This window comes from Nothobranchius furzeri, chromosome 1 (assembly GCF_043380555.1).
Source record: "Nothobranchius furzeri strain GRZ-AD chromosome 1, NfurGRZ-RIMD1, whole genome shotgun sequence".
Classification (NCBI taxonomy): Eukaryota; Metazoa; Chordata; class Actinopteri; order Cyprinodontiformes; family Nothobranchiidae; genus Nothobranchius; species Nothobranchius furzeri.
The window spans coordinates 28571101-28634830 of NC_091741.1; the positions used below are offsets into that span (position 1 = coordinate 28571101).

General features: G+C 45.2%; 3 protein-coding genes across 7 annotated transcripts in view; all 3 read right to left on the minus strand.

The window, feature by feature from the left end:
- The window catches only part of smad5 (SMAD family member 5), a 20389-nt gene extending 12301 nt beyond the window's left edge, over nucleotides 1–8088 (minus strand). For both annotated transcript variants that reach the window (XM_015948256.3, XM_015948182.3), the window contains exon 1: nucleotides 7456–8088. In XM_015948256.3, the coding sequence (XP_015803742.1) occupies nucleotides 7456–7858 (403 nt within the window). In that variant the 5' untranslated portion in view covers nucleotides 7859–8088. The remainder of the gene's footprint in view (nucleotides 1–7455) is intronic.
- A 22398-nt stretch (nucleotides 8089–30486) lies between these two features.
- Nucleotides 30487–45748, minus strand: ap1ar (adaptor related protein complex 1 associated regulatory protein). 4 transcript variants are annotated; one of them, XM_015948449.3, is made up of 10 exons: nucleotides 45554–45748; nucleotides 42706–42754; nucleotides 42606–42632; nucleotides 42343–42368; nucleotides 42168–42264; nucleotides 41904–42002; nucleotides 36619–36680; nucleotides 36370–36443; nucleotides 36148–36270; nucleotides 30487–31644 (listed from the first exon to the last, which is right to left on the minus strand). In XM_015948449.3, the coding sequence occupies exons 1-10, from the start codon at nucleotides 45622–45624 to the stop codon at nucleotides 31373–31375; spliced, it is 900 nt and encodes a 299-aa protein (XP_015803935.3). In that variant the 5' UTR covers nucleotides 45625–45748; the 3' UTR covers nucleotides 30487–31372. The 4 variants fall into 4 exon arrangements, with proteins under 4 accessions (XP_015803935.3, XP_015803859.3, XP_054594246.2 ...); XM_015948373.3 differs by having other exon boundaries at nucleotides 36619–36683; XM_054738271.2 differs by lacking the exon at nucleotides 41904–42002.
- A 2339-nt stretch (nucleotides 45749–48087) lies between these two features.
- LOC107378415 (cilia- and flagella-associated protein 100) lies at nucleotides 48088–60583 on the minus strand. The gene is made up of 13 exons (XM_070553232.1): nucleotides 60575–60583; nucleotides 58866–59085; nucleotides 58699–58763; nucleotides 56211–56374; nucleotides 56028–56108; nucleotides 55775–55932; nucleotides 53013–53070; nucleotides 52160–52196; nucleotides 51911–52065; nucleotides 51683–51812; nucleotides 48696–48898; nucleotides 48513–48606; nucleotides 48088–48295 (listed from the first exon to the last, which is right to left on the minus strand). Exons 1-13 carry the CDS (start codon nucleotides 60581–60583, stop codon nucleotides 48170–48172), a joined length of 1500 nt encoding a protein of 499 aa, XP_070409333.1. The 3' UTR covers nucleotides 48088–48169.
- Between the last annotated feature and the right edge of the window lie 3147 nt (nucleotides 60584–63730).

The following is a 63730-nucleotide window of genomic DNA, read 5'->3' on the forward strand; positions in this document are numbered from 1 at the left end:
CACGGCAAACATGCTTTCGACAATCCTTGTTAGTGTGAAACAAAAAAAGTGTAGAAATTAAAACGGACGTGTGTTAATAGGGAAACAGCTGGCGAGCCAAGTTTGCGCATGTGCCGTGAGCGGTTCTGGTTCTGTTTGGGCCGCAGCCGCTCGCATTTGTTTACTGTGAAGTAAAGTTGAAGTGCTGAAGTTTTGAAAACTAATTTTGAATAAAACTTGAAGAATAACTGGCAACTGCTTCCTCATTTCAAGAGGTCTTTCATATTTTATAACATGCTGTTTGATATAATGGTTTAAAAACGCAGAAGAGTAATGTATTAGAGTACTCGATTAATCGATAAAAGATTCGATAGAGTACTCGATTACAAAAATATTCAATAGCTGCAGCCCTAGTTTACTTACCGAAAAAAATGAAGTGGAGACTCCTTGGACGCTCTATTAGTGCAATTAATACCACAGCAAGTCATTTTGTCCAACAATTGCACAAATAATATCCAAACAAGAATACACACACACACTACAACTAATGGTGTTAAGTTGAGAGACTGAAAATGGCGGAACAGTTTTCAGGCTGAGGCCTTTCCACGGAGCTAGCTCTGTGGTCACGTGGGTCTGATGCTCATTGATTATACAGAGTTTTAGGCTTTTAATACACTTAAACAGAAGAGTGAGAAAAACATTCACCCCCCTCAGAGTTGTCATGAGTGTAAACTAGATCATTTAAACCAAAAACATGTTCTGGTACCAGGCTGTAAACATGTTTATTTCTGCTGTGAAATTGGTATTTTTAACATGGGACTCAATGAGGATTTGCTCGCTTCTGACACCAGCCCCTAGTGGATGAGAGTGGAACTGCAATTTTTGTCACTTCCTGTTTTGCTTCATGTCCAGTCTCAAATTATGGGGGCTTGGTGTGAATGAACGACTGCGTTGTAAAGCACCTTGGGGGGTTCCAGGACTCTAGAAGGCGCTATATCAAATACAGGCCATTTTCCATAAATGACATCCAACCGTGATATCAAACATCATTTCCTTCTTTTTGGTTTAATGGCAGATTGCATAAACTCTGGGGATTTTTCGGTCTCGCAAGCCAAGCGAGGAGCACAGTGGAGAAGCCCCTTTGCGGCTGAGACTCTCCCATTGTGCAGGGATTGTCATGAGTAAACCTTTCCACTGCCGTTCTGCTCCGATCGTGCTTCCTGTGTGCAGTAGGCTTTACACCCATTTCTTCACTCCAGGGCCCGAGAATTCTGTTAAAGGCTGTAAGGCAACGCCAGAGGAATCCTCAGCCTTCTACATACAGGCATCGTCTCCTGACCGACACGTGATCCACAACCTGGAACCAGACCAGCCTAAACAGAATGCCCAGCTCATTAGGGCCAGGTGTTCTTCTATCTGAAGCGATGTGAAATGATATTAGAGAGAAGTTTGTGACGAGCATGTAGTCGGAGGGTTTATGCAGCAGTTAGCAGGCCCCTCTCTCTGGTGCCACACCCAATCTGGAGTGCCTGAGGAACATAATCTAATAAGACTGAGAGAGCTAGTGATATTGATTTTCTGTGAAATGGAAGAGGCAGAATGGACAGGCCTGTGTGATGACAGCCTCTCGACCTTTGTGGATTTCTTTACCAGCTCCAGAGGATGTGCAAGGCTCAAAACGGATTTCATCTATATTATATTTGTTCCGGATTTTAAAAGAAAACAATGCTAATATTTTAGTTGTGTGTGTTAAAAGTTAAAAAAATGCTACGTAACGTAACTTTTCTAAAGAAAAAACAAGATTAGTTCTCTACTGAACAAGATCCGTCTTGATAAGAGTTAAAATGTGATGTGAAAATGTACGTGTGCAAATAATTAAATGATGCCAACTTCTCTATTTTCAATATGTTTGCAGATTGACTAGATGGCTTTTTTAAATTGCCGATAATGATCTGCAGAGGTCCTGGTCAGACGATGGCCGATATGTGCTGCTGACGTTCATGGCTGATTACTAGATTATTTATTTATTTATTTCTTTTTACCTTATTTTCATGCTAAAATGACACCAAAAGCAACATTGGATGCACAACATTTCTGAATCTGATCTTTATTTTGTACAGACAGTATTAGAACAACCTCCTTGTCTCCACCAGACGCATGAGTAGCATGTAAAGTAATAGCAGCGTTTGACCCACAAGTAGGGCTGTCGCGGTTGAGGAATTCCCCCTGCGGTGATTCAGGGTGGCTTAATATTGCGGTGTGCGATATTATTGCAGTCCTTTTTTTTATTGCAGTACTATATAAACATAATGTTTACACATTTAAAAAAGGTTAAAAATTGCCGTGCCTTCTTTTATAACGCTTTACTGAATGCAGATCAAAGGGCAGTAACAACACAGATCGCAGTAACGTTTGTTTGTCCGACAGTCGGAGTCCGACTGAACTTAAAAACAACAAAATTCAGGAGAAGGTTAAACTTTTAAATGCAAATTTGGCTGCAGCATCTAACAAATAAGAAACAAGTCCCCATTTTGTTTAGTTGTTTAAAATCAAGCATAAAAAATTGCATGTACCGGGCGCGCGCGCGCCGGGGGGCGGGGCACTATCATTTCACTTTCACACACACGAATGACGGTGCTTTATAGCTCGGTCACGTCCTTGTTACCCACAAGGAAAACCAGCATGTTAACTACGCTTTGAGAGAGGATCTGAGAGGGGGGGCAACATTTCCAGCAAAACTGAAAACCCTCTCGGATGGTGCGCTCGTTGCACTTACCCCAAATTCCACTACCTCCGCTCCCCTCCGCTCCGGTCCGGCCCCGCTCGCTTCCGAACTCAACTTGCGTGCGACTCTGGCGAGCAAAGGGAATCTCTCCCGGTTGTTGCTCCACCATGTCAGGGGGGTTTCTTTAGGGTGGATGCATTCCTCCTGCAGGTAGCGAGTGAGCTCCAGCTCGGCTCAAACTCTCTTCGGGACGGTTGCAGAAGCAGTGCTTGTCCGGGACTTCAGGAGGTCTCCGAGCGTTTATTATTTATTTATTTTTTGCCGCTGGTGGCAGCTCCGTCTCGGCCAAGGACTCTGGCTGCGCAGCAGCTGACGTACTGAAAACCAAAGCGCTCCCAAAGGAGCGAAGTAACGTTTCGTTTTGATACCAGTGCAGCCATCCTTCTCAACATGCATCATTGAGTTGAACCAAGTTCAGTAATCGCGGTGGCCCATGATGCAGCGCGGTGGGCTTCTTCATATTGCGATATTTCATTTTTGCGGTTACCGCGACAGCCCTAGCCACAAGCTCCCTTCCAACCAGGAGAATTTCAGACGCGTAACGGGAGCAAAAGCGTTCCACCCAGTCTGTCGCGCGAGGTCACAAAATCACGGGATATTTGCAACACCAAGCGTGATTTCTGGAGTTCACACAATACCGAGCAAGGAGAAAGACGGCAGCATGTATCCAAAAAACGTTTATGGTTTATTTTCTGTTCCGTTTAACTTGGCTATTGAGGTTAAACAGGAAATGGCGTACATTTTTTACTAGTTAAAGAGAAATTCACCCCCAAATCAACTATTTTTTTCTGATAAACTATATAAATGCGTGTCTAATCGTGCTGCAGACACGTGTAGTCAACAGTTTTGCACTTTTGTGCATTTTAGTTAAAATTTAAATTTTCTGCCTGAAACTGTCAGTGTTGTGCCGTTGTCAGGTAAAAACTCTTCACTGCATTTGAATTTAAATCTACCACCGCTATTGGCTAAGAGGTATGCTATGATGTAAACTGGTACATTATGATGTCACAATGTCGTGAGTGTGTGTATTTGTTAGTGGCTCCACCCTCTCGGTCTGCTAGGCAACAGCATTTGTTACATTTTTCAAACATGAGGTGGGAGTGAAGTACGCTTCCTGTAAGGGGTGACTTGCTCTTTAAGCAACTGGAAATCTGCACCTGATTTATTTTGAATATTTCCGAATGTTTTACAGTCATTGCGTTTATATGTGCATTAGAAAACCAAACTACGGCTGCAGCTATCGAATATTTTAGTATTCGAGTATTTATCGAATCATCCATCAATTAACGAGTATTCTATTTGACGACGTTTTAAGTAAAACGAGTCTCTGGTCTGTGGCTCAAATTATAAAGAAATAAAACAACAAAATGATGAAGGGATCAACAACATGTATTAAATTGGTGTTGTCTAGTTCCCTCTTTCCCAGCTGATATCTATAGTTAGTATTTTATGGAACAAATTTTGACTTAAATTTCATTAAAATTTTAGGTTAAATATCACTCATTTTAATCTAAACATATTTAAATATATTCACATATTACTAGAATTTAATTATTTCAGTAACATGTTCAGGAGCAATATACTGGAAACTATAATAACATTTAATTTCTCCTAGCAACAATGTAATGGTGGCCTATCCATTTTATTATGTACAGGTTGGCAGCATTAACCAGTCTAAATTGTACAGAAGCGGTTGTGATTTACATGCTACAACGGCTTGCCGTGTGAAGACTTGCTAACGCTCAGTAGCAACAAGTAGACTTGAGGTAGCAGCTGCAGCGGTTCTGCTCCACACCGCTGCAGCTGCAGAGATCCACAAATAAACGGGATGGTGGGGATTTTCTTCCGCTTCTGAAATTTAGTCATACACAACCATCACGTTTGTTTCTGAACTACGAGCTAGCTTAGCATTAGACTATCTACCCGTAGTTTACCAGGTTTATCGTTCGATGATTCGTTTCTGCCCTAAACCAAACTATTGCCCTAAATGTGTGTTTCTCAATTAGTGGGGTCCCCCGGAATGCTAAACCACCCCCAGTCACTAGGCAGCAGCACTGTTCAGACTCATCAATGGGATGCCTTCTTTACCCAACAGAAGTAGAGCCCATACGTACACCACACGAGAGTGAGAGAAGAAATGGCCAAAGTGCTGGCTGTCGGCAGAAAAAGACGATAAAATAAGACGGAGCCAAAATAACCCCCGGATTAATCTAGATTACAGTCGGACAAGAGGAAAAACCCCAGCAGTGACAGGTGAAAAATCATATTGCTGAGGGGGTGTGAAGGAAAATAATTGAGAAACACTGACGTAAATAAACTGACTTCAGTTTTATTTAGTGATGCACAATATATCGGCATAAATATCGGTCCGATAAATAAAACTGGGCCGATATTAAAAACCAATATTTTTTTCTATCTAGTGTTTATTTGTTTACCTGTTTTAGAGGGTGAGGGGAAGTGAAGTGTATTTGTTTAGTCAGGTGACAGTGATTGTAATCATCTCAGAAGCTTAAATGTGTGGTGTGTGTGTGTGTGTGTGTGTACATAATAACGTAAATTTAGATTTAATGATTTTCATTCTATACAAAATCTGCTAATTTTATAAGCATTCATGCCAGCATATCGGTATCGGAAAATATGGGTTATCAGCCATAACAGTGATATTAATATTGAATATCGGTATTGGCCCAAAAATGTCATATCGGTGCATCACTAATTTTATTAAATGCATGCAAGCGCATTAGTCTTGATGAAGACAAATTGCTTCTAATCGTGCTGAAGCACCCAGAAAATTACCTGGCTGCTTCTGCATTTAAACGGCTCAGTCGAGCCGATACCGGTAACGAGACCGTGGAAGCGGTCTTCTGATAATGACATTGCCACAGAGTAACACGTGCAACATCAAACAGCACAGTACATACCAAATACACTGTGCTGCAGCCTTGTTGTCCATTCCTTCGGCCATTGTGCATATCCAGTTTTAACTTTGTCTGCTTCACTTTCACCAGTGTTTGTTTACAATTCCTGTTGTTTTTCCCAGAGTTTGACGTATAAAATGTCAGCGTTTCCCCTACATAAGGTCATTGCACGCCAGAAACTCCGGCATCACGGCTGCAAAACACTCCGTGTGCACGAATAACTCCACCACCCCCCTCTCCCGGAAAAACCTAGTGGAAACACCATATGTGCATTGTATGTAAAAGTCGGGTCATTAAAAGGAGTAAAAACGCATATTTAATATCAATATTGGCCGATTATATCTGTAGACCGATAAAATCGGACACCCTTACTTTAGATCAACTTAGATGCGCGTGTGAACTAGGGCTGCGACGATTCGTCAACAAATATCGACAACAGAAAAAGTTAACAATGAATTTCATTGTCGACGTTGTCGCCAGACGTGTTTTTTCCAACCGAGTGAGGCATCTCGCTTCATTACAATCTCTGCCGATAGTCGCACATGTGCAATAGCTTGTCTGCTGAGCGCCAGCTAACAGAAATGGCGCTGTCCAACACAGTAGCTACGCGTACCAAAACATCTAGTTTGGGAGCATTCTAGCCCGGATTCGGCGAATAAAAAGATGACCTGCATAGTTTGCAAAGCAGTCCTCGCGTATCACGGCAGCACGTCGCTGATGCATGAACACTTAAAGAGAAAGCACGTCGGACAGTTGAATGAAACAGAGTCTGATCACCTCGGTAAGATTTAAATAACACGAAAGCCAACATGTTTTGTTTTGGATGTACGTTGTACTTTTTTTAAACGTATTTTCACTTTTTAAAAGGAGAGATTTAATGTTATGCCCGACTGTGCCTGACAAAAGTATTTTAATTTTATTTATGCATTTATGTCTATACTGACTGGGCACTGTGCCTAATTGGTGTTAGACGGGGCATTTTTATTTACTGTTGGTATGAATTGGCCTGTCAGCAGCAAAGTTCAATTAAATATGCATTTTCCATTGAAGTACCCATCTTTCTTGTGTTTATCATCATTTTTCACATAATTAAAGCAATCTCGAGCTAAACTAAAGAAATTAATAATTATCCAATTAGTCGACTAATCGTTTCAATAGTCGGTGACTAGTCGACTATTAAAATAGTCATTAGTTGCAGCCCTAATGTAAACTTACTGACTGCTTACGTGTCTAAGTTGTTGCCTGGACCGATCTGAAATGTGGGTTTTATGCAGTAGCGTGTAAAAATTTGACTCAAAACATAATGAAAGCGCCTCGTCGCTTCCAGTGGAAAGAAGCCTGTCCACCACAATGGCGGCTAATTGCAGCAAAGTATGCATCTGGTGAAAAGGAGGGGTAAGATATTTAACAAAGGTTAGTCAAACAAATTAACAAACTCAGTATTAAATATACTGGTGAATAAAACAAATTTCAGTTGACAACCATGTTTTAAAGAAGTTGTTTTTCAGCAACACAAAAATACGTTTAGATAAAGTTCTGTAACAGCACCGCGGTGGGTCACAGATGTACTCCACTTTAAATCGGCTCTACTGAAAAAGTATACCACGTGTCGGTCTATCCCTAATTTGCAGCTTTGAATGAACGATTTACAAAACAAAAGAAGCGCGTTTAAAAGCAATGTGAATGTGAGCATATGAGTTAACTGGATGTGTTTAGATTAGGTCTCAAATGTGTGAAATAAAAATAAAAATTAGTCAGAATTTAAGTACGTACCAGGGCTCTCCACTCTCTTGTAGTGATATGGGTTGATGCAGACCTCCTTCTGCTTAGAGCCAAAGGGGTACTCGCACACCTCCAAAGGTTTGAGCTCGTGGTGGGACTGAAGGTCAGGCCAGCGCCACACTCTGCAGTAGATAACGTGTGGCAGACCTTTCCTGTGGGAAACCTGTAGCCGACCGTCTAGGGATCTGGGAATGGTGACGCACTTGCTGGGCTGTCCGGGGCAGCTCAGGGCTTTCTCCAGGTCCTCCATGGCCCCTTTCTTTTTCTTTAGCTTCTTCACCAGCGCATCCACGGCCTTTTCTGCCCATTTCTCCTCCTCATCTCCTTGCTTCCAACCGAGCAGGCGTTTGACAGCTGGACTTGTGAAGGAGAAGAGACTCGACATGGAGGTCATGTTGCAAGGGAGGAACTCCGTGACAAATGGGTCAGCTGGGGTCTTCCAAAGTGTTTAAAAGTCACTTGCTGACACTATAGGAATCTGAATGTGTGAGCAGCAAATCAGGCAGCTCAAGGGTGTGAAGCGTGTATGAGAAGCAAACAGAGATGAGGGGTGGGGTGAGCGGAGGAGGCTTTAGCCTTGTCTGACCAAGGACAGGAAACAAGGGAGGAACGGGAGTCAGCTAGCAGGACGCAGCTGCTGCTGGTCAGGAAGGACCCTCCAGCAAGCTGTTCAGGGTAGGGTCACCACCACTGATGGGAGTCAGGGAGGGAGGGGGTGTAGGCTGCAGGAGCTGAGATCTTAATCCTGCAGCCGCTCTCACCGGTACAAATCTGACACAGGTCTTATGAGGAAGTGAACATTCTTCAGCAACAGCTCCTCTTCAGGTCGACTTCGTCACTCAAAAGCTCTGATTGGTCAACTTTCTGCAAAACACAAGAAAAGCAGGTGGTTTGTTTCCAGTTCTTTACCTGGTAACATCATTAAGCAAGCATCTGATAGCAGAAATATTGGTGGACTAATCAGAAAGTCCTTTGACCTCTCTCTTCTATTTTTTCTGACATAATTTTCACTCATGTTCCAAACCTGCAGAGACTTGCTTGATTCAATAATCTGATCAGTTGGTCACGCGTGTGAAAGAACAATAGGCGACACGTCCGCCTATCTGGGAGCATTTCTGATGAGATACAAGGACCACACAAGATAACGGACTCTCATTCAAACACAGGCGATGAGACAGAACTATCTGCAACACTTGCATCAGTTTAACTGGCAAACATTACCTATAACTGCATCGCATCTGACGACTGTGTTGATAAACTAATTACAACCTAAGAAAAGTGTCACAAAACTCAGATATGTGAGTTGATCCACTGATCTGATGTCAAACATGGACCTTGCAGCAACAACAGCTGCTGTTTAGGGGCTTGTGAGAAGAAAAAAAAACACTCAGGCAAAAAGGATGTAACCACAAAGAGCTGTTTCCTCCTCCACCTCATCTCTGCTCCATTCCTCCTGTCCAGACCACAGCTGTCCAACAGGACTGCACCCTCTCCCACTGCTCATTGTTCTACAGACACATGAAAGCTGAGGGAAACCAAGGAGAGTGGGACATGAGCAGGGACACACATGCACCACCAGAATGAAAATGGTGTGATTTTTTCCCCCCCAGCTTTCCCAAGCCACAGCCATCATTTACACAGAGCTGGATCGGAAAGGGAATCAGTTTATTGTTTGAATGAAGTGAAAAGGCCCAGATATGTGAGGACATTTAAATACATAGCTCATTTCAGACATCATGTGTACAAAGTGCATGAATGAACTTCGTTACTCCCATTGACATCCATCTCAATGGAAATCCTCAAAGTGTCAGAGTGTTTTCTACAATCAGACAGAAAATCCAATCAAGTCTTACACACACAATCCACACGGTCACGTTGTGACACAGGGTTTTATGATCTAAAACATTCACCAAAAAAGATTATTCATGAGCTGACTGGGAATTCCTGAGCAGAAAAATCCAATACACTCTTTATATTTTCTGACTGTACAGTCACGTGTTTGGCAGCTCAAGAACACTCAGAAAGTCATTAAACTCAAGGATTTTAATCCCAAATTCAATATTTCGTCAAATTCCTCTTTACCCCCACCTCTCTCTCTCTCACACACACACACACACGTGCGCGCGCGCGCACACACACACACACACACACACACACACACACACGAGAACAAGGACTCAGAGACGCATCTAATGTTCCACAAATCAAGAACACCAGTAAAAACAGCTTCATCTAGCTTAAGAGTATAATTAACATAGATTATTACCATAAATGGACTATTGTGAACATGTGCAGCAAGTTAAAAATCATTCGACAGTTTGCTAATATTAGCTTAGCTTTCTTTTCCAGCCTACGAGCGTAAAGTTAAAGATACGCTCCATAAATAATATCCAGGTTCGTTTCGTCTTTGGGCCACATATTAATGATATATCGGTTCATATCCCTAAATTATGGGTCTAAATCAGTCCAGCCGTCTCCACAATCCTTTATAGAAACTTCTAAAAACTTCGAGTAAGTGACGCTATGCTAAGCTATGCTAGCTGCTAGCCCAGCCCTCCACCGGGAGACCCGAGTGACGAGCCTCCGCGCAGCATACCCCGGCTCCGCGAAGCGGAGTGCACCTCCGGGAAGCTCTTCAGCGTTTGACTCTTTTACATCAATTACAAACTACATTTACGTCACATACCTTTTGTATAAATCCCGTGCTACTGATCGTTCCTGCTAACGTTTGAGCTCCAGTTGCTACTTTTCATTGAAGCGCTGGATTTTCTTCTCCCGATGTGTCCCTCCGTCTTCCCCATGCACTGTCCTCCAGACCCTGGAGACGACTGGGAACACCTACAGCAGCATATCACTCCGCTGCAGAGGAAAACTAGTGCTTCTCTTTGCGTTGTAATCTCCAATAAAAATGGTTGTAACTGAGGAGTTATCACTCTTAATCACTGCTTAATAGCACCGTTTGTTAAAATTAGTTAAAACGTGCTTAAATAAGCATTATTCAGAGTCATCACTTACTTAATTTTGTTTCGTTCCCTCTTTTGCCCTTGATTCTGAAAGTGCCCTAAGTTAGCAAACATTTTTTCCTTGTGAGATAAAATGGAACCAAAATGAAGCGATAGGTAATCGAAGCAGCAGTAATAAACGCTGGGTGTTACTTTACCAGAGTTTCCTTGTGTTGTGGACGGAAGTGTGCGGGGGTCGTGCTGAGGCTGTGGAACGCTGCTGGCTCCACTCAGTCTGGAGCTCTGTGGTTTGTTGTATTGTTGTCGCTTGTTCCAGACTTTAACGATCCACGCGCTGCCGCGAATCCCTTCACTTTTAATTAACCCAACAAGCTGTTACAAATTCACTCATTTTTCCAAAGACGAGGCTCTTCTCACGGTCGGGATTCAGCCAGGAATGCGGACTCTTTATGCAGTGATTGGATCCTCAACACAGCGTAGAGTCACGGTTTGGCCACTAGAGGGCAACAGTCACCATGTAGCCAGGAATGAACAACCAGACATATTTATATGTCGATGAAACAGACAAACAATCTCAATAAAATCAAAGAAATACGTAAAGTATTTAATAAGCCATTACCCATTGTCAGTTTTATATTATGTGGGTACTCACATGTTTTTTCCACATATCACCAACAGCCATGGACGTAATTTTTTTTTTGGCGGGGGGGACATGTCCCCCCACTTTTTCCAAAGTCAAGTTTTGACCCCTGCACTTTTTACCATCCAAAAACAATATTACGCTATATTAAACTGACACTGGTTGAGCTCTAGGACCAAGCGGAAAACAACCGTTTGTGTTGAAGCCTGTTTCCCATTAGAGCGTACTGTAAAGATACCCCCCCCCCCCCCCGTGTCCCCCCCACTTCTAAAGTGAAAATTACGTCCTTGCCAACAGCGGCAAAGTGTAGCACTCCCAGAGGATCCTCGGGTCATGTCCGACAGGGATGGATATTTTTTGTTTGAAATAAAAACAACAGTGGTATAAAGACTAATAGAATGAAATGGCCTGAACTGCTGTAAAATTGTGGAAACTGAATCTGTTTCAACCACTGAGCGACCAAATAACGCCACATAAAGGTCTAATAATATATTTTCACTTTTACTGCATATTGTTGGGCTTTCATGTAGAAATGTTATTATTTGTGTAATTTTTTTATTTTCACTTCTCCAGATTCTTTGCTGAGTGGTGATGTCCTCAGAGATGGAGACACTGGTGGCTCAAAGGCCTCATACCAGCTGCCTTCATGTCTTCAGACTCAAATCCAAAGGAAAACTCAAGAGGCTAGTTGGTATTCTCAGCATCACATTTCTATGTAGTTATGCTGCTATAGGCTTAGACTGCTGGAGGACTCACTGACCACTTTCCACACTCTACTACTTTCTTCTACTATCTGCTCCTTTAACTGTATTATTTCCTGCTATTTCAGCTGTTAACTTTATTTTCTCTCTAAGTGTTTTTCTCCCCAGAAGAAGCTACAACGATGTTCTGCTGAGCTGTGGTGGCCTCATGGAGGGGGCCATCGACTAGCACACTGCTGCTAACCACTTAAACATTCTCCCTCTCCTGATAATAACTTTTTGTTTTCATTGACTTTTGATGTGTTAATACTATCCATTTAATTATAGATTCACTAGGATAAATACAATAAAGTTTATCTCTCACCAAATAGAATATTTAAGAAATCACAATATAACTATAGACACATTACTTGGTGTGTGTGTGTGTGTGTGTATGCTCTGTCTTCTCCATCCCCAATGAGTCGTGGAGGATGGCTGCTTATACTGAGCCAGGATTCTCTGGAGGTTTCTTCCTGTTAAAAGGGAGTTTTCCTCTCCACTGTTGCTAAATGCTTGCTTAGTGCTTGGTATGAGGATTAAAGTCACTGACACTAGTCAGACTGATATTGGGATCGATCAATACTGACGGCTGTAATATCAGCATCGTATCAGAAGTGAAAAAGTTGTATCGGGACATCCCTACTTGTTGATGCTACAATTCCCATCTCTCCTCATTTCTGGAACCAGAAGGATCTAGTGAGATGGTTTTGCTGAACTCCTGAAGAACAAGGAGACGGAAAACTTTGATGTTACTAAAATCAGTTGTTGTGTTTGAACGTCACATGGTTGTTGATACTGATCTTTTAATCTTGTGTTAAGGCTGGAGGGATGGAGGGGAAGTAGGGTGGAAGGAAAAGAAGACTGGAAAGGAGGGGAAGTAGGGATGAAGAGGAAGGAAGGGAAGAGGGAAGGAACAAAGAGAGGAAGGGAAGGAGAGGAGAAAGAAGGGAAAAATTAAGGAAGTAGAGGCTGGTAAGAAGAGAAGCAATGATATAAAAGAAGGAAGGAAGTAGATGATGATAAGAAGAGAAGGAAGGAAGGAAGGAAGAGAATAAAAGAATGGGGGAAGGGAAGGAGAAGATAAGGGATGAAGGAGGGGAGGTAGGAAGTAGAGAAGGGAGGGAGCTACCCGATCTGTACAACGCATGTGCAAATCTTACATCACTTCCTTTCTTTGCAACACGTGGAGCTCCTACCATACATATCTATGGCTCCGACCATTTCTCAACAGCTCTGCCTTCTTTTCGACCGCTCGGGACATTTAAACAATGGATACCTCCGTATACAAACCAATTCATGCTTTTCTCCTCAACGGAGCGCTTCCCCGGACTGAACAACAGCACCGCAAAATAAGAAGAATGGTGCCTAATTACAGGCTAAAAGGTAAGTACGAAAATTAATCTTTTCTTTTTAATATCAAAACTATCTCTCTTTATAGATCTATAACTTGGTGTGTGGGTTTCTTCTAGCTTTAAAAATGGCCGTAAATACACTATAATGTAGAGCCTATAGGTAAATGTACCATATTGGTGCTGATGTATTATCCCAAACTACATCAATATCTGTCAGACAACCAGACAACTCTTCTACACTGGCCCCAGTATGCCAGGTAGTCATGTCAGAGGAGGAGAAGAAGTCCGTTCTGATGGAACGCCGCATTAACCCTGGTACCGGGAACCACAACGGTGTCAGAGGTAGCCGAGACAGGGTCGTTGTGGGCTTTTCCAGGCCAGCGTTGAACCAGGACATCCGTGAATGGGTAAGGACTTATTTGAGTTAAGAAGATAAATCAGAACCTGTTCCCAATTTTTTCTAAAACATCTGTTGGCGATATAGTCACGATCTGCCCCTTGTCGGGCTGATCAGACTGGATGAAGGAGACGAACAAGGTGAGACGTTTAACAGTTTTATTATTTCTCCGGTCGTATCTCTGTGAGGAAGAAACGATGACTGAGATGAGAAGCCGGTACCGGCGTCTTCCATATATAGCCTTGCTTGGCTGTGACGTGGAGGGAATCCCCGCGAGGAGCACGCTGGGAGCTCCCCATGAGGAGCATGTCGGGAGTTGTGGTCCGAACGTCAGCCGGGAGATACCTGAGTCCTGACAGGACCCCCCGGTCCAGGGACGTCTCCAGAAGTCCCAGCGCGACCCCGGCGGACCCAGAAGTCGGAGATCAGGGAAGGGTCCAGGATGGACCGAGCCGGCTCCCAGGAGCGTTCCTCGGGGCCATAGTCCTTCCAGTCCACTAGGTACTGCCAGCCCCGACCCCTGCGGCGAGCGTCCAGGATGCGCCGGACGGTGTAGATAGGCTCACCGTCGAGGAAGCGGGCAGGAGGCGGCGCCGGAGCCGGAGGCGGGAGAAGGGAGGACTCCACGAAGGGCTTGAGCCGGGAGGTATGGAAGGAGGGATGGATGCGGAGAGTAGCCGGCAGTCGCAACCGGTACGTGACCGGGTTGATGACCCTTTGGATGGGGTATGGGCCGAGGAACCGAGGAGCGAGTTTCTTGGCCCCGGCACGGACCCGAAGGTCAGCCGTGGACACCCAGACCTTGTCCCCAGGAGCATAGGAGGGACCAGGACGGTGTCGACGGAGATGCTGGCGAGCATAGCTGGTGTTAGCTCTGGTTATGGAGGCTCGAGCTTTGATCCAGGCGCTCTTGCAGCGTCTCACCATGGCTTCCGCTGCTGGAACGGCGACCTCGGGTTCTTGGTGGGCAAAGACCGGGGGCTGGAAGCCATAGCAGACCTCGAAAGGGGACAGCCGAGTGGCAGATGAGGTGTGAAGATTGTGGGACAGCTCCGCCCAGAGGAGGTATCTAGGCCACTGTGAGGGTTGAGCCGAGACAAAACAACGAAGGTACCGACCCAGCTGTTGGTTAGCCCGCTCCGTCTGGCCATTGGTCTGCGGGTGGTAGCCTGAGGATAGACTGACCGATGCTCCCATCAGCCGACAGAAAGCTTTCCAGAACCGGGCCGTGAACTGGGGCCCCCGATCCGAGACCACGTCGACTGGGAACCCGTGGAGGCGCACCACGTTCTCCAGGAACAGTTCCGCTGTGCGTTGGGCTGAGGGGAGACCCGGAAGGGCGATGAAATGGACAGACTTGGAAAAGCGGTCCGTAACCGTCATGACAGTGTTGAGGTTATTGACCGACGGGAGACCTGTGACGAAGTCCAGCCCCACGTGGGACCAGGGGCGGCTGGGCACCGGAAGAGGTCGGAGGGCACCAGCCGAGGCCTGGTTGGGGTTCTTGGAGCGGGCACAGACGTCACAGGCGCTGGTGAATTCTTTCACATCCCTCGCCATGCCTGGCCACCAGAGGGCTCGCTGGAGGAATTTAAGAGTTCTGGAGAAACCAGCGTGGCCAGACAGGCGTGATGAGTGGGCCCAGGACAACGCCTCGCTGCGACAGGCCGTGGGGACATAGAGGCGACCCGCGGGGGTCTCAGGAGGCGCGGGGTCGTCCCGGAGGGCGTTCTGGATAGCTTCCTCCAACGGCCACCTCAGTTGGCCCAGGAAACGGTGTTCCGGGAGGATTGGCGCTGGCTCGGACGAGGGCGAGGAGTGGGTGAATTGGCGGGAGAGGGCGTCCGCCTTCTGGTTCTTGGCTCCCGGGCGGTAGGCGAGATGGAAGTCGTAGGGTTCAAAGAAGAGGGCCCAGCGAGCCTGGCGAGGATTAAGCTGCTTGGCAGATTTTATGTGGGTCAGGTTCTGATGGTCAGTCCAGATCGTGAAAGGCTGAGTGGTGCCCAGAAGCCACTGCCTCCATTCCTCCAATGCCCATTTTATGGCCAGTAACTCATGGTCGCCCACACCGTACTTCTGCTGGGTGGTGGAAAACTTCCTGGAGAAGTAGGCGCAGGGATGGAGCCTGTCGTCGGGCCCGCCTTGAGATAGGATGGCGCCGGCGCCGACGTCAGAGGCGTCGACCTCGACCACAAAGGGGACTGCAGGATCTGGATGGCGGAGGATCGGGGCCGAGGTAAAGCGGGTGACCAGGTGGTGGAAGGCCCGAATGGCGTCGGGAGTTAGATGAAACGGCTGGCCAGGGGAGCCTGGTCGAGTGAGAGAGGTGAGAGGGGCTATGAGGGTGCTATAGTTCTTTATAAAACGGCGGTAAAAGTTGCAGAAACCCAGAAAACTCTGCAGTTGTTTCAGGCTGGTTGGCAAGGGCCAGTCCTTCACCGCCTGGATTTTCTGAGGGTCCATGGTTATCCCTTCGTCCGAGATCCTGTAACCCAGGAAGGATATGGACTGCTGATGGAAGGAGCATTTCTCGGGTTTACAGTACAGGTTGTGGTCCAGGAGCCGGGTCAGGACGGCGCGAACATGATGGATGTGTTCGGCCTCGGATTTGGAGTAGATCATATCGTCCAGATAGGCGAACACCCACCGTCCCAGCATGTCGCGGAGGACATCATTAATGAGACGTTGGAAGACAGCAGGGCTATTGCATAGTCCGAAGGGCATAACCAGGTACTCCCAGTGGCCGGTGGGTGTTATGAAAGCGGTCTTCCACTCATCCCCGGCCTTTATACGGACCAGATTGTAGGCGCTCCGGAGATCCAGTTTCGTAAAGATCCGTGCCTGGGAGATGGCATCCAGAGCGGTAGTGAGGAGCGGCAGAGGATGGCGGTCCTTGACCGTGATCTTGTTCAGACCCCGATAGTCTATGCAGGGGCGAAGATCGCCTTCCTTTTTCCTCACGAAGAAGAAGCCAGCGGCACCCGGAGAGGAGGAGGGTCGAATGAACCCCTGCTGGAGGGCCTGGGCGATATATTCTTCCATCGCTTTGGTCTCGGGAGGCGCGAGAGAGAAAAGGCGCCCGCGGGGAGGACTGGTTCCGGGTAGCAGCTTGATCTCCATATCATATGGCCGGTGAGGTGGCAGGGAGGTGGCGCGCCGCTTGTCGAACACCGCGGCCAGGTCCCGATAGGGCAGCGGCAGGTGGGGCGGTGTGGAGCTGGGGCCCCCGTCCGGAAGACCCGCCGAGGATGGAGGAGGAGCGAGGTGGGTCTGGCACGAGGTCCCCCAGCCCAGCAGGCGGTTCTGGGACCAGGAAATATGAGGGTCGTGGAGACGGAGCCAGGGGAACCCCAGGATTAGGGGAGAAGAGGGAGCAGAAATGATCAGGAAATGGAGGGTCTCCTGGTGGCCTTGGGTGATCATACGGAGTGGCTGGGTTCGGTCTCGGACTGGGTAGGGTTGGAGAGGCCTACCGTCCACCGAGGTCACTGGTATAACCCTCTCCAGGGGTTGTAGGGGGATCCGTAGGCGTTTTGCCAGATCCAGGTCCATGAAATTGTCCGCGGCCCCCGAGTCCACCAATGCGTTTACGTGGAGTGAGGCCTCACCATGGAGGAGGGTGACAGGAATAAGGAGACGGTTAGTAGCGACAGGGGTAGAAGAAGACCCAGACTGAGCGACCCCAATACTCAGTGGGGCCCCCCGTTTCCCGATCGTCGCGGGCAGTCCAGGCGTCGGTGGTCGGGAGAGCCACAGTAGGCACAGAGGCCCTCGCGCCACCGTCGTTGTCTCTCCTCGGGGGGAAGGTGGCCGAGCTGCATGGGCTCCTCCGTCAGCATGGGTACAGGAGCTGGCGTGGGTGAACGAGGGCGAGGCACCGGCATCCTGGGGGGACGCGTGGATAACTTGGGTCGAACCAGAACCCGCTGGTCGATGCGCAGCGCCAGATCAACCACCTCATCCAGGGTCTGAGGCAGCTCCCTTCCCGCCAACTCATCACGGATGTAGGGTGCCAGCCCCTCCAGGAAGGCGGCCCGCAGAGCGGAGTCATTCCACTGCAGCTTGGCGGAGATGGTGCGGAACTCCGACGCATAAGCGCACACCGAGCGTTCCCGCTGGCGGAGTTTGAGAAGGCGTGTCTCTGCTCCCACTTCGCTGCTGGGGGGAACAAAGGTCTTCCGGAGAGCGGACACAAACGCAGCATAGCCGTTGCAGGCAGGGGATTTGGAATTGTAAAGCGCAGCAGCCCACTCCGCGGCGCGTCCGGAGAGCAGGGAGGTGAGATGCGCCACTCGGGAGCGCGCAGATGGGTAGCGTCCAGGTTGGCACTCGAACTGCATGTCCAGCGTGGCGAGCAGACCATCAGGGCTCCCCGTCTCTCCGTTCCACCTCTCCGGCAGGCTGAAGTGGGGCTCCTCCCTAGGAGCAGAGCGGGTTGGATGCTGGAGTGCCGCGATCTGTTGCTGCTGATCGTTTGCTTGTTGTTGGAGAGCCGTGAGAGCCGTGGATAGACGCAGGGTGTGGTCGGACAAGGAGTTCACCTTGGTGTTGAGCTGATCTACCACGGAACGCAGCTGCACGTTCTCGTGGCGGAGACGATCGATCTCCGTCGGATCTACTTGGTTCTCAGTCATCCTGTCGGGCTGATCAGACTGGATGAAGGAGACGAACACGGTGAGACGTTTAACAGTTTTATTATTTCTCCGGTCGTATCTCTGTGAGGAAGAAACGATGACTGAGATGAGAAGCCGGTACCGGCGTCTTCCATATATAGCCTTGCTTGGCTGTGACGTGGAGGGAATCCCCGCGAGGAGCACGCTGGGAGCTCCCCATGAGGAGCATGTCGGGAGTTGTGGTCCGAACGTCAGCCGGGAGATACCTGAGTCCTGACACCCCTGCCTTCCTGACTGTGTTTCTCTCCTGCCCTGATTAGTTGTGTATTGATTTCACCTGCCTTTGTTAACATGCCCATGTGTTCCTGATTTTCCCCAGTGTATTTATACCTCCCGTCTCGTATGTCCTGTGTCGGATCATTGTCGTTTTGTGCATGTTCGTTTGTCCTGTCGCTCCTGTTCTACAATTAAACTATTTTTATTTTTTCATCCGTTGCCTGCTCTTCTGCCTCCTGAAACCCACCACCACACATGTCTGCCATCTCCACCCGCAGAACATGACAGATATAATTCTAGAATGAATCGAATGTGTTTACGTGCACACTTACATTTCAACATTAGTTTATGTCGTCATTTTATTGTTATCAGTTTGCATCGACTGGTTTGTCGGTTTCCTAGACGTCTTCTTTGGAATGCATCTTTCAGGTCAGATGTTGTCATCGCTGCCGGATGAATGACCCAATCAAGACCGTGGCTCCAGCATTACATCCCATAAAGATACATCCTCAAGCCTGTCACCCATTTAATTAGCTTGTGTGCTGCACGGTAGCTTTACATTTTCATTTGATAAGTTCTGTGACCAGCAGGTAAAAGAACCTGGGTAGGCGCTGGGCATGGACTGAATTGGACCACTCCCGAAAAACACGTCTAGGGAGCCGATATGTCCTCACCGTGACCGATCTGTATACAAGTGGGTGATTGCAGAACCTCTTAAGTCCAAGACTGCAGCTGAGGTCTCTGCAATCGTGACGTCTAAGTTTTGCCGTGGTCAGGAAAATCATCACTGACCAAGGAAAGGAGTTTGTGAACCAGATAAAAGTTTTGAAAGTGTTAGTCGGAATTTGACTTATGAGATGATGTACAGTAGTTAGACCAAGTCTGCTCATGCCACTGCAGCTCAACGACAGCATTTTCAGCATGCTGAGTATTAAAAATGTGGTGCGTACCACCCTCAGACCAACGGGCAGGTTAGCATTTGGATATCTAACCTCATGTGAAATCAGTCATGATTATTTATCCAATACAACTCAAAGGGTGAGAGGACCAACTGGAACATTAAGCGCTCTCAGAGAGTACGCCAACCAGAACCATGATGGCTGGGATGTTCGCCGTGCATCAACACTGCAAAGCAGGAATTCCTGTTTTGACATTTTGTAGTACTTTAAAGCTGCTTTACAGTGTAGCATCCTCTTAAGAATGTGTTTTTAAACTTACCGGTAAGTAAAAAAAAACAGAAGTTATTGACAAGTGAAAGAGAAAATTCGTTCATGGAGGGATTTTTTTGTGATCAGCACTCCACCCGCCACAGTCCCTATTTCCTGCTCTTCCACCAACATCCACGCCTTCCTGCTGCGATGAGCGCCTGTCCCATGGACGATGACTCTGAGGTTGCAGACCCAGAAGAGGACATCTACACCAACTGCTGCACCTCCAGCCAGGACTCCGTCAAACTGACCCCACCCTCATCGGGCTCATCACGGATGGTGATGAGTCTGCATTTAGGAGGGAGGTGGACCAGCTGGTGTCCCGGTGCTTAACAATAACCTGGTGCGTAACACACAGAAGACAGTAGAGTCTAATCTGAAATATTATTATTGGGCAGCCCAATTAACAGCGATAGTTCACTGGCTGGAGGGAGATAGGGACCTAATATGGAACCAGATAGAACAAGGCGAAATTAAAGGTACAGAACTGCCAGTTTTACCATTCCTTAACCCAAAAGATGTCCAGAAATTGAAAATAGACAACATAATTATAAAACATACTGAGGGTCTGGAGGGAAATAAAGAAAATGCTGAATGACAAGGGTTCTATTTCCCGGGTCATGCCAATACTGGATAGCATCGGGTTCCCCCGTCCAAATTAGACTCCGGGTTTAAAAAATGGGCCAATAAGGGTCTTATAATTCTGGACCAGTTGTTTGGAGAAGCAGACCTTAAAACGTTCTCGCAGATTAGGGAACAATTCGATCTGAACGACATGTGTAAATATTGTCAGATAAGGCGTTATATCATGAATCATAGAGAGAAAGAAAGACTTTATAAACAGCCAAATGCAACAGAACAATATTTTATTTCACGCACAGGAAAACAAATCCCAAGTAAAAGTCTATGTTTCTAATCTATATAGAAGCTTCTTCCCTGGCTTTACACACAATACAAAATATATAAAGGAGAAGTGGGAATTAGAATGTGGCAGATAAAAACTTGGTGCTTTTTTACCCCCCCAGTTGTGTCGGGGTTTGCAAAAGATGCCCCGTCTCCACTTTGCTGGAGGAACTGTGGGGAGGTGGGGGACTACTGTCATATATTCTGGAATTGTCCAGTTATTCTTAAAGAGCAAGTCACCCCTTACAAGAAGCGTACTTCACTCCCATTTCATGTTTGAAAAATGCAACAAATGCTGTTGCCTAGCAGACCGAGAGGGTGGAGCCACTAACAAATACACACACTCACGACATTGTGACATCATAATGTACCAGTTTACATCATAGCATACCTCTTAGCCAATAGCGGTGGCAGATTTAAATTCAAATGCAGTGAAGAGTTTTTACCTGACAACGGCACAACACTGACAGTTTTAGGCAGAACATTTACATTTTAACTAAAATGCACTAAAGTGCAAAACTATTGACTACACGTGTCTGCAGCACAATTAGACAAACATTTATATAGTTTATCAGAAAAAAATTGTTGATTTGGGGGTGACTTGCTCTTTAAATATTGGAGAGACATAAAGAGTTGGAAAAAATTCTGGGAAAGGAGTTCCCTTCACACCCTCTGTTCCATCTGGTGGGGGCTACGTCAAGCGAAATATTAAACTTAGACCAAAGATACATCGCCCGTATTTTATTATTGGCTGCAAAGAAAATTATAACAGTAAAATGGAAGGAGGTGAACTCCCCAACTATAAAAGAGAGAATTAAACAAATATATGTAATGGAACAGATGACGTCTATACTGCAAATGAAGGTGGATCTGCTCCGGGATAGATGGTGATGTATTAGGATGTTGTTTTGCCTGTTGTCTACTCTGATGTCAATATGAATTTTTGCTATTATGGAGTTGAAAAGGCAAAGGGGAAAAAGGAGAAGAGAGGGAGGGCAAGGGGGAAAAGGGAAAAAAAGGGAAAAATAAAGAATATAGAAAGGAAGGAAAAGAAGAAAGAAAGGGAAGAGGAGGAAAAGGGGGGGAACAATCTTAGTGTAACGGAATTGAAGTGATGTAACTATCTAGAGTTGTATTTTAATATACTGTAAGTAGATCACTTGTTATAATCAGTAGATGGGCTGTTTTTATCATCAGGGAGTTCATTTAAACACTCTGTATTGACTTTGAGACAAGAAAAGAGAGAGAGTTGGGATCGTTTGAGAATCTTTAATTTCTTAATTATAAATTCTTAACAATCTACCAGGACTAACTCTGTGATGGATGAAAATGGATTTGGATGTTGTGTTGGTGCGTGTGTGTGTGTGTGGTTGGTTCAGACTCCTTAGGCTGACGTCATTGAATCTGGTAGTCTTTGTTATGACTAGATATCACGAGGCTTATAAAGTGATGACATGAGCTGCTATTTTGCCGTGTACGTACCCAGTGGGGGGGGCCTCCCAGGTAGATCAGGAAATGCCAGGTCCAAGAACCTCGGATGTGTACTGGAGCTGTCGGAGCAGCGGTCGCAGCACGTCAAAGCCCGTCTGAAGGGTCGACCCCGGTACCAATCGGCAGCGTCAGCAGGTGCTCTTATTTTGAAAGGATGTTGTCTGGTTGTTAAACGACGAAAATCTCCAACTTCACAGTTCTTAGTTTAAAGAAGAAAACACATCTGGCCAGGCTGTGCTTCTCTTTGGGATGACGGTGAATAGAACTGAAGTCAAAATGGAACTGAGCTTAAAATGGCGTTGCCTTGTTTTATATCTGAATTGTTGATAAGTTTTAGTAAAGCGGATTGGACACTTTAAGTCAACAAGCCAGATTCTCCTGCGGCAGCCGAAAGCTCTGATTGGTTGGAACAATGTGTCATGCGTTTCTATGGAGATGAGGGTCAGTCTGTCTGTGCAGTAGTCCTGTTTTCATTAAACACATAAATCATGACATCTTTATTCCAGAGATCATTCACTTGATTATTATTGATCAACATATGTTTTGCTTAATTTTCTTAATCACAAATAAAGTACTTTGATTAAGTAAAAGCATTCTTCTTCTCCTTCGGACTCTTCTCCTGGAACGTAAACAGTCTGAGGAACACCAAACCTTGGCGTTTTCTACACGGGTGTTACTGTGTACAGGGGCAGCTGTGTGGAGCTGAAAATAATGAACTTCATAACCTTACATTAGCAATGAAATGAAACGATTGTACTTTTATTCTTTATAGAATTGTTTTTTTTATTTATTTGTTTCTTTTTGCTTTTGTGATTGTCCTGCTCAATGTCAGGGTTGTTAAAGCATGTTGTACAATGTCAAACTCAAAATAACAAGTAAAAAATAAAAAGACAGTAGAGTTGATGGTGGACTTCAGGACAGTCCAAGCCCCCCTGCCTCCCATTGCCTTCGATAACTCTCCTATTGTCATCACAGACTCATTTCGTTTCCCGGGCACCTGCGTCACACAGGAAGCAGCACGAAGGTTGCAGGTTTGAAACTCGGCTGCGGCCTTTCTGCGTGGAGTTGCGTGTTCTCCCCATGCATGCGTGGGTTTCCTCCGGGTACTCCAGTTTCCCCCACAGATCACAACACGCCCTACAGGTTAGAAACTGTAAGCTGCTTTGGATAAAAGCGTCTGCCAAATAAATGAACATAAACATAAACCTCACGTGGGAGCCGACCATCAGCGCCATCATCAAGAAAGCCCAGCGGAGGATGTTCTTCCTGGGACAACTGAAGACAGCAAAGCTGCCAGGCCAGATGATGGTGCAGTTCCTCCATCACAGTGTGGTTCACTGGGGCTACTGCCAGGGACAGACAGAGACTACAATGCGTTGTGCGCTCAGCTGAGAAGGTGATTGGCTGCAGTCGTCCATCTATCCATGACCTGTATGCCGCAAGGACCCGGGGGGAGAGCAGGCCACACTGCAGGCGACATCTCTCACCCTGGCCACGGAGGGTTTGAGACGCTTCCATCTGGCAGGAGGCTGCGATCCATCAGGACCAAAACCTCTCGTCACAAAAACAGTTTCTTCCCCGTCTGTCTCACGAACCCTCGGTGAAACCTACGTTCACCTGCACGTTACACACCAGTCACTGTAATAGTAGATTTGCACTGTTTATCCTGCTGCTAACTGTACATATTTATTACCTACTGTGTGTTTTTTATGTGTGTTCATGTTGCTCCTGATCACCGAAACAAGCTCCTATTTGTTTATTGTTTATTATTTTAGGAACCCCATTAGCTGCAGCTGCTATTCTTCCTGGGGACCTGTTTATACAACTTCAAAAACAACGTTTAGAGAAAAAGACAAAAACGAAAAGAAAAAATGAACAAAAAATAAAATAAAATATAAAAACACTAAAAATACAGAACATTGATGACCATAACATATAATTTTACCATCCCAAGGCTTCCATTATATTATACACCTATTTTTCATACAATATAACATTATTAACCCTTTAAATAATAATAAAATAATAAGTTCTCTTTCTACATACAACATAAATGTTCTTTTAATCTCATTTTAAATACGTTTTTACCTCTAATATGTGAGATTTCTTTTGGGAGACGATTCCACTCGTACATCCCTCTAAACGTTGCTTTATGTTTTAGTAGAGGATGATAAGAGAAGGAAGGAAGTAGAGAAATAAATGAAGGGAGGAATGGAAGGAGAAGATAAGGGATGAAAGAAGGGAGGAAGTGGAGGAGGAAGGGATAGGGAAGAAAAGGAAGGGAAGAAAGGGAAGGAGAAAAGAGGCAAGTGGAGGATCGTAAGATGAGAAGGAAGGAGGGAAGGAAGGGAAAGGTAAGAAAAGGAAGAAAGGAGGGGAAGAAGAGAGAAGGGAGTAAGGAAGATGAGGGAAAATATGAAAGAGGGGAGGAAAAGAAAGGAAATGGTGAGTGAGAAGGAAGAAAGGGGAGAAGTAGGGCAAAGTTTCATACCTCTCTCCCCCCTTAGGACCAGAGGATCTGGAGTTAAAACAGGAAAGGTGAGTTCCCAACACCGGTGTTGGTTCTGATCCAGAGTCAGAGTGTGTGTTTGTGTTTGGAGCCGAGAATAAAACACAAGTTATTAAAACTCCTTTTATTATTATTTTCCTTTAAGCTCAGTGTCACCAGCTGGTGTTTTATAACAGAATATAGAAGAGTTCATTCACAGCTACAGTGTTTAAATTAAAACAAAATTACTTTAAATCTAAGTAGTGCCCACATGTTCTCTTCCAACACACCAAACCGTCCCGGTTTCCTAATGCAGATCAGATCAAAACATCACAGCTGATTCAATTTAATATCTTGTTACAACTTCTTACTTTTTTGTGGAAAACCAAAATCAGTCACCTTCTTTTGTTGTTAAACTGAACACAACCAGAGGAACATACCAGGGGTTTTACTGGTTGATGCTTGTGTTCGTGCTCAGGCTGTTTGCTTTAGCTCTGCAGACTCATTCATTCATTCATTCATTCACATAAAAAAACACTTCATGAATTTATTAGTTAAATCAAACACATTTTATATTCACCTTCTGGGGCATGAAAACATATCTGAGGGCAGCGCAGTGAGCCAGTCAGGTATGTATGTGTGTGTGTGTGTGTGTGTGTGTGTGTGTGTGTGTGTGAGAGATTAAATTCAGTCCTAAAAGTGAAAATCAAACACAATTGTCTCATCTTTGAAAGTTAACCCAACACATGGACGTAATTTTTTGGGGGGGGGGGGGGGGGGGCAGGGGGGACATGTCCCCCCCCCCCACTTTATCCAAAGTCAAGTTTTGACCCCTGCACTTTTTACCATCCAAAAACAATATTACGCTATATTAAATTGACACTGGTTGAGCTCTAGGACCAAGCGGAAAACAACCGTTTGTGTTGAAGCCTGTTTCCCATTAGAGCATACTGTAAAGATACCCCCCCCCCACCCCCGTGTCCCCCCCACTTCTAAAGTGAAAATTACGTCCTTGACCCAACATAAAGGTTTTCCTACATAAAACCCCAACGGCTGTAACACTATAAAACTTATTACAATCAATTCTTCTTTGAGGGTTTTATTAGACATCCTTAATGAGGGACAGGTGGACCCGCTGGACTTATTTAACACAAAAATACCTCCAGGATCCCGAACAAAGAGCATATTGAAATTCAACAATCTCAGAAAACACCGATGTTTACAGAAACACCTCAAGCTTTTACAGCTTCTGACATTTAATCCAAAGATTAAAGCTACAATGGCAAATTGGCTAAACAAGCTAGCTGAAAACATTTTCCTTCTTGCCTCCAAACAACGTTTTAACATAATATAGTGAAGATTGAAAATTGAGGCTCTATTAGATCTGTCTGAAAACCTCCGCTACTAACATGTTTTGGACCAAAACCAACAATTGGACCATCGGACTTCTGCATTTACCTGGGGTTACCTTAGTGCTCTCTCGTTTCCTCTGGCAGTCTGTGAGCCAGTATCGGTGGACATGGGATGATAGCCAACGGGAAGGGTGAGAGTTCTGTGTTTGTGTTTAAAAGCTAGCTTGTTTTGTAGATTTGCTAATAACTTTGTGCCTTTTTGCTAAACATAAAAGGCCTGGACCTGTCTGGAGAAATAACAATCACATAAAAAAGAAGATTCATTATGACAAACCATTAAAGTGGCAGTGTGTAATTTCCTGGAACTAGGGGGCAGTACATACATTTCAGGGTAGTTTTACACCATACCTGTCGTTAGTGAAAAAAACATTACGGTAAATGTTACCTGTGGAGCAGAAAGCAGGCAACCTTGGCATGAATCCTCAGACTTTGATGGTCCTTCAGTTAATTCCATCTAGAGAAATCAATGCTGATTGTAGTTTCCAGATCTGCTAGGGGTCCTGCGCCTGCTGATGATGTCATCATACTATGGCAATGCCGCTCGGCCAAAATACATTGCATCTTTTTTTCCCAATTCTGTTCTTTCACATGTTTTGGAAAGAGTTTAGCGGTTAGGTTATAACATTCTTGTTTCTTACTACCGAAATGTTATTGAACGGGGCAACGTAACTTCCATTTGTCGTACATCCAGCCAGTCATCTAGTGTGATGTCATCACGCGTCGCCTAGAGACTTAGGTTTATGCTTGACGCGTCCGCGAGGTCCACACGGCTCCGCGCGGAAAAGTTGCGTCATTTTGCATCATTTTAACAGCCACGCCCCTCCACCGCGTCTCCGCACGGCCCAAGATTTCCGCAACGCGCACCTCGGAAAATTTCTAACCACGCGGACGGACGGACGCGGAAAAACATGGCGGACCGGCAAGAACTAGTATGACAGAGGTTCGTAAATACAGACATTTGTATGATTCAGCTCTCAGAGATCACCGTGATCAACATGTTGTTAATAATTCTTGGAGAGAAATAGCGCGTTCCATCCGCGAGCCGCATCACCGCGCGGAAAGTAAATGCGTCAAGCATAAACCAAGCTTTACCCCCAAATTCCACTACCTCCGCTCCGCTCCGGTCCGCCCCCGCCTTCCGCAGCCGCTCGCTTCCAAACTCAATTTTTACTGGTACCCGCTCTACAACGGCTCCGCTCCGGTGCGGAGACCTGAGGTGGGCAAACAAGCATGCGCGGGATTTTCGAGATCTTGCGATACAGTCCGAGCAGTAAACGCGGAAGTTATATCCAAACACCCGTTGTGTGGGAGAAGCATCGACATGAACGGTTTAATCTGCCCATCACTTGTGTTGAGAGATCAGCAGTGTTTGGATCAACAAAGTGTGAGTACTTTGATAGTAGAAACTGTATTTATGGCTTACTTTTGTGCATTTAAACTTCAGCCGCCATTGATAGTTGTTAAAAGTTGTTAAACCTGTGCATATGAAACAAAAAACGCCTTTTGTTTATCGATTTATTGTGAAAAACGGAAGTTGTACTTGTTCCTTTTCCTGTTGGGCGGTTGTGATTTCTGTCCATTTACTGCGGAGGTGCTCCGGCGTCCGGCGAAAATAGGATCGATTCTATTTTTGCCGGACGCCAGAACAGAGGGCGGCGCACGGCGCCGCATTGCCGGAGCACGGCCGCAGTAGTGGAATTGCTCTGATTGACTACAACGGGACCGATTTTGCTCCGGCGTTCGTGTCGGAGCGGAGCGGAGGTAGTGGAATTTGGGGGTTAGGGTTTTCACTAACGACAGATATGGTGTAAAACTACCCTGAAATGTATGTACTGCCCCCTAGTGTCAGGAAACAACACACTGACTTAGGGTGTTTCACAATGTCAAGGCGCCTGGCCTTGCGAGGCCACTGTCCTTCCTTGGTCAAAGAAAACGGTTAAATGGAACAGTTACGTGACTGCCATGGAAGCCGCGGTCACATAACGTCACGTGACATGGGAGATGACGTTATATTTTATACGTATTAGTTTCAATATAAATACATAATGAGCCTTTTACTTTTTAAAATTGTGTACATATTTATTAAATTAAATATATGAGTTACTACCCGCTAGCCACCGAAGCTGAAACTACTAAGCAACTAACCAACAATAGATAACTTCTTTGGATCTAAAAAAACATTTTAAATTAGCTGACTTACTTTTAAACTTGAAAATTGCCCCTAAAGTAGCTGCCGGCTTCTGATCCGCCATCTTTTTGAAAATGCTGCGGTGTATTCTGGGTAATTTTTGACCAAGACTAGGCAACAAGATACCTCCCGTGTATCCTTGCTCAGCTAGCTAAACGGCTAACAAACGGAGAACACAAGCCTCGGTAGAACATGACCATTGGAACACGTCTTGGCAGCTCCAGATGATGTATCTCCTAGGCAACCGCGGTGGGGCCAAGACATCAAGGCAAGGTTCCTTGGCATTGAGAAACACCCTTAGACCCACTCCCACGTACTTAAGACCAGATTTTTATGGTTATACTTTACGAAGCCGCCAACATTTAACAGCTGGACATCATTTTATTCATTTTCAACCACGTTATGATAGATATTTCCAGAGATTAAAGGTAAAAACTACACATTGTCTCTTTAAAGTGAAGCACAGATGCAAATGTGGAGCCCAAACTTCAGGTCTGTTTAAATTAAAGTCAGCAGCTCAGATTCAGCAGGTAGGTCCAGTAAATTCAGTCTGATGCAGAAGAAAGCAGCAGGGAGAGAGCAGCTGTTGGGTTCACAGTGCTTCGGACATGCGGACATCCATCCATCCATCCATCCATTTTCATTCATCCGCTTATCCGGAGTCGGGTCGTGGGGGCAGCAGCCTAAGGCGAGAGGCCCAGACTTCCCTCTCCCCAGCCACTTGGGCCAGCTCCTCCGGGGGAATCCCAAGGTGTTCCCTGGCCAGGTGAGAGGCATAGTCTCTCCAGCGTGTCCTGGGTCTACCTTTAGGTCTCCTCCCAGTTAGACGTGCCCGGAAAACCTCACCAGGGAGGCGTCCAGGAGGCATCCTGACCAGATGCCCGAGCCACTGCAACTGGCTCCTCTCGATGTGGAGGAGCAGCGGGTCTACTCCGAGCCCCTCCCAGATGACTGAGCTTCTCACCCTATCTCTAAGGGAGAGCACAGCCACTCTCTGGAGAAAACTCATTTCGGCCGCTTGTATCCGCGATCTCGTTCTTTCTGTCACTACCCAAAGCTCATGACCATAGGTGAAGGTAGGAGCGTAGATCAACCGGTAAATCGAGAGCTTCGCCTTCTGACTCAGCTCTCTCTTCACCACGACAGACCGGTACAACGCCCGCATCACTGCAGATGCAGCACCAATCCGCCTATCGATCTCACGCTCCAGTTTTCCCTCACTCGTGAACAAGACCCCGAGATACTTAAACTCCTCCACTTGGGGCAGGACCTCATCCCTGACCCGGAGAAGGCATTCTACCCTTTTCTGAATCAAGACCATGGTCTCAGATTTAGAGGAGCTGATTCTCATCCCAGCTGCTTCACACTCAGCTGCGAACCGCTCCAGCGAAAGCTGAAGATCACGTTCTGATGAAGCCAACAGGACTACATCATCTGCAAAAAGCAGAGACCTGATCCTCAGGCCACCAAAACGGATGCCCTCCACACCTTGGCTGCACCTTGAAATCCTGTCCAAAAGGTTATGAACAGAATCGGTGACAAAGGGCAGCCTTGGCGGAGTCCAACTCTCACTGGGAACGAGCCCGACTTACTGCCGACAATACGGACCAAGCTCTGACACCGGTCATACAGGGACCTAACAGCCCGTATCAGAGGGCCTGGTACCCAATACTCCCAGTGTACCCCCCACAGGGCCCCCTAAGGTGTAGACAGTGTTGGTAGCACACTGCTTCCCCCCCCCTGAGGCGCCGGATGGTGGACCAGAATCTCCTCGAAGCCGTACGGAAGTCTTGCTCCATGGTCTCACCGAACTCCTCCCATGCCCGGGGTTTTGCCTTGGCGACCACCCAAGCCGCATTCCGCTTGGACTGCCGGTACCCGTCAGCTGCCTCTGGAGTCCCACAGGCCAAAAAGACCTGATAGGACTCTTTCTTCAGCTTGACAGCATCCCTAACCGCCGGTGTCCACCAGTGGGTTCGGAGGTTGCCACCACGACAGGCACCGACGATCCTGCGACCACAGCTCTGGTCAGCCGCCTCAACAATGGAGGCACGGAACAGGGTCCATTCAGACTCAATGTCCCCCGCCTCCCCTGGAACATTTAGGAAGTTCTGTCGGAGGTGGGAGTTGAAGCTCCTTCCAACAGGAGACCCTGCCAGACGTTTCCAGCAGACCCTCGTGATACGTTTGGGCCTGCCTGGTCTGACCGACATCCTCCCCACCATCTGAGCCAACTCACCACCAAGTAGTGGTCAGCTGACAGCTCCATCCCCTCTTCACCCGAGTGTCCAAGACATGCGGCCACAGGACAGTCCATCAAAATTACAATGATTTAAAAGAATCCAGAAAAATTAAATCTACTTGTTTTATTTGATTGCATCAAAGAGGAAGTTAAACATTAATACAGGTTGTCAGATTGCAGTCATCCGTTCTGCATTATAACTAAAAAGTGCTGAGAGACAAACAGACAACCAGAGGCAAAGTGGGAATCTAACCCTAGAACTGGGCCTTCCCGGGGGCAGACCTTCACCCGACCGTGAATCCACCGAGGATCAGCTCAGGAGGCAAAAAGAAAAGCCACTGAATGGCTGAAAAGGTCAAAAGGTCAAATAGGAATCCAAAAGTAACGAGTGCCTGAAAAGAAAAGCCACAAACGTCTCATATCTGATAGTTTTAGTGCATGAAAGTGGTTTTAGATTGTAGAGAAGTTGGTGTGTAAAACATAAAAGGAAAAAATAACGTTGGTTATTGATGTTGTGTTCAAAGAAACAGGCATGTTGGATTATAGTCAACAAAATCGCTGATATAATCTCTACAAGACTGAGTTGGGACCTAATCTACGGCAGCAGACCAGTCCCAATCGATAAACACCAAACTTCCTGGTAAAAGTCAGAACGCAGCACTGGAGCTGAAGTTAAAGCCAACCCTACTCGCATAAGAGACTCCTTTAGCCATAGTGGATGGTTTTCAAGGCGAGTTTGCTGTTGATTAGCTAGGCAACCACCTGGTTTAAGAACAATCCATGGACCATGTGTGCATGTTAAACTTATCAGTTATTAAATGATCAGCTAGTTTAGCAAATGAAGGCACTGAAAACGTGTTTGATGAAAACATGGCTGAGCTGTGCCGTGAGATCCATGAGGTGTTCCTGCAGCATCACAGCTTCAATCAACAACATGAAGAGCATCTTCACGCTGGTGGGCCCTCCCCCTTCAAAGTCTCCTTTGGTGCTGGACACTATCTGTCCTGGTTGTCTGACCTGAGGCCGCCATCCGAGGCGTCGTCTGACGGGGTGTCGAGGACGGGATTGACAAATCCTTCGAACTCGGCGTCTGCAGCGTCCTCTGGGTGAGTACTCACAAAATCGTTCTCCCACTCCAGAGCAGCGGAGTCCTCCGAGGCCGAGGTCGGCCCGCTGTTCATCTGTTTGCTGCCAGGCCTCAAAGCCGCACGCAGGATATCCTCCTCGGTCCGAGACCTCTCCCAGGCAGGAAGTGCACGATTGATTCCTGTGATTCAGGAACAGAAACCTTCACTGAACAACATCGTTACCAAAGCACCCAGACGGACAAGCTGCAGCAGTCTCGAAAAGCTGATAGTGGTTAATGTAAACATCATGATAGTTTCACATTTTCTGTTATTTACAAAGACTTCTGTAGATATACTAATAGTTACAGACTAGTCCAAATAGAGCGGGGTGGGCAATCCTGGTCCTCAAGGGCCACTATCCAGCAGGTTTTAGTTGTTTCTCTGCTCAAACACCCCTGGTTTGACTCTGCTGGTGATTAACAGGCTGCTGCAGAGCCTGATGAGCTGCTGAACAGGTGACTCATCTACGAATCAGCTGTGTTGGAGCAGGTAAACAACTAAAACCTGCAGGATAGTGGCCCTCGAGGATTGCCCATCCCTGAACTTAACGCCCGGATCACATCAGACGCGGAAGCGCGACGATGCGCTGTGGAACGATGAGCATTTCTATTTGCAGGGTATCTGCAGGCTTAAGGGAGCCAAATTTAAGACTTTTTAAGACCTTTTTTAAGGCCACTTTGACCAAATTTAAGCTTTTTTTTTTCAATTAAATTTAATAATTTAATTATAATTTCCAGCTATTGCCTGGAACAGGTGCTAACCACGCAGCGATCGTGGGATTAGCCATCTAGATGCCATTAAACTTGCACTTCCCCATGGCGCAAGCTCCCACTAGCTTAACCAGCTAATGTGCTCATCTAAAAATAGCCCCTTTTCACAACCAACTGAATGTGTACGGTTCCACTTATGCAAATGTCATACACAAAAAATGCTGAACACTAACTAGAAATTCACAACAAAAAAAAAAAGAAATAAAAGAGTCTTATTAATTGGGTCTTTGGTAATTTAAGACCTTTGGAAACTGTATTTAAGGATTATTTATCATTTTTAAGGATTTTTAAGGCCTTAAATTTGGAAAAGCAAATTTAAGACTTTTTAAGACTTTTTAAGGACCGGGGATACCCTGTATTTGGCACCCCTTAACCGACGGTTAATGGCAGACAGCCAGTCCTCGCGCTTTCACAGCCGGAGCGGCCGATCTCAGCTGCAGTCGGACGAGGTGCTTACCCAACTGCAACAGATTTATAATGAATCACCCAAGCAGGAACCCCCCACTGGTTAATTCAACTCGCACCAACCAGAGTCTCCTGCTAGTAGGTAGGCGTGATAGCGACATAACATAGGCGATTGTTGCCAAAGGTAACGGTCAACAGGATAACGCAGACCACGTTTCAGATGCCACGTTCAAATAAAGACCAAGGTTTTAAAGAGTATGTGACCACCTGCATTCATTATGAAGGTGAGTTCAACGTTTGACTAGGCTTGCTAAGTGATGATAAATGCTAGCTTTTTACTAGCCAAAGTTAGCAAAGCGTCGAAGCAACGCTACAATCGTAACAGAGCGATAGGTTAATGAGTTTTTCTGTATTTCTTAAATGATAATTCTGCTCTAGCGTTGCTTTCTCGCTGTGCTAGAAAAGAGCTAGCATGTACCACTTAGCAACCCAAGGCAGAAACTTGTTCACTCACCTACATAGTTATGAATGTAGGCAGACACATTTAATTTAAAACCTTTGTCCTATTTTGATTGTTGTCTCTTAAGCCTGGTTTATGCTTCTCCGTCAGCTCTGCAAGGGACAGACACGCACGGACTGACGGAAGCGTTTTGCTCTTTTACTTCTCCGTCTCCTGGAGAGCGTTGCAAAGCAATTCCCCGGCAGGACAGCAGAGGGCGTAGCGCTGTTCTGTGGTATCCTGTCATGTATCGGTCCAAGATCGTGTGTTTATATTGTGTTTTTTGTGTATATAAGAGACTTTTAACACGGACATATTTGTCTCTCATTCTCCCACCTCTTCATGCGCTCCCCACCTCTAAACCCACGTTTCCTGTCATTTCCGTCCACAAATAAAACGCTTGCTGCGCATCTTTTCACTCCTCCAGTCACGGGAGAATTAAACGTTCATATATTTAGAGTTTTTTTGTGAGGTTATTCTTCAAGCTGCTCCGTGTCTGCCGCTAGTTATCCTCGGCTCTCTTTGCAATGGCGGCGCTGTAAACAACAGCGGCGTCCTGACCAATCACAAGCTTGCGTAATCCGTCTCGTTCGACGGATGTTTAAAAAAGTGGGCTCGACTCCGTACGTACTTGCGTGCCTGTCGGAGCCCTACGCAAGGACGGATAATGGCGTTGCGTGTCTCCGCACTGACGCAGACGGAGAAGCATAAATCAGGCTTTAGATGTTGCCTAGATGATCCTGTGTACATGGTGATCATCATCCTTGGCATGTCCTGCAGCGATAACATGGAGAACACCAACATTACTGTGACCCAGAAATGATTCATCTGGCTAAAAAATCAGGAAGTGTCATACTGGGGGTCTGTGGAACATAGACTATTACCCCATCTGGCCCAGACCGAGCTGACCGTAGTGTAAATGGGCGAAAAGGTCACTGCGTGGCTGTCACCAGCTGCTCATCAATCTGTTAACAACTGATCTCCAGCTGCCCTTCAGCCAGGTCTCAGGAGGATAACGACTCTCAGTAGGACTCAGGGTGGTGGATGTGGAGTACTACAGATGAAATGTGTGACCCCTTCATTCCACTGCACACGAAATCAGCCACGAAACTTACTGCAGTCGTCATTCGATTGGACGAGTTCCTTTCCACCTGCAGAAAAGTAACTTTTTGGACGCGCACCAGAAGCAAAGGTTTGCTACAGTATCATTCTCTTTTTACACGCTACACTTCCAAAGTACGTCAAACTCTGCGGTTTTTATTGCACCAGACAGGAAGTCGAACACAAAAGCGGTGTAACACACATGCAGAAACCTAGAATTCCTTTTTTGTGCTGCTTCTTTAAACACGCAGTAAGAGGAGCTTGTTTTAACCTTAGCTAACATGTTTCGACGTCTACTGCTGCCTTCGTCAAGTTATCGCCGATGTTGGTGGAGTCACTTCCATTTACCTGCGGGCAGCAGAGGACGATGTCGCCCTCTACTGCCTACATCCCCTCCGTTGATGACCGTGTCCCATGAGTGGTCCAACATGTAAACTCATTCGGCCCCGTTTATGGTCCTGGATCCACGTCTCCTTATTTCTATCGCTTCCATGACCCGTCTTTTGAATTTCTCTTGTTCTGTGTTTATGAGCCGTGTACTGTACCAGTATATGATGGAACCACAGACTTTTTTTTAGATACATGCAGATGTCTTTCTCCATCCATCCATTCTCGGCCACTTATCCAGGGTCGGGCCGTGACCAGACTTCCCTCTCCCCAGCCACTTGGGCCAGCTCCTCTGGGGGAATCCCAAGGCGTTCCCTGGCCAGGTGAGAGACACAGTCCCTCCAGCGTGTCCTGGGTCTACCTTTAAGCCTTATCCTGGTTGGACGTGCCCGTTGAACCTCACCAGGGAGGCGTCCAGGAGGCATCCTGACCAGATGTCCACGCCACCTCAACTGGCTCCTCTCCATGTTGAGGAGCAGCTGATCTACTCCAAGCCCCTCCTCGATGACCAAGCTTTTCATCCTATCTCTAAGGAAGAGCTCAGCGACCCTGCAGAGAAAACTGATTTTGGCTGCTTGTATCTGTGATCTGGTCATTTCGGTCACTACCCAAAGCTCGTGACCATAGGTGAGGGTAGGAACGTAGACTGAGTGGTAAATCGAGAGCTTCGCCTTCTGACTCAGCTCTCTCTTCACCACGACAGACCGGTACAACGCCCGCATCACTGCAGACGCAGCATCGATCCACCTATCGATCTCACGCTCCAGTTTTCCCTCACTCGTGAACAAGACCCCGAGATACTTAAACTCCTCCACTTGGGGCAGGACCTCATCCCTGACCCGGAGAAGGCATTCTACCCTTTTCCGAATCACGACCATGGTCTCAGATTTAGAGGAGCTGATTCTCATCCCAGCTGCTTCACGATCTGCTGCAAACCGCTCCAGCGAGAGCCGGTGATCACGTTCTGATGAAGCCAACAGGACCACATCATCTGCAAAAAGCAGAGACTGCTTCTTTCCCCTTGCTCATTATTGTGTGCGGACTACTTAAATCACGCGTGGTGTTGCAATCAACAATTATGGCATCAGCTGTGTGGAATGCTTTCGCTCCCGTTTTGAGTCAGAATAACTCCGAGTTGGGAATCACCGCCGCTATTACATTTGGTGCCGCTTTCACGTCCAGTGGGAAGAAGGGGTGACAGGACATTTTCCTCACATCATACTCAAAACGCAATTTGGTCCCAAAACATGATCGTTCCGCCCTATTTTCTACTAGAGCAAACTGTTCATCATCATCATCATCATCATCATCATCACATCCTGCAGCAGCACATCACTGTTGGTGCTTTTACTACCTGAAGTCACTTAGCAGACAGCTGTGGCATGAACATCTGCACCGGGCAGCTACACCTAGAGTGTCTCCTAGCCTGAGCTGCAGCGTACTCCTCTGGACCTAACGCAGGAAAACGTTGAACCTCTAACCTTCCTCGTCCTCCCACTCCAAATCCAGTGAGGTCCCGTCATCGTTGGTGGAGCGGGTCTTTGTGGTGAAGTCCCAGCTGTGCTCCGTGGTGGGAGTCACGGCGTTGGTCTCAGAGGGAAGTCCTGGAAACAGATGGAAGGTTTTGACTGTAATAATCTGAGGTCTTGTCCGAAAGCAGTCTCCAAATAAGGGGAAAAAACAAAAGAAACACAAAAACTCACTGTTGCCCCTGAACGCCTCAGACTGGGCCTTAACATTATGCAGGTAGGCATCAAACTCCTCCCCAGAGGTCTGTCTGAAATAGATCACGAAGACAATAAAACCTTTAAAGGTTTTCTCTACATAAAGGAGTCTTGCGTAATAATGAAGGACCCGCATGGCTTAACCCATAAAACACCAGCAGGACCTCGAGACTGGCCAGTCTGGCTCTTTCTGCTCAGCTACACTCCGACTCAACCGGATCCACTCACCTTTTCTGCTGCGCCTCAGAGCCGGAGCCATCGGCTCTGCCTCGAGACCTCTGGGCAGGCAGCTGCTACAAAACAAACACAATAAAATGATCTTAAAAATAACAAGTTCAGCTACATTCATGTTACAATCAGGACAACATGTGAGCAGATTGGTCTAAAACATGACAGAGAAAGCAAAGCAGCCGCGGGATGTGGAGTGAAGAGCAGAAGAAACGTCAGTTATGATGTTCAGTCTCACCGCAGGACCTTCAGGCTTCTTCCAGTCCTTTAAACTGAGACTTCCTACAAGGATCCAAGTTTCCTGCTTCATTCATCCGTGTGTGTGTGCAGGCCCGCCCCCGACACATGAGGGCCCTACGCAACTTATTTTGAGGCTCCCCATAATAAACCATCTATAATTATTGGGGGGGGGGTCCTGGTGACCTGGTTCCGTTGTGCTGCATTTGCAGTATCGGATGACTCTTTCCCTTCTCCTCCTTGGGCTGGCTGTCAGTGCTCAGCATGCGGAGCGTCTCATGAAAGAGAAAGCGTCTTCTTGCACAAGATGGGGTGGCGCGGCTCGGTTCCGTGACAAAAAGTGCCTAACGGGAGGAAGAGGGGGTGCGCTTCGGCTACACGCGATGCGTCGGACTCCTAATTTTTTCCCTCTCCTTTACGGGTTGGTTGTCTCTGTTGGTGCTCAGCACACAGCGCCTGATGGATGAGAGGGCATGCTCTTGATCAAGATGGGGCCCCCCATGGACCGTGAGGCCCCACTTACTGTGCATGATCTGCACGTAGGGAGGGATGGCGCTGTTTGTGTGTGTGTGTGTGTGTGTGTGTGTGTGCATTTATCTGCTCTGCCGTCTCAAAACCAGTGAATAGTGACAGATGTCCGCTCTCACTAATCCAGGTTCTGTTGGAGATGTCCTCCTGTTAAAGGGGAGTTTTCCTCTCCACTGTCACTACATGCTTGCTTAAGGTGGTGATTGCTGTAAAGTTCCTGACATCAGGGACTCCATGCAATGTGCTGGGTTCCTTAAGCTTGGTGTATGCTTGACGCGTTCACTTTCCGCGCGGTGATGCGGCTCGCGGATGGAACGCGCTTCACAACTCGCAGCGTTTATGGTTCATGCGGCTCGTCTCTGCAGTGAGCCGATATTCTCCCAAACTGTAGGGGGCAGCATGGAGCTCTACGGCATGCATCCAACACTACACCATAGTAGAAGTAAAAATTACTGTTTACAACACGGCATTCCAGCATTTTTAACAGCGTCCTCGTCTTTTCCGACAGTGCGAGCTATTTCTCTCCAAGAATTATTAACAACATGTTGATCACGGTCATCTCTGAGAGCTGAAGCATACAAATGTCTGTATTTACCAACCTCTGCCAAACTGGTTCTTGCCGGTCCGCCATGTTTTTCCGCGTCCGACCGTCCGCGTGGTTAGAAATTTTCCGAGGTGCGCGTTGCGGAAATTTTGGGCCGTGCGGAGACGCGGTGGAGGTGCGTGGCTGTTAAAATGACGCAATTTAGCCGTGCGGACCTCGCGGACGCGTCAAGCATAAACCAACCTTTATAGAGGAAACTTAACTGGCATAATGAACTGACACGTAGGTTCAATTGGAACGTTTACTTTGTGAAGTGCCTTGCGACAATTGTTGGTGTGATTTGGTGCTGCATAAATAAACTGAACCTCTACGGCTACAGTAAGTCAAATGTTTCATATATTCGTCTCGGATACGTAAGGAACTCCAAGGACAGAAAATTCTAGCTCCAGTTTTGAACCTTTTGAACTTTCCAACTTTTCTGCATTATTTACTTTTATTTACAGTTAAGCAGGTTTGAATACAGGAGCTTTGAGGACATGCTGAAGGTTTAATTTGAACGATGTTAAGGTGTTTTCAACAATATTGATGTAGACCGTGGGTCCTCGACTAAATTTGTTCAAGGGCCAGAGATTTTTCCAGCAGACACAGTGGGGGCCAGATGCACTAGTAAAACAAAGTTAAATAGTTGTTCAATCATCAGTTTTTAATAATTTAATAAATCAATTTTTCCGTCCAAATTCATGTTTTTTTTTACAGCATTTAGTTAGTCGGCTTTGCCCATCAACCTGGTAAATATTGTACTTGTGCATGTGTCGTTTACTTTCTGTGAGCAGTTTTTGTTACAACACAACAATTCTGCACCAACATAGTGGACGGCACAAAAACGGATGTTCTAAGAACTCATTTTAAATTGTAGTCATCTTTTGTACGTTCTTGCTGTGTTTGTCTTCTAATTCCATTTTTGGTTCTTTTTCAAACACAGGAAAGGTTTTTCTTTACCTTGCTGACGTACGTTTCATTTGCGACGCAAACATCTTCAGAGCTGACACCGATGGTGGCGTCACTTCCTTCTCCGTTTATCGGGGGGCAGCAGAGGACGTTGTCGCCCTCTGCTGCCCGCTCTCCCCTCTCCGACGATGCAGTCCCATGTGGAGACCCCATCGTCTCTGTTCATGGTCCCACGTCCACGTCTCCTTATCTCAATTGCGTCTTTTATCCATCTTTTGTATTTCTGTTGTTCGGTGTTTATGATCCTTGTGCTGTCCCAGTCCATTACATGGTTTTCTCTTGTGCAGTGATCTGTTACGGCTGACTTCTTTATTGTGCTTTCTGCTTCTTCTTTTGCTGCTCTTGTGTGTTTTTGACTTGTTTCTTTCTCGCACTCCTTTCTATGTTCTATTGTTCGTGTGTTGAGTTGGCGTCCGGGTTCTCCTACGTATGTTTTATTGCAGAGTTTGTATGGGATTTCGTAAATGACTCCACATTTTTGTCCAGCTGATATTTTGTCTTTTGGGTGTACTAGTCTGTTTCTAACTGTTGTGTATGGCTTTGTTGGTGTGTTTATGTTGTGTTTTTTCATTGTTGCTCTTATTTTTTCTGTGATGCCTCTGATGTATGGTAGGGTTATCACTGGTTTTGGTTCTCGTCTTTCTGGGTTTCTGGTTCTTTGCTTAGGTTGTTCTTTTCTTTCTGTTGTTGTTTGTTGTTTTCCTTTGTTTATCGCCCATGACGGGTATCTACAGGTCTTTAAAGCGTGTTGTATGTGTTTGTCCTCTTGTTTACGGTCTCTTTCTCCTGTTATTATGTTTGCTCGGTGATATAATGTTCTGATTACTGACATGTTGTGTATGGTGGAGTGTTCTGATGTCCATAATAGATATTGGTCTGGGTGTGTTGGTTTCCTGTATGTGTTTATGTTTAGGGTCCCGTCGGTCTGAAAACCATATAATGGACTGGGACAACACAAGGATCATAAACACCGAACAACAGAAATACAAAAGATGGATAAAAGAAGCTGTCGAGATAAGGAGACGTGGACGTGGGACCATGAACAGAGACGATGGGGTCTCCACATTGGACCGTGCATGGGACTGCATTTAAGTGATTTCTTGACTGAAACAGGTGTGGCAGTAATCCGGCTTGGGGGTGGCTACAGAAATTGATCTCAGGTGTGAAACACCACAGTTGGGTTATTTTTTAACGGGGGGGGGGGGGGGGGGGGGATGGGGGGCAATTACTTTTTCACACAGGGCAATGTAGGTTTGGATTTTGTTCTCTCCCTGAATAATAAAAACCATCATTTGAAAACTGCATTTTGTGTTTACTTGTGTTATCGTTGACTAACGGTTAAATGTGTTTATGATCAGAAACATTTGTGTGACAAACATGCAAAAGAATAAGAAATCAGGAAGGGGCAAACAGTTTTTCACACCGCTGTATTTGACCGTATTACTTTCAAAGCTACTGTTAGGTAACTACAGATGTGTTATATTTTACAAGGTAAGAAAAATAAATGTTGCCTTTTGGTCAAAAGATTGTTTCTGTTTACAGTTTTAGAATCACTTTAGTTTACCTTGTAAATCTGCATTTTTGGAGCACGACCAGTTTAGAGTCAAATAAAAATGTCCCATAGCTTTAACTAACTTGTACAACAAAGTAGTTCATCCTGGAGCCGACACTCTTTCTTAATACTGATTGTGAATCGATTTAAATTGAGAATCGATTCGGAATCGAATCGGCACCCCGAGAATTGGAATGGAATCAAATCGTGAGTTGCTCTAAGACTCACATCCCTACTTTCCATGCTTCAGGTCTCAAGATGGCGCCCAGCACGACGGGGTGCTTTGCTATTGTTGCTAATCCTGATATCGTGGCACTAATCTTCTAGCTGGTGTTGCATTCAGCTGCTGCTTACTTCAGCAGCATGCACCCATGAACTGCAGAGAAGTGATGATGAAAGCAGACGCGTCTCCTCCACTCACAACGGGACTCTGGATCAGTCATGTGACCCGCGGTGGCACGGTGGTACACCAATACCTTTTTGTCTGGTATCGGTACCTACCGAACGTTTCTGCTCAAAGAGGTCCAGAGTCGTGGCACCCAGCCTTAGGCGCCAGGTCTGCTGAGATTTTCTGCGCGTCTCCTCTGCTGGAGGTCAGTGCTAGGTTCACCGTTTGGTATCGCTGCAGCAGCGCGGGGGCTGAAGACGTCTGCTGTTCGGAGTATTATGACCCGAGGCTGCGCTCCGTTCTCAATTATCGGTACTCTTCATTTATGCTACGTTATTTAATAAAAATGATTGTGTTTGACAAATGAAATTTTAGAGGACAAAGACAGTACAGAGAATTAACACACAGCACACATTTTAACACCCAGTGGCCAAAATTTAAGACTTTTTAAGGTATTACTTCCAAACTCTTAAATTCAATGCTTTTAGGACTTCAGGCCACGCGGGAACCCGGTTTATTTGTGATTTTTGGCCGAGTTTTGAATTTTTGCTATTTAAAAATGCTTCTAGTCTTTCTAAGTTCACACATTTCTTTGTGTTTTCTCTTAATCTTATTTAAAGTTCTTTTTTCTGACTGTTGCTATTCAGATCGAACCATTTCTAATGGAAGCGGTAGCCATCTGTGTAGTCTGATTACTCGGTCACCGACTCATACAGCTACTTTGGAACATTGACCAATCTTCCGGCTTTGTAATAAAGTACATAAATACTGTCAGTCGGTAGTAATCCACTGTGCCCAGGCTAAGGAGTGGTTTTAGTTAGTCAACTTAAATCGGATTCCTGACTTGGGTTCACAAGGACAAACTAAAACAGAGAACATATAAGTCACTAAATGTGTCGTACAAACACCAAAGACAGAGCTTGTGATGCTGAGGTTGCCCACCTACAGGAAGAGTAGGTTAGAGGAGAAGCTGCTTTAGTCAAGCGGTAAGGGAAACTGGCAGAAGGGAGCGCTCGGCGCTGCCTCACCTCCTTCAGTTTGCGCTCGCGTGCCAGCCTGGCGGCCTCGCGCTGGGCGGCATTTCTAGCCTCCTCTTCTAGCCTCAACCTCTCCTCTTGAGCCTCTAACTGAGCAGAAATAAACATCAAACAAACACAAAACAGAATTTTACAAAAGAGAAAAAACAAAAAAACCAATGCAGCAAATTAAAAATAAGCCAAAACAAGTCGGGAACATAAAGGAGAGCTGGTAATCTAAAGGAGACCAGATGCTGAAGAAAGGCTCGGCCTTACCTCAGCTTGTAGCTGCTGGTCCACGAGGACCTGGCTGTCTGAGATGGCTGCGTAGCGGTGGTCCTTCAGGTGGTTCAGCTCATCCTCACTGATGGGTCTAATGACAGAAAAGCAAAAGGCCCGTCACTCTGGAGGCTTCTCGTGATTATTCTAGTCGTGGGAGTTCAGGTCTTACCTTGGACAGGGCTGTGGACTCTCAGCCTGGAAAAAACAACATTCCTGCCATCAGCTTTGGAATACTGGAGCCAATCAAGCTCTACTCTGAGTCTCAGCACAGACGTGTACAGGGTAGAGGCCCCGCCACCTGATCACAGTCCTAATGTCCCCAGGGGGATCTGCATTATTCTGCTTTAACCCATAATAATGAAACCGGGCGCCGAGAGACGGAACCATCACAGCAATTACAGGACAACAAGTGCTTTCCACAGTCAGACTCACCTCGTCACTTTCTACCAGATTTTCAAACTGCAAAATAAAAAAAAAACATTAACAAAAAAATATCATTTCAAGGAGAAAATAATAAACGTCCAAATCGTACCTCGATTGTGTAATGCTCCCCTGTGGTGGAGCTTCGGAAGTATTTAGACCTGTGGAGATAAAAAAAAAAAAAAAAGATAATGTGAGATACTCAAACACGGACCGATGGCTGCACTAATCAACTCTAAACACAAAAACAGGATCCGGCGCTGACGGTCACGCAGAGATAATCCTAATCCCGCATCACACTGGCTGATTTAACAGGTAACAAGACCAGCCCAACAGGAAGTACGCTCAGTTAACAGCTCTGCTGTGACATCCCATCACGTGGGTCTGTTTGATACTTCAGAGGTTAAAACTCCAGCTGATAAACACATTAAAGACAAAGAGCAGTCATTAGAGTCCATGTTTGTGCACTTTTTGTTGTCTCAATGTGTCCGACAGATGAAAACGTCCAGAGTCTCTGTAGTTTGGACTAACGGGAGACTTTGTCCCAGCAGAGACGACACCGGTGGCTGATAGAGGCAGGTCAAGCAGCTCTAGGAGTACAGAATTAGCTCTGATCATTTTATTAGAGGTCTGTTTATGTGAGGGAGCAAGGGACAAGAATAAACCCTAACCACAACTAGTGGAAGGTTGACTTTACTCCTATTTGAATACTCCTGCAGTGGTCTCTCTAGGAGGAAAGCTCTGGTGTGCCCATCTGATGAGAAATCAGCTGGAGAAAGTAGCTCCAGACGGCAGGATTTAGAGCTTACTTCCTGATATTTGGACATCTCTCCTCTGATTGGCTAACAGCAATGTGACTCTACCATTGACTCGTTGATGATTTATCTCCACAAATAACACAATCCTGGAGGAGTTCTGCTATGTGGTGGAGTTGCTAATGCTAACTGTTAGCTTCTACTAGCCGAGATGTTCTCTTCTGTTTCCTGGACGCTAAACCAACAACAGCCTTCCCCGTCGTGAGTGAAGATGGGTGAGTCTGTGAATGTTAAGGGACCATGTGACATAGATCTGTCAGGACTTTCTAATACTAGAGTTTCGTCGTCTATTTTCTATCAGAAGTTAATGCAGGAGATAGGTGTAGGAGACTATTTTCATGTCCAGCCTGCATGAAAAACTCAGAGTAAATGGTAAAATGGTAAATGGCCTGTATTTGATATAGCGCCTTCTAGAGTCCTGGAACCCCCCAAGGCGCTTTACAACACAATCAGTCATTCACCCATTCACACACTGGTGGTGATGAGCTACGATGTAGCCACAGCTGCCCTGGGGCGCACTGACAGAGGCGAGGCTGCCGAGCACTGGTGCCACCGGTCCCTCCGACCACCACCAGCAGACAACGTGGGCTAAGTGTCTTGCCCAAGGACACAACGACAGCGACAGACTGAGCGGGGCTCGAACCTGCAACCTTCCGCTTAAGGGGCGAGCACTTAACTCCTGTGCCACCGTTGCCCCATACCACTTTGATGGTGGTGTCAATTTGATGGGGGTACTTCTAACCGAGACAAAAAAACAGTTTGCTACACATCAACCAATATATATATATTTTTCATTTTGTTCCCAGAGTGACCATTTTCAAGAACAATAAGTAAAAACTGGTTTCTCAGTGAACCTGATCTTTAAACCAAAACAACACAAATTGTTTTCTCTGTGAAAACACCGAATGATATTTTTCTTTATCCTTAATTTAATTTACTACCAGGGATCATAGTCACAGGCTTATCAATGGAGCACAGATGCACTCATCTCCTACCTGCCTAGTGTTACGAGTTTGTTCAACTTGACAACTTCATGAGGAATAATCAAAAATACTGATCAATTCATAAACAGTAAGTCACTGCAGCCTTTTAACGGTGTATTTAATAACAACCAGACAGGGTTATTTACTGCAACACTGGATAACACGAGTGATATTTCAGCTCCATGGAAAGAAGTGTTGTAAACATCAACAATCATGTGTGGTGACAGAAGAGAACAAGGTGGGTGTGGAAAACATGAGTTTATCATGGCAGACCTGCCTTTGCAGCTTTAGTTTAAACCTACTGCTCTCTTACTGGGTGGTGTCACTTTGATGGGGGTACTTTTAACCGAAACAAAAAAACTGTTTGCTACACACCAACCAATATGTTTGCTACTTTGCTCATTTCGTCCCCAATTAAAGATAAAACTTTAATAAAGCTGCGATTGCTGCAAGCAACATCTACTAAGACAGTCATCACATTACCTGTGTGTGCAATAGCAATAATGCAAAGAACTGCACTGAATCATGGATGAAGCACACAGACAACTCTTAAGATTAAACCTTGATAACTATCATATATACAGTATCTAATATCTGCAGTGTTTATGGTATGTTTCCATTTGCCAGTGGAGCTATAATAGTACAGGTGAGACTATTGTAAAATGAAGAAAGCTGGAAAAAAGAAAACAAATCCCTCTCTTATCTGGACAAAGCAGAGGGTGAATCCATCAATTATTTACAAGAGGTTTGATAACAAAATAACCAGAAATAACCAGAAAACGAACTCTTGATAACCATATGTAAGACGGGTTCACCAACAAGCCAATAATTACTGTCAAATGAACTCTTTAAAGTTCTACGCCGGCCTGTTTTAATTGAATTACACCTAGCTGTCAACAGTAGCAGGGGTGGGGTCTGGACTGCCGGGTCAACCGTACTCAGACTCCGTGTTGGAGCATCAATACCAGCAGATAAACGTCTCAGAAACCTTCACGGACAAGTGAGTTCTCAGTTACCGGCTAATCCAACGGTTAGCTACGGTTTCAGTAACGGAACCCACCGGATCGGACCTTGTTTCTAATTTCCCTCTGGGATTAATAATAAAGTATCTCTGAATTGAATTTGAGTTAGCTCGCCGAGGCTAACGCTTTAAAACACCTACCCGCTTCCTCTCTGGATCCGGTTGGCTTCGCCCCTAAACAGCCGCACACAGTACGCCCAGCAGTTACCCATCACATTGTCAGGTTTTACTTCTGTCTAACCGCTGAGCTGGAAGTCTACTGGCAACTGCTGGAGCATCACAGCAGGCGACATCGCTGCTCCAAGCGCTTCCGCATTCTTCTTCTCTGGTGACTGTCAGAAAACGACTGAGGGAAACAGCACCACCTGCTGGCCGTTTGTACAAATAAAATAAATGGAAAACATCACCCTGGACAGCGGTCGTCTCAGCTTTTATAGAAGGAAAAAAAATTATATATATATATATATATATATATATATATATATATATATATATATATATATATATATATATATATATATGGGGGTTTGATGTTTTACTGCCAGCTATCTGGCCAATTTCTAAGCTCCCTTTTCTGAGCAAGGTGCATGAAAAATGTGTCTATAGTCCACTAATGAACTTTTTAACCGAATTCCATGTTTTAGAAACCTTTCAGTCAATCTTTAAAACATTGCACAGTACTGAGACCACACTGATAAAGGTACTTACAACATTGTTTTAGCAATTGATGGGGGCAGTCCAGCACTGCTGGTCCTGTTGGATCTTATGGCAGCTTTTGATGCCGTGGACCATGAAATGCTTCTCCATTGTCTAGAGCATTATGCAGGGTTTTCTGTTCTGGCCTTGAGCGGGTTTAGATCATATCTCTAGGACAGGTCGGTTTGTGTGAGGATGGGTGGATGTTCCTCTGCCTTCTTACATCTGCCCTGGGGAGTCCTGCAGGGTTTCATTCTGGGACCCCTACTTTTTTCTATTTATATATGTAATGTCCAGAAATGGTCAGTTTTCACCTACATATTGACCGACACAATGTCCGGTCACCTACAGACCTAATCCCGCTCTCTGAGTGGAGTTTCTATCCTGTCTTCTAAAGCCCAGAAGATTCTGCAGCCCTTGTTGACATTTCAGGGGGAACAAGATGTCAGCCTACGTTCCCAAACAAAGCCTTCTTTTGATAAGACCGCAGGATTGCACACTCTCATGAAAAAATAACTTTTACAACTCATAAGTTAAATAATCATTGAATAATAATATGGTTGAATGAACAATTGTTACATGAATAGTAATATTGATGTTTGAATAATCTGTGCTTAATTCAATGAAGTTGAAATGAATTTTAATATTGCAATGAAACATTTTGATGTTATGATCAGTAATGTTTGGTTTGACAAGGATGAAATGAAATATATGACCCATATATTTAATCAGCACACTGACTGGACCAGACACATGCACTATATCTCAGTCATGCAAGTTATAATCAACGTCACTGCACATAGATATTTTCTTATCCACAAATCAGCATCTTCACATGTGAGGGAGGTGCGTATCTGAGTTTGTTGGCAAAACCCCTTTACAGGGCAAGTTCTGATTTATCAATAAACCAAGATATGGCCATGATTTAAAACAGCATCACTTCCTGAGTGATTTTGTTGAGCCAACTCTGACTGGCCATCGGAGGGAAACTCTGCTCCCATCGCATCTTTGACAAGCTGTCAAAAACCTTTTTCTTGCTACAGCTGACCGCAACCGGTCCCGTCAGAACAAAACTGAACCAACTTCAACTCCTATAGAGTTATTCCTTAGACACAAACAACTGTGATGACCTGGAGACATCTTGAGACCGGCCTGGTTGTAGTGCGGTTTCTCCTGCGGACTTCGGTACCTTTGGGGTCCATCCAAAAATCATTTTTTGCAGTGTAGGCACTGTAATGTAGCAAGTCCATTACACAGGTTTTTCTATGATTGAAGGATAAATGAAACCAGACTCAATGATTGTTTTAATGTTTATTTGAAAGGGGGAAGCGTTTGGACCTGTAAGAAGAGTTAGTATGAATATAGAAGATTTAAAGTGGTAAATAAATGATTGAATGTTTGTACTTACCTGTTTCCCTTGTGCTTCTGCAAGTGTTCCAGCTAAAAGAGTCCCCGGGGAGCTGGAGCACCTAAAGAAGGTTCTGGAGCATTCCATTCAGTAGGAATGGGAGGGGTGACCTGTGAAATTGCTCCAGGAATGCAGATTAGTTTCACTGAATGTTTTTAGGATTGATCAAGGATGTTTCTATTTTTGTATTGTAATTATTTAATGAGATCTTAGAGATGATGATTTAAGTATAATTTAAGAGTATTGAAAGATTGTATTTTTGTATTTACCTGTGTCTGAGTTTTAGGATTAATCCAATTAGGCACACCTGTTATAAATACAGCTCTGTGTTTGTTGGAGAGAGTTGAGTGTTGGATGGAGCGGCAGGCATGGATTTGTGCTGCCTAGATTTTAATTTTGTTAAATGTAAATAAAGTACACTTGGGTCTGCACTGGACAACGGCCTCCTCAGTATTACTTTTCCTCCGGAGCGCATGAGGGTCATTCTGACAAGTGCCTCGGCGCCACAGGCACCCTGCGACCCAGTAAGAGTAAGCGGGCATCGATGGCAGATGGATGGAGTTATTTATGTACGTTTTCCAGAAACAAAAACAGCTTTTGCAACACGGCAACTTTTATTTTGAAACATGAAAACAATTATTTCCTTTGTTTTTTCATGACGTGTCTTCAGAGCCAAAGAGATATTCCTGGATGTCCTCCTCAGCAGCTGTGCTGTCCTCAGTGGTTACTTTGACTTTCTGAGCTACAGGGAAACATCTGGGCATGAGTTTTCTCCCACTCTGAAAGAAAATATTCAAAGTTTAATGTTGGAAACCTGCTCTTGTCTATAAAATATTGTAAACAGAAATAAAACAGACATATCTCGGCAAATTTGCTCCAGTATCAACCTAAACACATGTGGCCCACAGAAGAAGGATTTAATTCTAAACAGAGTCACGATGTTGCTGATGAAACTTCACTGGAGGTCAAACACATTTCAGATAAGAGCTTACGTACTATTTTCTTTGAGTCAGCCAAGGATCTCTCCAGGTACTTCTTCATTCTTTCTTGTTGTTTCTCTTTCTGCTCTCTCAGCTTTTCTTCACGTTGTCTGCAGCACCATTTTGGAAGAAAAACACAATCATTTGTTGTTATGCTTAAATAAAAACGTTGGGCTAACCCTAACCCAGGATGCGATACCTGCTCCTCTTCTCACTGTCCTTGACCTTCTTGATCATGTCCAGTCTGTCTTGAGGGACGTCCTCCAGACTCTGCAGCAGGGACAACACGCGGTTCTCGATGCCGACCACCCTCTCCAGGGTGCTGAGGTTGGTCACCCTGTCGTCGACACAGCTGCGATGCACTTCTGCCACTTTCTCACTGAGAGCTTCCAGCATTGCATCCTGTAAGACCAAATCAGACCAAGAGATTCAATAATAACACTCATTATTTCATTATTTTAATGTAACTGCTGTCATATATAACATCCTGCTTTTAAATCAGGAACGTATTTATCGATTCAGAGCATTAATTATTGTTTTCTTCTTCTGCTCTCTCTTAACCCTTAAGGACCCGCGGTGACAATGGTGTCACAACCCATTTCAAACATCTGCAAAATAGCTTCTTGAGTCAAATATTCAAGTTTGAAAACCCCAAGTGACATTCTATCCACACCTATATTGAAAATTATTCTACTTCTTTATTTAATTGAAAATTTTTTTACATTTTGATGCATTTATTCCGATCTGTTTTCCAATTCAGAAGGAGCTGGGTTCTAAAGGATTAAATCATGCTCAAAAAGTCCTTGTTTTGTGTCAAGAATAAAAATCTGCCAATGGGGTAAGCAAAACTTGCTCGGCTATAGAAATCTTAAAACTAGCTAAATAATCAAATTTTAAGTTTATTTGCTAGTTTTAAGATTTGTAGAGAAGCAAATTTGCCTTCCCCCTCTGCAGATTTGTTTTTTTTACTGAAAACTCTAAAAATGAGATTTTTTGTTTTTACTTTCTTAGAAATCAGTTATTGCTGTGAAAGAGACACTCTTGTTAAAAGGATTTTCATCCCTAACGTCTACCATTTCCTAATGGAATGTCTTATATTATGCCATATTATTTAAAGAGCAAGTCACCCCCTACCAGATTCTTACTCCACTCCCACTTCCTGTTTGAAAAATGCAACAAATGCCGTTGCCTGGCAGACCGAGAGGGCGGAGCCGCTAGCAAATACACACACACACACACACACACACACACAGGCTCACAACAACATTGTGACATCATATGGTACCAGCTAACATTCTAGGGTACCTCTTAGCCAATGGCGATGGCAGATTTAAATTCAAATGCAGTGCAGAGTTTTTACCTGACAACGGCACAACACTGACAGTTTTAGGCAGGAAATGAAAAGTCAACTAAAAAGCACTAAAGTGCTAAACTATTGACGACACGTGTCTGCAGCACGATTAGATATAGTTTATCAGAAAACAAAGCTGATTTGGGGGTGACTTGCTCTTTAAGGAATCTGCGATCTGGTTGAAGCCTTCAGCCAAAACGACTAAAACTGCAGCGAGACATTCAAAAACAACCAGTAACCCTGTCCACAGAGAGCAGCCGTGCAGGATACCCTGGTCTGGTCTCGGGTCCGTCACAGAAACAGATTGTTTTTAATAAAAAAGAAAGAAAAAATAATAAAGGAACAATGCAACGCATCGTCACACTATCCCAGAGTTACCACAAGGAGCAATTTGGTTTGACGTTGGAAACATTTTTATTTGGCCTCATCTGGCCACCCCTGTCAAAGTTTTCTGGGGGCGCCCCTGTTTATAAACTGGGACCAGCTGTTTGGTGAGAAATTTAGTCAAGTTTAAATGTGTTTTATTCACTTTTTAAAGTCCATTCAATGTTGCCTTCGTTTTTGACTAGCATCAAAGCAGGACTTTTACTTTGTGGTCACCATAAAGGGTTTCCTACAGTAGCTAAACACAGATTGTAACATAACGACGCAAAGCACTTTGGTATGCAGGGTCACACAAGCGAGCCCAGATTTATTATCGTTTACTGTGGGTCTGAGTTGCTTCAGTCCGGCTAAAGTTGTCTTTTCGTCTTCTAAAGATTTTAAAAAAGCAAGAAACCAAGCTCTGCTGCTGGGGGAGGTGCTAATCGGACTCCAGATACCCAGATCGGATGTCGGAGAGGACTTTTTATCCCTTTTCCAAAGCCAGGTAACGTCGACGACCACATCAGACAGCTGGAAAGGGAGATGGGCTAAACTGAAGACAGAAAAAGCAAAGCGGTGGTAGTTTTGATGTGTAAGAGCAGGTTTTAACTGTGTGGAGCAGATCAAGAAAAACATGTATCCATCTTATTTTGGAGAAGCCTCACGGAGATACGCTGATACAGTCAACTCAACTGGTCAGCTGGTGAGATACTGGAAGTGGCGCACGCCCATCGGTTTGTATTGTGAGGTTTTGTAGCTAGTAGCAGTTTTTTTGAACATTTGAAGAGGATAAAAAATATTTACCATAGAAAAATGTACTCAGGCAGCTCAGGAAGGATGCTGTGCTGATCGCGTTTGTACTAACAACCAGAGAAAACGACATTTGTAGCTACAAGAGCGATATTTAGAACATGCACCTCCAGAGTGACACAGCGTGAGGCTACGAGGATCGGCACGTTTTCACCTCCTCCCCAGAAATGAGGAACCCAGAAGGATGTGACTGAAAACTCTTAACTTGAAAACCACCACAAACTTTATTTGTGCATTATCTTCATTTTATTGTGAAAACCCGGAGAGGAACACCTGCATCCTACTCCGTTGTTGGATTTGACAAACCTCCGGAGAAGCAACCCCGAGTAGCAAAGAGATCTGACAGCAGTCTCACAACGCCGGACACCATGCACACCCTATTCACTCTGGTCCCGGTACTGCTGCACACTGGGTACAACCATCACCGGTTCCCAGAGTTCGACCCTCTCTGCTGGGGTGCTGATGAGCAGGCTCCCCCGCCCAACGCTGAGCACAGCAACCCACCACCCCAGACCCCAACCAGACGACCGGATCTCCCTCCTAGCCTCCAGCCCCAGGAGGCCAAGCGACAACAGAGGTGTGCTACGACCCCTAGTCTCCCTCCGCCTGCTCCAATATGGTGTTAGTGCGTGTTGAAGACAGCTACTTTAAAACATTCTTACTTCATCTTTTGAGCTCAGTGATTGGACGAGCTGAACCTGCTGCTTCAGCTCTGAGCTCTTCTCTTTCTCCTTGTCGAGTCTTTTCTTCGCCTCATTGATCTTCAGTGTGATCTGCTCCTCCTCTCTGTCACTTCACACAGTGTGTGATGAAGAGGAGTGTAGTTAAAACAATATTCAAACAGTATCGGTGTAAGTAGAGCTAGACCAGACCAATGACCAGGGCCTTACATCTCCCTCCTGGTCGTCTCGATGGACTGCTGCAGCTGCTTCAGCACATCCTCCACCCGCGCCGTGTTCTGAATGAGAAACAAGCTTTGATCCGTCAGCTCTGTGATCAGATCCAGCAGCTGCTGTGGATCAGTGAAGTAAAGTTCTGCTTCATCCTATAAAGAGGTGGATAAAATAATTCAACAGGAGGACGGCCGATGAATACTCAGAGTGAGTTAAAACAGGAGGTTTGAGTCTGAGAAAACTGACCTCTGAGGTGTCAAAATCCAGTGTGGGATTCTTCTCTCTGGAAAACACGATGAAATCAAGTCAGACTCTCATGATTCTGCAGGAGTTTGTTATACAACTATGGATCAGGTTCTGTGAAAACAAAATGAGTCTGAATACAACAGCAAAGAAAAACGCATCATAACCTTTTTGGTGTTTAAATCACAACAAGTCAGTTAAGTTTCTACATATTTAAAGATAAAGTTCATGAACAGCGATGACTTGATTTTCCAAACCAAAGGTTTTTTTCCCCTAAATTTATTATTGTCACTTTATATAATAATGCCCAGCAGGGGGCAGTGAATCCCATCAGCACCCCCACATATTTTGCGTGTCTCTCCACTGGATTCATACTAGGGCTGGGCAATAAATGGAAAATTTATCGTTGTCGAAATTTCTGACTTATTGAGATAACTTTTCCCATGTCAATACATTTGATGATAAAAAACAAAAAGATGTGTGTAGGTTGGCAACTTTCATGTCTCTTTAAAGCTGTACCACCTTGAGCCACGTAAAAACGTGACTCACCGTAATACACGTGACAGCCCCATCTAGTGACATCGTCCATTTATCGTTATCGAGGTGAAATCCTCCATATATGGTGATACTGATATTAGGCCACATCGCCCAGCCCTAATTCATGCTAATGATAACTTTTACCATTGAAAGTACGCTTCTGATCACCAGCGATCTGTCATACCTATAAACGTCTGTGGGAGCTTTACACAGAGAAGAGCAGCATTATACCATGAGTTGATGGACAGTGAACTCTGCATTAAAACCATGTCTGTTTGTGTCTGTGCTCAGTTCGGGTTAGGGTTAGGGTTAACCCAACCTGGTCTCTCTGCCGGAGGGGGAATGTCTCTCTGAGCTGGACGCCTTTCCTTCCAAACCTGTGCAAGCAGCAACAAAACAAACAATCAGAATGAAACCTTTCTAACTCTCAGCTCCGGTGTCGGTACCAGATCTGCTCGGGGTCCTGCGCCTACGGATGACGTCTGTCACGATCTGCCCCTGCCCGCCTGACTGTGTTCCTCTCCTACCATGATTACCCTTATTGTTCTCACCTGTCCCTCGTTTACCTGCCCATGTTTCCCTAATTAGCCCTCTGTATTTATACCACCTGTTTTGTCCCTGTCCTTTGTCAGTTCATTGTTGTTGTTTGTTGGTGTTCCTGTTCATCCCATCCTGCCATTAAACCATTTTTACTTTTACTGAAGCCTGCATTTTTACCTCCTGCTCAGCTCATCCACACATGGTCCGCCGTCTCCACTTCCTACACCGTGACAGAATGAACTGACCAAACCGGGACCTGTGGTGAGCTAACACCTGCTCTCTGGAGGATTTATTTTTTTACTTTTTCTCCTTTAGCAGAAGGAGATTCTGGCCCAGGGTGTTGGCGCATCCTACCTGTTCTCCGGGGTGGTCAAGCCTCTGGGTGGGTTTCGGCGCATCCAGTTCGTTTCCTGTGGTGGTCGAGCCCTTCTCCTCTCCTGCTTTCTGCCCCCGTCCCGTTTTGTCATGGAAGCCGCGGATCCTGGAGCTTTGAGGGAGTTATACCCCCTATGCACGCCATCGTTCTCCGGGGTGGTAGGGCTGGTCTCCCCGCTCTTCTCCTGCTTCTCTGCACCCAAGCCTCTTCCTGAGATCCAGCTAATCATGCCGTGCACCTGCTCTGACCGGCTGTCGAGTGCCTGCCGCCGATCCTGGTCTTCTGGCGTCGCTTCTGCAGATTGTCCACTTCCTGGTCCACGCTGTGGGGCCTATGCCTGCAGGTCTCATGCTGCTGCAGCCTCTGCTAGGTCCCACGCCTGCTCCTGCAGTGCTCTGCCTGGGTCCCACGCCTGCTCCTGCAGTTCTCTGCCTGGGTTCCACGCCTCTTCATGTCCAGTCAAGTCTTCACGTTCCAGTCAAGTCAAGTCCCGTTCCAGTCAAGTCAAGTCCCGTTCCAGTCAAGTCAAGTCCCGTTCCAGTCAAGTCAAGTCCCGTTCCAGTCAAGTCAAGTCCCGTTCCAGTCAAGTCAAGTCCCGTTCCAGTCAAGTCCCGTTCCAGTCAAGTCCCGTTCCAGTCAAGTCAAGTCCCGTTCCAGTCAAGTCCCGTTCCAGTCAAGTCAAGTCCCGTTCCAGTCAAGTCAAGTCCCGTTCCAGTCAAGTCAAGTCCCGTTCCAGTCAAGTCAAGTCCCGTTCCAGTCAAGTCAAGTCAAGTCCCGTTCCAGTCAAGTCAAGTCAAGTCCCGTTCCAGTCTAGTCAAGTCAAGTCCCGTTCCAGTCAAGTCAAGTCAAGTCCCGTTCCAGTCAAGTCAAGTCAAGTCCCGTTCCAGTCAAGTCAAGTCAAGTCCCGTTCCAGTCTAGTCAAGTCAAGTCCCGTTCCAGTCAAGTCAAGTCAAGTCCCGTTCCAGTCAAGTCAAGTCAAGTCCCGTTCCAGTCTAGTCAAGTCAAGTCCCGTTCCAGTCAAGTCAAGTCAAGTCCCGTTCCAGTCAAGTCAAGTCAAGTCCCGTTCCAGTCAAGTCCAGTCTTCGAGTCCCCGTCTCCTGTCCAGTCTTCGAGTCCCTGTCTCCTCTGTCGTGTGGCCTTATGGGCGTCTGGCGGGGGGGGGGGGGGGGGGGGGGGGTACTATCACGATCTGCCCCTGCCCGCCTGACTGTGTTCCTCTCCTGCCATGATTACCCTTATTGTTCTCACCTGTCCCTCGTTTACCTGCCCATGTTTCCCTAATTAGCCCTCTGTATTTATACCACCTGTTTTGTCCCTGTCCTTTGTCAGTTCATTGTTGTTGTTTGTTGGTGTTCCTGTTCATCCCATCCTGCCATTAAACCATTTTTACTTTTACTGAAGCCTGCATTTTTACCTCCTGCTCAGCTCATCCACACATGGTCCGCCGTCTCCACCTCCTACACCGTGACAACGTCGCATTACGGCGCTCGGCTTTCACACATACGTTTTGGAAAGACATCAGCAGTTTGGTTGATAAATTCTTGTTTGTTACCACCTAAATGTTTGCTTTATAATTGGAAATTGTTAATAAAACATAATTTTATCTTTGTTTTGTAAAGAATGGGAAACTACATAAAACAACATCAGACTGCTAAAAAACACAACAGTCCTTATATGTGAAGCCATTTCTGTTTGTATTAATGTGGAATTTGTCCGTATAGTTCCTTAGCTGTTATGTAAAAACATTCATTCATTCATTATGTTGCTTGCTGTCTTTTCAATAAAGTTCTCATATTTTATTTAGCCCCGTTTCATCAAAATCAAGAGCTTTTGAGGGTCAGCGTTTATCAGTTGATATCTTTGCTTTTATTTTGCATTTCATTTGGAAATAAAAACATTTTCTCCATAAAGTGTTGATTTTTAGACTACAGGACTACAACTGCTAAGACTACAACCGTAAATTCGTTCTGACCAATCAAAATCTTCATTGTCAACGTGTAACGTTTACGAACGTGGCATCGTAACTTCCGAAAGGCTAACGTTCAGCCAATCATCTATTGTGACGTCATCAGCAGACGCAGGACCCCGAGCCGATCTGGTACCGACACTGGCCAGGGTGGTGTACTTGTGTGACCAGGTTAACATGTCTTTAAGGAAACACTCACTGTTCCTGGTATCCGCCTCGTGAAGCTCCTGGATCTGGTCTTTAACCTTCCATGCCTTGGCTCTCTGCTCCTCCTGCCACTCTGGAGGAGAAATCTTGAAGAGGAACTCTTGGTATCTCTTATAGTCTATCAGGATTTCTTCAAAATTGGCAATTTCACTTCCAAAACAAACGCACAACAGACATTTGTTAGTAGTGTGTTTCTCAAATCCACTTCAAGGAAAATCCTCTCAGTGGGGACATCAGAATACTACCTCTTTATGGAGCCTATTTCAGCAGCTAGCTTCTTCATCTGGAGGTTCTTCTCCCGTTTGGACTTTTCTTCTCGCTCAGAACTGGAACATCATTTGACCAGAATATGTTCAGTAGCAGCCAAAAAGAGAGCATCACTTTGTTTGCTGAGAAAATGAAACACGATTTCACGCCCGGGGGCTTACAGTGTTCTGGCTTCCACAGACTTCCTCTCATTCTCTTTGAGAAACTCTTCAAACTTCTGGTTTTCACTCTCAATGGTCCTTTCTAGCACTTTCAGCATCCTCTCCTCTTTTGCGAGGGCCTTGTCCATTTTCATGATGTCAGACCTCTTCGTCATCAGAGACAGCTGAGGAACCGAGGAGCAACAGACAAAAGTAGGTTTGCATCTTGGCATGAAGGTGATTTTCTCTCTGTCTCTCCCTAAAAGTCAACATCAAACTGGTAGGATTAATGCCTGTGAGGAGTTTACTGAGTAAATCTGCTAAATTTGTCTTCTTTTGCAAACAAGCTTATGATTGCTCATCTTTAAATTTTAATTTCCTTCAGGAGAAGGTAACGACTGATGCAAATTATATTTTCTTTGTAATCATTCACAATAATAATCAAATAAAGTCCTTCATTCATTGTTATTTTGAGTATTTGACACTGATTTGTAATTAAGGTGAGTGATTATGTGCATCTATGTGTTTGTCTGTTAGTAAAATATTTCACAAAATTTTTGGGCAGATTTCAATGAAAATTTTGTTTTATGAGCGCTGTTCCAGACCACACTCCACACTAGTTGGTGGCGGTAATGCACCATTCGTTGTTTGCCAACCGCCAATGAAACACCAGAAGAAGAAGAAGACTCGACGCCGGATGATTAACTGCTGACTGGTAGTCTCTAGCCCTCACTTATCTCTGCTCTTGTTCTCTCGTGTTTTTCTCTCGTGACTTGGATTAATTCTATTTTTGGATTTTACCCCACCTCAGGTCTGGATAATCATCAGAGTTTTCCCCGACACCGTTTTGGATTTTTATCTGGTTCGCTTCCTGGTTCACCCTCCTCCAAGTGCCGACCCGATCTCCTCCACCTCTCGCTCCCTCTCCAGAACCACACCGGTCCGGATCCCATTCCTCATTCACCTCTACCGCTCTACAAACATTACCTGGACTTACCCCGGCTCACCCCTCCCACACGCTTCTCGACTATCGTAAGTCCCTCAGCCAGCAATTCCCCTGCCATCCTACAACTCCCATACTCACCTCTGCTACTCTTCCCTCTAGACGCTGCTTCCCGATTATCCAGTGCGCCCTTAGTTCACCTTTTCGTCAATAAATATTATTATTTTTTATACAATCTGACTCTGATTCTGCATGTCCTGGGTTAGACTCTTGCCCCACAACATGGCAGCTTGATCTGAGCTGAGGAGGAGAGTCCTGTTGTTTTGTTCATCTTCATCGCAACAATGACAACATTAGATGACAACAGGTGCTCACATAGGTTTGTGCTGCTGAACATGTCTGAGCAGCTTGACCACGTTGTTGTGTGTCGGGGAGGAAAAATAAAAACAGCAACAGGATGTTCGGGAGGATTTGGATGTTTATTTTCTTTTGGGTTTAATGTTGAAGCACTGGTGATTGGGGCTGATTGTTTTGCAGACGTAATTTTCTGGGGTATTTAAAGGAAGCCAGGTGGAGACTTGGGGTTGGGTTTTTGATCTGTAAAAAGAAAGCAATGAAATAAAAGCCTGGGGAGCATTTTGGCTCCCAAGGAAAAATGTCCCTGTGCTGCAGTTTGCCTCCAATTCTTTCACCTTTCAGACCTTCTGGCTGCTCTACATTCTCACACAGCCACAGAGCCGTGCTGGTTTGAGCGTGTCGCTGCTCGCTGGAGTTAAATCAGCTCTGTCTGGAAGTTAGCTGGAAAACTTTCTCTTTCAGTCGTGAACACATTACTGAGCGGTTTAAATCTCAGTTTCTGGGCTTCAACGTCAGAAAACAGCTGAGTGAACTCGGCGCTGAGTGAGAGGAGTGTAGTTTGTCCGAGACAGCGGAGCTGCAGACACCGGGAGCAGACGCTGGAAAAAACACAAAGGAGGGGGCGCTTCGGCTCCGCGCTGACGCTGCAAAGCATTATGGGAGTTGTAGTCTTTGCGGTAAAATCGGCCAGCGGGTCAGTTTTAATATATTTTTGATAATTATCTCGCGGGCCACATAAAAATGCTCCTTGTGTCTGACACGTGTTCTAGAGTACTGGACCCCCCCCCCCCCCCACACACACACACACACACCTCCACCACCACCCCACCCCAAGGTGCTTTACAACACAGTCATTCACCCATTCACACCCTGGTGGTGATGAACTACATTGTAGCCACAGCTGCCCTAGAGGCACTGACATTCGAAGCTGCCATGCACAGGCGCCCTCAGTCCCTCCAAACATCACAAGCAGGCACGGTGGTTTAAGTGTCTTGCCCAACAACACAACAACATTGACAAACTGCGTGGGGCTCAAACCTGCAGCCTTCCAATTAAGGGATGGACATTTTACTCCTTTGGTACAATCATCCCACCAGGAAAATGGACTGCAGAAACCACATTTGACCACAAGATGCCATTCTTACATATTGCGCCTTTAAACCAGAAAATCTGACTGGCTTTGTATGTCTTTGTTTTGAATTAATTCACCTCCAAGACTGCTTTTTGTCGTTCCATGACGATTAAGTCATGTTTGCTTTTCTTTGTGATTTTTCCTGCAGACCGAACACAAATAAGAGTTAACATGTGATGATCTGACTGCTGCATACTTATAACCTTTTATAACATGAACTTCTCTACCCGTCCTCCTCCTTTACCTCTTTTCATCATAGGAAATTTCAGCTCATATGTGTCTGGTGTTATAGCAGGGAGAGCTGTTTTACTCTTGATTTGCTTTGAAATCTTCTTGTCATTTCCCTCCTCCCTCTCCTCCCCCTCCACGGGTCCTCCCACCAGCTCCTTCTCCAGCGTGGCCATCACTCTTGAAGCGTGGGCTGTCTTTTCTTCTACTGGCAGCTTCAGGAATTTACGCAACTCCTGAGCATAAGAGAGGAAAGACGCAAGACTTTAACTGAGCAAAATCTAATTTTGTTTCTGCAAACATGACATGAATTTTGTCACAGACAAGAAAGTTTCTTTAGTAAACGCAGCAGCGATCAAACCAACACACGCCCACCTTTTCACTGCTGTTTGACACTTTAAACCTCCTTATTTCTACACGTGAATAAAAAGAAGATTTTAAAAGTTATCTTTCTAGATTTCTGTAGAGTATTTGTGTCTGAAACCATGAAGCTGTCTGAAGAACATGTTTACAAGCATGCAGATTAATCGGATATCAATAAGGGTTGTGGCACGTGTGCTTATGTGAGCGAGAGAAGCTTGACATGACAAAAGCATGCTGACAACATCGCTCTCTGCCTCAGAAGCTCCACCAGCTCAGATCACAGGAGCAGGTGACTGAAACACAACAGTCACTCTACAAGTCCTGATATGTTATAAATCGGTCTGATATTTGGCAACAGATCAAAATGACAACTACAAATGTGATTTAAGAAGGTCCAGTTGTGGAACAAAGAAAACGCAGCTGTTTGCTCAGAATATGACTTAATGAAACAAAATCACAGCGGTCCCAACAAATCCCTTCCTACCAGGACGAACGTGGGTTAAATAAAGCATCACAAAGTCATCATCAATGATCATCTGATGCAAATATTTATTAACAGTATTTATGAAGAAACACAACATCTCTTAAATTCTACCTATAAAACATCTATGACTTCTACATCCACTGCAGCTGACATGCTTGAAGTATATTCAGGAGGACCATAAACAATGCAGCTATAACGACTGAAGTGATGCTGTGGACCACTACCCTGCACGTTTTTGCTGCCTCTCTGCTAATTGTAAATAAAAGTTGGAATCCACACAAGATGTCCTTTAGAAAAAGCTAACTACATATTTATATAATTAACTGTTGATTTGTTGGAGATATAACTTCCTGTATCATATATATTACGCATCAATGCCATTACTAATGTTCAACGCAATATTTCCATATTCATGTTAATTTTATCAAACATTCCTCTAAATAATTATTTTCCATAAATTTTCTCAGATGAACTTTGACGATCTGACGGATGCTCTCGTGATGCATTCTGGGCAGCGCATGACGTCAGCTTATTTATTTATTTATTTATTTATTTATTTATTACTTTTATTCCTCTTAGCTCACATCAAAATGTCAGATGTACGCGTAACGTCGAAACTGTTTACTAATTTAGGCAAAAATGACATTAATATTATTTTAAATGAAACTGTACAAACAGCTAAACGAGCTAAAGCACTAGCTAAACATTAGTGCACCTTACGGTTTAATTGAGAGATAAATGAGCAGGATATAATAAAACAGACAGTATGAAACATGGCTGTGGTATTATGAAGCGAACCCTGCTGCATTATTGCCATTCACAGACTCAAACGGAGCAACTTACCAGCTCTAGAAGTTAGCTAGGTGTGCCGTGTGTACCGTTGTCATGGTAACTGCTTCCTTCAACGTCTCCTCGGATTTTTTCCACTTATCCCCATTGTTCATTCAGTTCGAACTATAACGCGCGCGCACGCACACACACGCACGCGCGCGCGCACACACACACACCAAAGTAAAACTGGCTTTTCTGATAACAACAAAAAGACTGAGTCATCAGAAAAAGACAGCAGCACTTCTGCCTCCTCTATCGGTAGTGGTGCTTATTCACCACTAGATGGCAGAGACAGATCATTTCACCCAGACAAACTCAAATTCATTTCTTCAGTTTTTTGCCAAGAAATTTCGAGATTAATCGGGATGTCATCAAAGTAGCCGTTTAAGTGAAATCCGTGTCACTTATCTTTTTGTCCCTGAGAGACGCTGATCACCAGCTCTTCTTTTAGTCCACCGCGTGCATAAGTGAGTATACTTAGAACCTGATACTGTACATCGCATCCCACGCATCCACACATGACCCCACACATCTCAGCTCAGCAAAGCAGCCCACACACTACACACGCTTGTAGGAAATCCCACTGTCAGATTGTCAGGTTAAAGTTACACACACACACACACACACACACACACACACACACACACACACACACACACACACACACACACACATACACACACACACACGCACACACACACACATGGGATGGATGCGTTGGCAACAGAAAAGGCCACGTTGTGTAAGAAAAGAGAAAGGGTGTTTTATTTACTCTTGAGGAGCATTATCATAAGAAGGCAGAAACATGAAGCCTAAAGCAAACAAGTGCATTGATTTTCTTGCATCTTCATCCTCCCTTCACAGGTTTACTGGTCTACCTGTATTCTGGAAGACTGTATTTCTTTCTAGATGTTCAGTGACTTATTTACAATGCGATAACACTGCTTCACAACACAGATGACTAAAATAAGACAAATATAATGTATCTGGTTATTTATAGCAACGCATCAGGTGTTTGAGCATTACAGATCGCTGTCACCCCTTCATGCCACCTAAAGATGGAGTTACATAAGACAACCACCATCTATTTATGATCAGCTTTTCTCTAAAGATAAGTGCTTGACTTATAAACAAAAATAAAGGAGAATGAAGACACCGCCAACAACAATAAAAAAAAAACCATTAATTCACTAATTAAAGGACTCAAATAATGCTGTTTTGCTACATTTCCCTCTTATTGTGAACTGGAGAACAGAAAACTTGACTTCCTCTCATGGCAGGAACAGGAGAGCAGAGATGAAGCTGCCATGCTGTCAGGCAGCTGTGACCCGACGTAGCTCGTTCCGACCTCAGCAGCATTTCTGAAGGAACACTGTTAACACGATTCATACAGAACTTCAGTTAAATCTCAGAGATTATTGTTTTTCTAAGAATTGCTGAGAAAAAAATTACAGCTTTTTTTGTTAAATCAAAATAAACATTGAGAATCAGTTATTAACAGACTTTCATAACAGAGAGCCTTAGTCTCCTCTCTTTGCGGTCGACTCATGGGTCCCCGGAAGAACAAAAATAAAAGCAAGATATCGGAGCAAAAATAAATTTCTAATCTGCTCTAACGTCATGAATCACACACATTTTCTACTTCAATCTAAATGAAAAGTAATGATGCGTGTTTCGACCACACCTGTCACATGTTTTGAGATTTATCAGCTTGTAAAAGTTCATAATTAGCAGAATATGATGTCACCACAGAATCTCCTCTCTCCTAGTTTAGCTGCTACTTACCAATTCAATTCAAATTCAATTCAAATATACTGTATTAATCCCAGAGGGAAATTAGTTGCAGTACACACAATTCTGAGATCAGACATACATGCATAGACCATAGACTGTACATACTGGACAAACGGATTCCATTGGCTTCAATAACACGTTTGTTGTCTATAATGGGAGGTGGCCACCACCGCCATTTTGACCGTGTCACAGGTTCCGTCCAGCCCAGACAATTCCATAAAAGGGAAGAGAGGAGGCGCTGAGGGTGTGGCTGTAAGGCTGGGCTCGAGTGACGACACCCAGGCGAACTAGCTACGAGCTAACCTGAAGCTAACCCTGGCTAACCCAAAGCTAAAGCGGAGGTGGGAGCCGAGCTAACGGATGTAGCCACCTAGCTTCAACCCAACCGGAGCTAACTGGAACACCCATCGACCTGAACCTTACACGGAGTTTAGGTGGAGGTTTTCTGCGCCTGTTCGTGAGAAGTACCTGTATTAAAAAAGTGGCATAGACACATGACAGGAATTGGTGACTGTGGTCATTCACAACCCGAGTCACGCTACTGTCCCGTCAACTCTCTCTTTGATCGAATCAACCTTCTGTGCCAGAGTCCGACTCTCAGCCAAAGTTCCAAGCTTACGACTCATCTCGACAATTATATGAGTTTGTGTGTTCACAGCGCGGTGTAATCCATCCCTGAGCTCCGGGATTGAGCCAATATTCCTCGACAGCTCATTAATTTTCCGGTAAACCAGGTAACCGCTCAGGCCAAACAGCACGAAACCCGACACCAACACCACGAATATCCGGACGTCTTCAGAATCCTCTACAGACAGGTGAGAGAGGCAGATCAGGTTCCACTGTTCCCAGGAGTCCATGATGTGCCCAGCTGGCTCTGTCCCAGAGGGGCATCCGGGAGCCCCTTCTCCCGTTGTCATCGTAGAAAAATTTTGTCAATCGCATTGAGAGACCAGCTGACCAGATCCATTTATAATCATTTCCAGTTTCCAGAAAAATGCAGGAGCGCCGTGCACCCAAAGACAAAGAGCCTTGGCATAAGGTAGGGAGGGGAGGAGGAAAACAGCGTCTGAACTCTCCAAGAGCCAAAAAAAAAAAAAAAAAAGACAAATAAATAAATAAATAAATAAATGACATGACCACATGACCAGATTAGTGGTGGTTCTTTCTTCCTGAACAAATATTTGAAGTTTGCTGAACTTACGGCCATTTTTCCGCTGCTTTACTGTTTGGTGATGTGTATTTGCAGTCATGGACATATTTTCACACAAAACTTAAAAAGACCTTCTGGAGATCACGCAACACACCTGAAGATACTTCCCATGGAATTAGGGTTAAAACACAAGGAGTGTTTGATCAGAGATGGATGTATTTGTAGTCCAGCTTTGTTGTTTTAAAAAAAATTTTTCATT

Bases quoted from the DNA above. Each gene is read 5' to 3' on its own strand.
- ap1ar (XM_015948373.3), bottom strand. From the start codon at position 45,624: ATGGGTAACTGCTGGGCGTACTGTGTGCGGCTGTTTAGGGGCGAAGCC. The intron at 42,265-42,342 runs GTAAGACCTGAA...TTCTGTCATTAG, and splicing joins AGTCCACAGCCCTGTCCAAG to ACCCATCAGTGAGGATGAGC. The intron at 31,645-36,147 runs GTTAGAGGTTCA...CCTGAATCACAG, and splicing joins GGAGTGGGAGGACGAGGAAG to GAATCAATCGTGCACTTCCT.
- LOC107378415 (XM_070553232.1), bottom strand. The intron at 58,764-58,865 runs GTAAAGGAGGAG...TTCGGTCTGCAG, and splicing joins ATTTCCTATGATGAAAAGAG to GAAAAATCACAAAGAAAAGC. The intron at 56,375-58,698 runs GTGAATTAATTC...TCGGTTCCTCAG, and splicing joins GACAAAAAGCAGTCTTGGAG to CTGTCTCTGATGACGAAGAG.